This window comes from Gopherus evgoodei, unplaced genomic scaffold (genome assembly GCF_007399415.2).
Source record: "Gopherus evgoodei ecotype Sinaloan lineage unplaced genomic scaffold, rGopEvg1_v1.p scaffold_36_arrow_ctg1, whole genome shotgun sequence".
NCBI classification, from domain to species: Eukaryota; Metazoa; Chordata; order Testudines; family Testudinidae; genus Gopherus; species Gopherus evgoodei.
Window position 1 is genome coordinate 1,646,440 of NW_022060038.1, and position 72,089 is coordinate 1,718,528.

Here is a 72,089-nt window from a genome sequence, read left to right on the forward strand (position 1 = left end):
GAACCTTCCCAGGTGTTTGAAGACTTCAGGCATTTTCCTCCAATGAGCAAACACGTTGCTGTTATTGACATCGAAGTTTCTCTACCATCATGCTACCCAGTCACCTGGCTTGGTAATCTCCCTCTGAGGACTTTTCTGGACTTGACTATGACCAAAATAATCTGGTGCCATCTGTAAATCTTACCACCTCACTACTGTCCCTCTTTTCTAGACGGATAATAACTGTAGAATATTTACTCTACTAATTGTTATAAACTGTATAAACTCCCTTGATTTGCTTCTCTCTCTCAGAGGCACCTTGAGCATTTTTTAGCCCAACTGATGCATCAACCATCTCATGGCAGCTCTCAACCTCACCCTCTCTGACCCTTCAACCTTCATGCTAACTGGAATCGATGGCCTGGAAATTGTCCACATCTGGATTTCCATCCCTTTCTCTACATTCTACATTATCAGCCTGTTTGGAAATTTCACAATTCTGTTTGTTGTCGGCAAAGAGCAGACCCTGCACAAACTGATGTACCTGCTCATCTGCATGCTGGCGCTCACAGACATTGGTACATCTACCTCCGTTGTGCCAAAGGCACTGTGTATATTTTGGTTCAATTTGAAAGGCATTACTGTGTGTGGCTGCCTCACCCAGATATTCTTTCTTCATGCGGCTACTACTATGCACTCAGCCATCCTTGCAACAATGGCCTTTGATTGCTACATTGCCATATGTAACCCTCTGAGATTTGCCATTATCCTAAGTGATGTACGAATAGCTAAGCTAGGGCTAATGGGTCTGATTAGAGCTGTTCTCTTCATTCTACCCCTACCCTTGCTCCTGACAAGGCAGCCATTCGGTGCCAACCATATTATCCCCCATACATACTGTGACCATATGGCTGTGGTGAAGATGTCATGTGGAGACACCACATTTGATGGAATTTATGGTGTGGTAGCATTCATAGTCATCGGGTCAGACCTGACGCTCATTGTCCTGTCCTATGGTCTGATCATGAGGGCTGTCCTCAGAATCTCCTCCAAGACTGCCCACCAGAAAGCCCTCAACACCTGCACAGCCCATATCTGTGTAATGCTGATGTCTTATACTCCCTTCCTCTTCACCTCTATGACACACCGGTTTGGTCAGGACATCGCTCCCCATGTCCATATCATCTTAGCTATTCTCAACTTTCTTGTCCCCCCCCATGCTCAACCCAATCGTTTATGGGTCAAAACCAAAGAGCTTCGTGACAAAGTGAGCAAATACACCAGCAGAAGGTGATCGGTGGGGGACACTGACTTAAAACCTGTATGACAAGAGAAGAAACTACATCTCCTTGTTAATGAAGAGTGCTCTGTGCCAGTTTGGCTGAGCTCAGCATTGTGGAAGTTCACAGCCTGAGAAGTCTCTCACACCTAACATTTTATTACTGCAGGCAGGTCCCTGGGTAAATGGAATTAGAGTGGGGCCTGACACCCTTTTGCTAGCCAGTTCCCGTGGGGTAGTGCAGAAGCCGAGAAAGTTCACTACAGTGTTTCCCTTCTTACACTTGGGAACTGGGAGAAATTGATGGGTTGGATTTCAGTGACATGTATATATATGCGTAACTTGTGGAATCTTCATACAATGATAAAAGCTGAAATTTGTGTCTTTGAGGAATATCACGTTTCTGCATGGGATGGCTTCCAGATACTATATCATATTAAATCGTTTTCCTTTCCTATTTTATTATGGAGTTAGAGCAGTAAACCTGACATTTTTTATTTGGCCTCTTGAACATATTTGATAGCAAATTAAAACTTTGTCTAGCAAGATTCCTCTCAGATTCAGTACTTAGACACAGTGAAGGCACCCGTAGAAATGACTCTCCCGAGCAAAAATGCTGACAAATTTATGATCCTTCAGCATTACAGAAATTAATGGAAAGTTTCAGTTTTATTTTTTAGCATTGTGTACCAAAGAAATGTTGTGGAAATGGCAAATGCTGTTTCAAAACTGCTACAATCCAAAGACACAATGTGACAATCTATACCTTGCGGGAGTGTACTGTAACCCCCATATTCCTCATTTTCACATAATCGTGATCTGACATATATATCAATCCTTGAAGGTATCAGGGGAAAGGTTATGATCTGTTCAAAGTAATTTTTATATCCATATACGTGTATCATTAATGCATATGAAGTAATGAGAATTGTGTTGGATGGTGGTCACTAAAATATGCTTTAAATTGAGAAATCCAGCAGATATTAGCCCCATTGAGGCAACAGCAAGGAAAGTAACCAAACCCCGCGCAGGATGTTAAACCAGCCATCAACAGCCATTGTCCAGCAAGGGAGCTCCAATGCAATGTCTCACGTGCATGAGGCCTCAAAAAGGGAATTGCTAAACCTTGCTTGGAGAGACTTGACTGAGGGTATAAAACAGAGTGGACACATACTGGGCCCATCTCCCGCTTCCACCTATGCTGCAAGCAACCAAGACACTGAGAAAAATGCAAAATTTCAACACAGGAGAGTGGCCCAAGTTCAAGGAACAGACCTATGCATTAAGGCCTGCAATATCCAGTGGGATTGAGAGTTGAGATGATGTGCTTATATTTTATTTTAGTTTGGTAACCACTCAGATGTTTTAAGCTTTGACTTATAATCACTTAAAATTCTTTATAGTTAATAAAGGTGTCATTAGAGGAGGTTTTGGAACAAATTGGTAAACTAAACAGTAATAGGTCTGCAGGACCTGATGGTATTCACTCAAGAGTTCTGAAGGAACTCAAATGTGAAATTGCAGGACTACTAACTGTCATTTGTGACTCATAGACTTTAGGGTCAGAAGGGAGCAATATGATCATCTAGTCTGACCTCCTGCACAAAGCAGGCCACAGAACCCTACCCATCCACTTACATAACAAACTCCTAACCTATGTCCGAGTTACTGAAGTCTTCAAATTGTGGTTTGAAGACCTCAAGCTGCCGAGAATCCACCAGCAAGTGACTCATGCCCCACGCCGCAGAGGAAGGTAAAAAACCTCCAGGGACTCTGCCAATCTGCCCTGGAGGAAAATTTCTTCCCAACCCCAAATATGGTGATCAGCTAAACCCTGAGCATGTGGGCAAGACTCACCAGCCAAACACCCAGGAAAGAATTGTCTGCAGTAATTCAGATCCCATCCCATCCAACATCCCATCACAGAATCACTGGGCATACTTACCTGCTGATAACGCTGGTCTACAATTTTTGAGAAATTGTCTGCTTCAGAGATAAAATGTGATATTTATTATGTATTTTGATGTGGTGAAGTCAAATATGACAATTAAAACAACTGATTGGCTACTGTTTCTAAGATATTTAAGTTTTTACATTTTATGTCTATTTATATTGTGTAGATAGTAGAGTTTTAATCATCAATTGTAAACCTAGGTCTTTTCATGTGTTTATGGTTGCTTTACATGATAATATTTCACCTGTCCTGTTTATGTAACACTTTAAAACTCAGCAAAAGGGTTATATAAATAAAATTTATTATGAAAGAAAAGGCAAAAAACTATTATGTACATAGTTTAGTCCTATTCAGTGTCTACTCGGCACTTCTTGGCTTGTCTCTTGTATTCATTAAATGGAGCATCTCTTGTCACCGTCTGACCCTGCATGGCCCTTCTTATGTTCTTATTATTTTGTATGTCTAGTTGATTACTGCTATCACTTGAATCTCTTGAAAACCTAGGAAGGGATGCCCCTCATAATCTCATTGTGGCTCTGAACCCCATATTCATCATAGTAGTATGATTATGATATAATTATGACATAATTAGGATACAGTTGGTGCAAGATATGTCTTATCAGGTGTTATTGGAAAAGTTAACTTCTGCTGAAAAGGATTATCCTATTTGTCTGCATGTATCATTTCTGTATTTGAAGTTATCAGTATTGACTATGTATCTGTATTTCAAACATAGTTACACCTGTGTGACACACAAAATGTTTCCAAGCTGGGCAGCTGGTTGCAAAGGTCCTATATAGGCTAATGGGCCATTCGTGAAAACAATAGTCTTTAGGACAATCTTATCCCTGACCTGGTGAGCCTTCTTCAGAATGCTCCAGATAGCCTATAGGTAATAGCTGCTATAACTCAGGCGGGCATGTAAGGGCATGTGATCAGACCACATGACACTGTATTCCATTTTGGGTTCCTGTAGTTTTCCACAGATTGGGCTGGGAACAGTTTTTGGAACAAAGGATTCCTGCCATAGGTTAAACCAATATAAAATGGGGTATGGGAGCATCTAGTGGCCTCATGCCACATACAAGAGAACTCCTAGAAGGATAAAAGGAACAAAAACTGGACTGGGGCAAGCCCTGGTCCCAGGCTAAAAGGATTTCTAGCCTGTGTATGGAAATCTGATGGATTGAGAAGCTGGAAATTCATGTCCAATCTATCTAGTACCTTAGGCTTAGTGTATGGTTTTGTTTATTTGCTAAGTAATCTGCTTTGCTCAGTTTGCTATCGCTTATAATCACTTAACATCGTTTTTGTAGTTAAACTTGGGAGTTTTTGGTTTTCTCTAACCCTGCTTGCCTTGGAATGAAGTGCCTGCGGAAAATCTTGGCTTGGTTAAGAGCAGCTTGTTGCATGCCCTTCCCACATCGAGGGGAGGGTGATCTCTTTTACAGAACGTATATTGTATAAATCCCTGCGCAGTGCAAAGCAGGATAATTTGAGGTTTATTCTCCAGTGGGCTGTGTGAGCCTGGAGAGAGGAGAAATTGGCTCATGTCTGCTTATTGTACTTTTCCCCCTTGTGTAAGGCCTTGGGGAGCTCATTGTGGGTGTGCTTCTCTATCTGCTGTCAGTTTGGGTGATAACAGAGTCTGAAGAGTTTGAATCACCAGGAAAGCATTGTGACCAAGGGCCAGCCCAGTTTTGTGGTTAGAGAGGTGCAGCAGTTCCCACAATTTCCAGACCGCACCCCGAGGATGACAACCCATTGCACTCATATGCCCCTGGAACCCAAATTAGACCCATAGGCATCTGTCATGTTATTGATTTGAACTGGGACTATATAGAACATGTTTGCCACCAAAGTCCTGTAGTGGCACCAAATCTTGTATAAAGAGGGTCAAATGAGGTGTGTAAGACAAGGTTATGGTTTCTGGTTATGATTATGCTGTCTATATAGATGTATCAATTTTGTAGTTGCAGTTATGAATATTGGCTCTATACTGTCTGTATTTCAAACTTATGCTATGCTTCTGGGAGACATGCCAGACAAGTTGGTGTCACCTCTGCCTAGTCTGCTTGATGGCCTATTAAGGACCATCATCTATATAATTGACCCATTGAGAGAAGGCCGATACGCCTTGTAACTCAGCAGATTATGCAGGGACTTGCCCATGTGACTCCAGACTCCATTTTGCTGTAATTTTCCACAGTAAGAACAAAGATGTGTTCTTACACCTGGAAAAGACTATAAAATCTGATACCTTATCTCCATCTTGTCTTCAATCTTGCTTCCTACCTCTGGAGCAACTTTGCTACAAACTGAAACTCTGAACAAAGGACTGAATGACCCAGCCCAGCTGTGGATGTACTCCAGAGACTTAATTTGAACCTGCAGTTTATTCTATCACTTCTACAAGCCTGAACCAAGACTTTGCCGTTACTGTACGTAATTGATTCCATTTAACCAATTCTAGCTCTCAGCTATATATTTTTGCTTTTATGAATAAACCTTTAGTTTTTATATTCTAAAGGATTGGCAACAGCGTGATTTGTGGGTCAGATCTGATTTGTATATTAACTTGGGTCTGGGGCTTGGTCCTTTGGGATCAGGAGAACCTTTTTTCTTTTACTGGGGTGTTGGTTTTCATAACCATTCATCTTCATAACGAGCGGGACTGGTAGTGTTCCTGGGAAACTGGAGTGTCGAAGGGAATTGCTTGTGTGACTAGTGGTTAGCGAGTGGGGTGAAACCAAATTCCACTTGGTCTGTCTGGTTTGGTTTGCCTTAGAGGTGGAAATACCCCAGCCTTGGGCTGTGACTGCCCTGTATTAAGCAATTTGTCCTGAATTGGCACTCTCAGTTGGGTCACGCCAGAGTCAGCATTGTTAGAACATCTGTGAGGCAAGCATGGGGGAGGGACTGTAGCCTGAACAAAAGATCCAGGGATAGCAATGGTTTGATTCCTTTCCCACCCTGTTCTCACTCCACCAGGGCACATCCACCTAAAATACCAACATACTGAAATGGCCCCAGGGCAACAGACCAGGCAAACTCCATGCCTCAGTGGAGAAGTCCACATGTAGTAGTTCTGATGCAGGGTAGCAGAACCCGTTTTTGCATCAATTTCTGAAAGATCAATGCAGTATTGACATTTGATGTTTGCCCAATGCAGAGAGCAGATGAACTATTAGAACAATTGGGAGCTGCCTGATATGTATCCTCTTTAGACCTCACAAAGGGATACTGGCAAATACCTTTGATGCCAGAATCCTGGGAGAAGAAAACCTTTTCCATACCCTTTGGCCTACATGAATTCAGGATCATGTCATTTGGCCTCCACAGCTGGCAGTGACTTTTCAGAGGCTAATGGACTGGATATTACAACTGCCTGGGCGGTACGCAGCACTATGCTGCTACAATCAACTGAACATTGATTTTGGTCCTGTACATTGTAGCAGCATGCCACATGTAGTGCACATGATGGTACATTACATACACCAAAGAGAGCAATTGCCAATTGCTAGGCTGAACCATCTGCAAGACTCAGCTTGCCCTGAAAATCTGAGCCCCTGGTATCGATGAATTATTTCTACACTCCCGTGGGAGGCCTCAGGCTGAAGTTCTCCGGGGTGTATTTTCTGCTCTTCACTCTGTTCACAGAGACTAGGGAACTGTCAGGGATTCCTTGCCAACCCGAGAGTCCACAGGGACTGTACAGGGGAATTATGAAAGTTGCTATGTAGCATGCCGAGTCTTAGACATGTGAGTTTCATACGCTGAGTCTCAGGGCTCTGCATTGCTGTCGCAGTAAGGAGATTTCCCTGCTCTGTTAAGTGGGATTTCGATGAGTTGCCTGTTTCTGCATTAAAGTTAGTGCTGAGGGCTCAGGGAGGGTTCCAGGGTTCAAGTCAAGAACCATCTGGGCAGGACTTCACTTGTACAGTGACTTGAAATGTTCAATATCAGAGGGGTAGCAGGGTTAGTCTGGATCTGGAAAAGCAGCAAAGAGTCCTGTGGCACCTCATAGACTAACAAACATATTGGAGCATGAGCTGTCATGGGTGAATAGCCACTTTGTTGGATGCATGTCCCATGACAGCTCATGCTCCAATATGTCTGTTAGTCTATAAAGTGACACAGAACTCTTTGCCACTTGAAATGTTTAGGATTTACCTGGTAAAATTGGAACTAAACATTTACTGTAAATAGTTTAGACACATATTTGTGTTTTAAGATCAGTTCCTTGTTTCTCACTGTGTCTTTTTATGTGTCTCATTAGCATTTTTTTTTTGGTGGTAGTGGTGTTTTGTCTGCTGGTTTGCTCAAGTTTTCCAGTTCAGCAACTTCACTGCTGCAACTTAACTTTTAGGTAGTAAAGTGAAAGCCTCTGCAGTGGGTGTCTGTGTTACCAGAGGGTTCCCAACAAGAATGGGCCACACACTGGCCAGATTCTGCTCTCACAGTCTGATTTCAGTGGGTCACTCCAGATTGACACTGGCCTCCCTGACAACAAAATGAAGTTCCATGTGTTCTGGAATCTCCATCTTTCATACCTGGTCTCAGAGCACCACATAAACTGGGGTTTTCCTTCAGACACTTTCAGCACCCTAAGAGAAGAGCAGGACCCAAAGCCGTAATTTTCCCAGTTTGGAGCCAAAAGTTAAACCCTAAGGGTGAATGTGGTCCCATTGAGATCAGTGGGAAAGCTCCAAAAATGGCCAGGAGTTCACCCTAAATCCACTTGTAGGGATTTAAATAAATGGCCTGATTTATACCAGCCATGAGGCTCCAGTGACTTCAACTGGAGTTGTCCCATGGCCTCTAAGGCCGGGTGATCTCATTTGGACCAAAGAAGAACTGACAGGAGAGTTGCTGAAATCTCAAGCTCACAGGCTTCGAGGTTCAGAACAATAGGATAACAATTTTGTTCTCAGAGAGTGAGAGGGGTCTGCTCTCTCTATGCCTCTGGGACTGGAGAGGATGAGAAGTCCCAAAAGGCAAGCAGTGTTCGAAATCCCACTGGGAGAGGTTCAGGAACACACAGTGTGTGTGTGTGTATGGCGGGGGGGGGGGGAGATGTGCAGTATCCAGATCCCACTGGTGTGGAGCCCTGAAACTGGGTGAAATAGGGAATGAACATCTTGCCTAATGCACAGACCAAAGATGCATAACGAGGCTTTCTGGGGCAGAGGAGTTTCTCAGACTTTAAAGGAACGTGGACCACACTGTTGCAGATTATCTCTGACAGTGTCCCTCATTCGGACCATCCTTCCTTCTGTGAGGAACCCCACTAGAACGTCATGGTAACGTCAGCAATTGCCAACACAGAAAAGCAGTCTCAGGAAGGGGTGTCCGGGTTTCTAATGTGCTGTAATACAGGAAGAGTCACTGACACTGGCTCCCTTTAATTTCCATGTCCTCTCTCCCTCAGCCTGAGTCTGTCTCTCTCTTCTTCCCTGCACAGGCAGAGCTGCTGCTGGGTTCCCTTTGCCTCCAGAAAGGCAGTTCAGGCTGATCTCCCCCTTGCCCCCAGTGCAGACAGATACTGAGTTTAACCGTGTCTGAGGAGATATTTCTGTGACCTGTCGCTGTGGGGTCTGGCACCTGGTTTTGGTCCTGGGTGAGGGGTATCACTGTGTGTCCGGGCTGGAAATTGTCAGGGTGGGGGATCTACATGGATAAGTGGCCAGCACTGGGGGTTGTGGGGCAGACAAGGGGGTTTAGGAGAGGCGGGATTGTGGTGGGAGGGGATGGTGTGTACACGGACAGGTGGGCAATGCTGGGGTTTGTGGGGGGTAGGGATGGGATGTAAAGGGACAGGGGATAACACTAAGGTTTGTGAGGCATGCAGGCTGTGTACAGAGACATGCCAGCAGCACTGCGGTTTGTGGGGGCCAGTACTAGGGCATACAGAGACTAACAGGCAGGGCTCAGGGTTGTGGGGCCAGGCTGGGGCTGTAGAGGGACAGGCGAGCAGCACTGATGGTTGTGAGGGCATGGAATAGCTTGTATACAGACAAGTGGGCAGCTCCTGTGGCTGTAGGACAGGAAAAAGCTATAGGGACAGACGGGCAGCACTCGGGGATATGGGATGTGCAGCGGCAAGTACACGGACAGGCAGGCTGTGTTGTTGAAATTATTTTTTTTCTTTGTGATTGTTGGTTCAAGGTGAGGTCTGGGACCTTCCCTAGTCATGAGTGTGTTTGTGGGAGTCTCAGCTTCTCTTTGCTCTGCCAAGCCACAGACCTGCAGCCTGGTGTCACAACCTTTACTCAATGTTGTTTACAGTGGTTGTTTCTGAATGTTAATTCTATAACTTCTGTTGATCTTCCCACTGCTAAAATGCCTGATCTTTGCTCTTCAACTGCTTCAATCTCTCATCTCTGAACCGCTATCTGTACTCTCCTTCCCCACCCCAGGCTGCCTTGATTCCAGCAGCACATTGCTCACCAGTGACGTTTCCATGCTTCCCAGGCATCCCTGGCTCCCACAAGCTCCACGCTGCCTCATGCTCACCACAGCTCCTCCTCTGCATGAGTAAGGTAAGGTGTCCTCAACACACCTGCTTCCTTGGCTGGGGGTGGTGAGTGACTGCGTCTCACGAGTCAAATGCCAAGGGAGACACCTGTGCGGTTTCTCTTGTTACCCCCATACACACTGTGTGGTACAATTTTCAACAGAGAAGAATGCATATTATAGAATGAGAGCGTGCTACCCTAGGGCATGTGAGGGAGTCATGGTATAACCCCCACTCTGAACCTTAGCGTCCAAAAGATGGGGTACCAGCATGAATTCATCTAAGCTCAATTACCAGCATAGAACCTGTAGCGCTGCTACCAACCAGGAATTCCAGTGCCTGGTACACTCTGGTCCCCCCAAAACCTTGCCCGGGGACCCCCAAGACCCAGACCCTCTGGATCTTAACACAAGGAAAGTAAACCCTTTCCCTCACCGTTGCCTCTCCCAGGCTTCCCCTCCCTGGATTACCCTGGAAGATCACTGTGATTCAAACTCCTTGAATCTTAAAACAGAGAGGAAAATTCACCTTCCTTCCCTCCTTCTCTCTCCCCCTCCCAGACTCTCCCTGAGAGAGAAAGTAATCCTAACACAGAGAGAAAATTAACCTTTCTCTCCCCCTTCCCTTCTTTCACCCCACCAATTCCTTGGTGGATCCAGACCCAGTCCCCTGGGGTCTCACCAGAATAAAAAAACAATCAGGTTCTTAAACAAGAAAAGCTTTAAATTAAAGAAGGAAAAACAGTAAAAATTATCTTTGTAAATTTAAGATGGAATATGTTACAGGGTCTTTCAGCTATAGACACTGGGAATACCCTCCCAGCCTAAGTATACAAGTACAAATTAAAATCCTTCCAGCCAAATACAAATTTGAACTCCTCCCAGCCTAATATACATTTGCAAATAAAGAAAACAAACATAAGCCTAACTTGCTTTATTTACCTAGTACTTACTATTTTGAATCTATAAGAACCTGTATCAGGGAGATTGGAGAGAAACCTGTCTGCACATCTGGTCACTCTCAGAACCCAGAGTTAACAACAACCAAAATATAACAGCACACACAAAAACTTCCCTCCCTCAAGATTTGAAAGTATCCTGTCTCCTGATTGGTCTTCTGGTCAGGTGACAGACAGGCTCACTGAACTTGTTAACCCTTTACAGGCAAAAGAGACATGAAGTACTCCTGTTCTATTTACCCTTAACTATCTGTTTGTGACAAAATTTTACTCACTTTTGTATCCAACAGTTGTTGTTGCTGAATTTTATTTACATTACATGGCATTTCACTAGCGGAAAGAACCACTGACCTTTGTTCCTCAGTTGCTTCAGTCTCCCATCATACTCTGAACCCTGTCCGTACTCTATTTCCACCTGCCAGGCTGCCCAAATTCTAACAGCACACTAGTCACCAGTGTCTTCTCCATGCTCCACGGTCATCCCTCGCTCCCACAACCTCTGAGCTGCCCCACGCTAGCCACAGCTCTTCCTCTGTGGGGGGTGAGGTGCCTCCCATCATACCTGCTCCCTTGGCTGGGGGGTAATCACTGACTGTGTCTCACCAGTGAGAAATATCATTAGTGGAAATGCCAAGGTGCATCAAGGATTGCTACACAGGAACAACATGCAAGCTGAGAAGTTAGCATCATGTTAGCATCACCTACGTTCTTTGTTCCTAGATGTAGATATCTACATAGCTATACTAAAACACGTATTGATTACTTTAAACCAGTTTACCAACCAATACAGATTTCTCTGAATCAGAGACCTGTCTTCTTCATTATTTAAAATAGCCGAATTTTTGAATCATCTGCAGACTTCATCGATTTTCAGGCATGAGGAGGATGGGTGGATGAGTTGCTGACATAAGTCTTTGTCACACTTGTCAGTTAACTCCACTAACTTATGTCTCAGACAAAGCTGGGTGGCTGCAAGAAATTGTCTCACTAAAAGAAAGAAACAAGGGAACTAACAGAGGCGCAGGCCTGTAGCACTAAATGCCAAGAGCCTAGCGCAATCGGGCCCACTCTTTTGAGCATAAAGTCATAGCCCAGCACAAAGTCATAGCCCAGAACCTGGGTGTAGCAGGGTGAACACAAGGGCACTGGGGTCCAGGAGGGAAACTGATAGATTGCAGTCAGCCCCAGGGCACGGGGGCTAGATGGTGACTGGCAGTAGCCACGACTGAGGCAATGTGGGGATTGGGGGTGGAGGTTCCCTGGGTGGGGAAACCCAGAGAGAGTTGAGTACTGCCAAGGGTGCAGCACCCAAGACAAGGGCACCGGGGTCCAGGAGGGATGTGGGGGCCAATGACAGGTGAGACACCTGTCCTGCGTGTGGTGCCATGGTGACTAGTGAGCTAATTCCTGAGCCGGCCACCAGGAGCCACCGCCAGGTGAGTCTACAGCTGATACACCAGGGAACTACAGACCAGTCAGCTTCACTTCAGTCCCTGGCAAAACCATGGAGCAGGTACTCAAGGAATCCATTCTGAAGCACTTGGAGGAGAGGAAAGTGATCAGGAACAGTCAACATGGATTCACCAAGGGCAACTCATGGCTGACAAACCTGATTGCCTTCTCTGATGAGATAACTTGCTCTGTGGATATAGGGAAAGTGGTGGATGTGATATATCTTGACTTTACCAAGATGAATCAAGTATAAGGTGTACAGAAAGTTGGCTAGATTGTTGGACTCAATGGGTAGTGATCAATGGCTAGTTAGCAGCCGGTATAAAGAGGAGTGCTCCAGAGGTCGATCCTGGGGTCGGTTTTGTTCAGCATCTTCATTAATGATCTCGATGATGGGACTAATTGCACCCTCAGCAAGTTTGCAGGTGACACTAAAATGGGGGCGAGGTAGATAAGATGGAGGGTAGGGATAGGGTTCAGAATGATCTAGAAAAATTGGAGGATTGGGCCAAAAGAAATCTGATGAGGTTCAAGAAGGACAAATTCAGAGTCCTGCACTTAGAACAGAAGAATCCCAGGCACTGCTACAGGCTGGGGACCGACTCACTAAACAGCAGTTCTGCAGGAAAGGACCTGAGGATTACAGTGGTTGAGAAGCTGGATATGAGTCAGCAGTGTGCCCTAGTTACCAAGACAGCCAATGGCTTATTGGGCTGCATTAGTAGGAGCATTGTCAGCAGAATGTGGGAAGTGATTATTCCCCTCTTTTCAACACTGGTAAGTCCACACCTCGAGTATTGCATCCAGTTTTGGTCCCTTGACTACAGAAGGGATGTCGACAAATTGGAGAGAGTCCTGTGGAGGGCAGTGAAAATGATTTGTGGGTTGAGGCACATGACTTGGGGGGAGAGGCTGAGGGAACTGGGATTATTTAGTGTGTAGAAGAGAAGAGTGAGGGGGGATTTGATAGCAGCCTTCAATTCCCTGAAGTGAGATCCAAAGAGGATGGAGCTCGGCTGTTCTCAGTGGTGGCAGATGACAGAACAAGAAGCAATGGTCTCACATTGCAGTCAGGGAGATCTAGGTTGTATATTAGTAAATGCTATTTCACTAGGGGGATGGTGAAGCACTGGAATGGGTTACTTAGGGAGGTGGTGGAATCTCCATCCTTAGTGGTCTTTGAGACCCGGCTTGACAAAGCCCTGGCTGGAATGATTTAGTTGGGGTTAGTCCTGCTTTGAGCAGGGGATTGGTCTAAATGAACTCCTTAGATCTCTTCCAACCATAATGGCCTATGATTATATGATGATGTCTGTTTCCATGGGGACATCTTCTTTCCAATATAGGAACTGCATTGTGGATCTATCTAGTCCAGTGTTCTCTCTGTGACAGTGACTGCCACAGGTGTTGCAGGATAATGTGTAAAAAACTCAGCAGTAGATAGATGGTGGAGTTGACTTGACAATCAGGAGGGTGTCACCCGAATGCCTAAAAGCTAGACATTGGCTTGTGCTCTGAATCACATTGTCATATAGGCTTTCAAAATATTTATTTAGCTGCAACTATTGTAACTGGATATCTCTCTTTCCATGTGAATGTCCAAACCCTTCCTGATTCTTGCTTAGCTAATGGCCTCAGCTACCTCTTATGGCAATGAGTTCCTCAGCCTATTTAGGAATAGAGTGAAGAAAGCATTCTTTTTTCTCTGTTTTGAATTTGCCCCATTTCAGTTTAATCCAATGTCCTCTTAAACTTGTGTAATGAGACGAGAGATCACATTCTCGATCTACTCTCTACCAATCTGTACTTTACAGACTTTCCTCCTATCCCCTCTTCTTCATCTCGTTTCTAAGGTAATAATCTCAGTCTTTTCAACCTCTCTCCATATGAGTGTTTCCCCAGGCCCTTGATCATTCTTGTTCCCCTGGCCTAAAACTCTCTATTTCTGCAATATTCTATGTGAGAAGAGTGCCCAGTTCTAAACAGAGGAGTCCAGAGGAGGGTGAAATATTGACTGACTGATCTCATGACGCTGTATTTTCTGTATGATAGCCCATAACACTCTTTCTGGATCCCAATATTTTGCTTTGCTTCTCTCTGTGCTTGCACTATGAGCAGGGTTTCACAAAGCTGTGTACTGTGACACCCAGTTCCCTGAGTGCATACATTTAAATTAGAACCTTGTAAAGTGTTTGAGGAATTCAAGCTTTTCCCTCCAGTGGGCATACACGAGGCAATTATTGCCATCAAAGTTCATCTTCCAACATGCTGCACATTCACATGGCTGAGTTAGCTCCCCCAGAGAACTTCTCTGTATTTGATTATGACCTAAATAATCTGGTGCTATCTTCAAATGTTGTCACCTCTCTGCTCACCCCCATTTCTAGATTGGTAATAGCTATGAAATGTTTACCCTACTAATTATTTTATAAACCATGTATTCTCTCTCACTGTGCTCCTCTCCCTTCTCAGGTATATTGAGCATTTCTAAGCTCGATCGACGCATTGATGACATCATGGCAGCTTTGAACTTCACCCAGTCTGACCCGTCAACATTCATCCTAATGGGCGTCCCTGGCATGGAAGATGTCCACATCTGGATTTCCATCCCTTACTCTACATCCTACATTTTCTGCCTGTTGGGAAATTTCATGGTTCTGTTTGTTGTAAGCAAAGAGGAGACCCTGCAAAAGCCGATGTACCTGCTGATATGCATGCTGGCACTCACAGACATCACCAAGTCTAGTACAGTCATGCCAAAGGCTCTGTGTATATTTTGGTTTAATCTGAAAGGCATTACTATGGGTGGCTGCCTCACCCAGATTTTCTTCCTTCACTCAGTTAGTTTTGTGCAGTCTGGTGTTCTCATGCTAATGGCCATTGATCGCTATGTTGCCGTATATAATCCTTTGAGATACCCCACCATCCTCACCAATGCACGAGTAGTTATGCTAGGGCTTGCTTGTTTGGTAAGAGCTTTACTTTTCATGGTGCCCCTGACCCTGACCCTGAGCAGGCTGCCATTCTGTGACAACCGCATTATAACCCTCACGCACTGCGAGCACATGCTTTTGGCAATGATATCGTGTGGGGATATCACATTCAACAGGACATACAGCTTCGTGATGCCATTTTTACTCATGGGGTCAGATCTGATGCTCATTGCCCTGTCCTATGGTCTCATCATTAGGGCCGTCCTCAGAATTTCCTCCAAAAGAGCCCACCAGAAAGCCCTCAACACCTGCACAGCCCACATTTGCGTATTGATGATATTTTATACTCCCGTTTTCTTCACCATCCTGACAATCCGGTTCATTGGACACATCACTCCCTATGGTCGCATCATCTTGTCCGCCCTCTATCAGCTTGTTCCTCCTGTGCTGAACCCCATCATTTATGGGGTCAAAACCCAAGAGCTGAGTGATAAAGTGGGAAAATACACTTGCAGAAGGTGATCACCAGAGGCCACTGACTTTCAACCTGTGCGACAAGAGGGTGAAAGGATGGTTCTCATTAATCAAGGATTTCCTGTCACAGTTTGGCTGAGCTCAGCACTTTGGAAGTTCGCAGTCTGAGAAATTCCTCTCATCTAATGTCTTATCACTCCATCATCAAGCTCTGTGCTCTCTGTTGCTAAGCTCCCTCTCTTTGACCATTACCCATCCTCTTTCATTGTCACTCATCAGCCCTCAGCCTCACACACCATGTCACTCAGCCTTTGTATAACTCCTAGACTACCAGATGATAGTGCAGATTCCCCTTAGTCCCTCTGTGAAAAGGTTTCCTGATCAGTTTGATGAACAGAAGGTATACTTTCAGATTGCCAAACAGAAAAGAAAAATATTACAATGCTGAATTTCTTTATCATATGTACAGTGATTTTTTTTTCATGTCCAATCCTTCAGGAAACCCAGCAGATAAACCAACTAACGACTAACAGTAACAAACTACTTCAATGCAAAATGTGGATACTGACTACCGTCACTGAATGCAATTAGAAATATATACCATAATCATGTTTTTGTTGTTTTTATGCTACAGTTCTTTTGGGCTACTTTCACAATGCCAATTGCTGCAGTTTGTTTGAAACTCCTGCCAACACTCAGTCAGGAAACAAATACCAAGGACTGGGGTTTTGAATTTGAATTTTATTATCCTTTGATAGCTTTGGTGCTAACGTGGACAAACTTCTGCTGGGGTTAGAAGCTTTTTTTTTTGTCTGTTTGTTTTGTTTTTAATCAAATCTGTACTAGGTATCTAACAAAACCTTCCTTTTGTTATTTGGTGTATAGACCAAACTGAATTAAAAAAAATGCTTCAAGAAATTGATTGTGTACTTTTAGGTCAGTTATTAAGTGACCTTTGGCTTTAATGCAGTGGAAATCTGGCAACCTCATCCCTTCATGGCTACAAGTTGACAAAAACATGTATTTTTCTGGGGATTGTGGATTATATTGTACACATAATTAATTATGAACAGAAGATACCAACTTCTAAGGCACACTACAATTATGACCCACATAAACATATTCATTTGCAAATGGATTAATAGCAAAATGACATTTTCCCTCCATTACTTCTAAACATACCTCTTGTGGTTGCAAAGCATTTTTGGCACATTCATATTCAATTTCAGATTCTTCTATGAAGGCTGCATGAAAACTTTATAAAAACACATTAAATGTAAACCCCAAATTGAAAGAAAACATAGTAGAGGACCAAAAAAGTGCCACTGTGGCTAAACAACAAAGTAAAAGAAGCAGTTACAGGCAAACCACATCCTTTAAAAAGTGGAAGTCACACTCCATTGAGGAAAATAGAAAGGACATGAAATGGCAGTTAATAGGAACAGGGGAGGGAAAAGCTGATGTTGTGGAGGACACTTCCAGGCAAGTCAGTGGACTTGCATTGACCACAGCCTTAGACAGCATCAAGAATGTGTTCACCCAAGGAGTCTATCCTGGCCCAAGACCCAAATTTTGTTCAGAAAATACAGGGATACCAGATGATCAGTCATGCCTAAGGTTAAGATTTTGTCACAGTTATTTTTAGTAAAAGTCACGGACATGTCACGGGCAATAAACAGAAATACACGTAAGCCCATCACTTGTCTGTGACTTTTACTAAAACTAAATGGGGCAGGCAATTAAAGCCCAGTCAGGAGGATGAGAGCCCAAGAACGGCTTCAGGATTGGAGGAGATCTAGCACCTGCTGCCAACACAGCTAACAGCTACGTGTCCCCTGCTGCAGACCAACAGCTCAGATCTCCATGGTCCCCACTGCAGTTCCAGTGTCGCAGAATTCCAGAGCCCTTGCTGCAGCCTGTGTCACACTGCCCCGGAGCCCCCACTGCCCGTGACAGCTTGGAGTTCTGGGTCCCCCCACACATGATAACTTGGAGCTCCAGGTCCCCCAGACACCAGCGGTTGCTGAGATCTGCTGTGGCCTTGACAACCCATGGCAGCTAAGAACTCGGGGGCTCCCTCTGGCTGACAGCTCTGTCTCCGTCACCCCAGAGTTGAAGTGGAAAATGTCACTGAGATCTCTGACAGTCACTAAATCTGTGACTTCCATGACATAATCGCATCCTTAGCCATGCCTGGGAACAACTTGCTGTAGTGAATGGGGAAATGGTGGAACCTCAGTGACTGAGACAGTCGCCAAACCTGCTCCAGAGTGTAGAGTTGCTCATTACTGGGCTCAGAGTATCAGCTGGCTATCGTTAAGTGCTAAAAGCTGGCATGTTGTTGCCTCGGTAGCGCTGTTGAGGCTGCTCAGTGCTTCTGTCCTTGGAGATCGAGTGTTATCAGTATTCACAAATAAGGTAACCTGCTAGTTCAGCAGACCATGATGTTACTCATAAAGAAAGACCACAGGCACACTTCGGTGACAAAGGCACCCAGCCAGGTTTATTGCCAGCTAGGCATAGGCCTAGCACCCTAACTATGAGCCAAATGAGCAAATGAGCTTATGGAATTCCTCTCCACGGTGCTAATACCCCAAGAAATCCTTATTGATCAAGGACATAACTTCTCTTTACAATTAATGAAAGGACTTAGAATCTAATGAAGGTAAAGCTATTAAGAACTTATGGGTTTGTAGAGCAATTTCACAGAACTTTGATGGCAAGTTTAAAGAAGTTTGTATCCTCAAATTCCAAATGCTGAGACCAACTCTTCCCCCACTTCCGTTTTGCTACCAGGAAAGTGCTTCAAGCCTCCAAGTTTTCTTCTTTTCAACTGCTGTCTGGGAGGCAGCCTTTAGGCTTTCCAGACCTGCTTGGAAGAGCAAAGACCCCAAGCAATGAACATAGTCCAATACATTCTCAAATTTAGCAAGCACCTCAAGACTTTGTGAGCATTTGCTAGAAGAATTTTGCTAAATGCATAATGGGTACAAGAGAAGGCCTATAACAAAGGGGTCCAGCCATGAGTGTTCAAAATGGAGGATTCAGTGTTATTGTTATTGACATGTTTCATGTTCAAATTACTGGTTCAATGACAGAGACCATTTGAGGTAGTGAGGCATGTGGGCACCATCGACTATCAGATCCAGCACCCAGATTAGAAAAAGGAGACTCAGATAAAAACATAAGAATGGCCAGACTGGGTCAGACCAATGTCCATTTAGTCCAGTATCCTATCTTCTGACAGTGGCCAATGCCAGGTGTTGAGAGGGAAAGAACAGAACAGGACTATTATCGAGGGATCCATCTCCTGTCATCCAGTCCCATCATCTGGTCATCAGAAGCTGGGGACTCCAAGAACATAGTGTTGCATATCTGAACATTTTGGCTAACAGCCACTGAATTTATCTACCTTTGACTTTCACAACATCCCCTGAGAATGAGTTCCACAGGTTGACTGTGTGTTGTGTATACTATTTCCTTGTGTGTGAAGGATATGCTTCTGTTCATTTTGGATAAAATGTGGTTTGCAGGGTGCTTATGCATAGGGAAGCATGCTGTGGCTCACCACCTTAGGAACATTCTAGAGAAGGCCAGGGGGACAGGGGTGAGCTCAGCATGTGGAATGGAGAATTATGACCATGTGATAAACAAATCCACTTATGGAAAGGTTAAATCTGATTGGTTAGAGGTTCGTGTTATGTAACTTGTTATGTAGGTGCCAAGTGTCATAAGATAGCAAGGGAAGGGACTCCTTGCTGGAGGGACTCTGCCCAATTTTTGTATCGGGGCTCTCCTTTTGTACATATTAAATAAAGCCTTGTTGAATTGAATTGAAACGCATCAAATCAAATCGAATCGCATCGCATCGAATTCCCTTGATTCTACCCAGCATCAGACTCATTGGGAACCACAAAATCCCAACAGTGACCCTTGGTTCTTGTGTTATGTGAAGGAGTAAACAAGATTTCTATATTCACTTTCTCCATACCATTCATGATTTAATAGCTCTCTATCTTATCACCTGTAAATTGTCTCTTTTGCAAGCTGAAAAGTTCCAGTCTTTTTAATCTCTCCTCAGATGGAAGCTGTACCATATCTCTAATCCTTTTTGTGGCCTTTCTCTATAATTTTCCATTTCTAATATCCTTTTTTTAAAAAATTAGGTGGCCAGCATTGCATGCACCATCCATGGTGTGGTATTTATATAGTGGCATTATTGTACTTTCTCTAGTCTAATCAATTCCTTTCCTAATGGCTCCTTGCATCAATTCACTATCAAGTCATTTGGCCTCAAGAGGGTGGCAGTGATTTTCAGAGGCTAATGGACTGGATATTACAAATTCATGGGCAGTATGCAGTGGGTACACTGTGACGATTAATTGAAAATGGTTTTTGGTTCTGTATCTTGTGACAGCGTAGCCACACATGGTGCAGATGGCAGTACATTACACACAATAAAAATAGCCATTGTGAATTGCTAGGCTGAACAGTCTGCAAGGCTCAGTTTGCCGTAACAATCTGAGCCGCTGTTATTGGCTAATCATTTCTTCACTCCTGGGGGAGGTTCTCATGCTGAAGTTCTCCAGGGTCTATTTTCTGCTCTTCCCACTGCTCATGGAGCTGAAAGAATTGTTTGGGACTCCTGGCCAACCTGAGAAACCGCAGGGACTATACAGGGAAAACATAAAGGTCGCTGCCCAGCATGCTGAGTGTCAGACATGTGAGAATCATAAACTGATCCTTAAGTCTCCACAATCCTGTCAGGCAGGGTTCGAGGGTTCAAATCAAGAACCATCTGGGCAGGAATTCACCAGCACGGTGACTTGAACAGTTTAGTATTTTCAGAAACACCAAGGGATTTACTTGGTAAAATTGGAACTACAAATGTATTGAAAATTGATTAGACAAATATTTGTTTTTAATATCATTTCCTTGTCTCTTACTGTGTCCTTCTATCTGTCTCAGTAGCTTCCTTTTTTGAGCTGAGAGGTTTTTTCTATGGTTCATTTAATTTTTCCAATTCAGCAACTTCATTGCCCTTTTAGGAAGTGCAGTCACAACTTCTGCAGTGGGTATCTGCGTTACTAGAGAGTTCATAACAAGAATGGGTCACACAACAGCCAGATTCTGCTCTCATATTCTTCCACTAGTGGGTCACTCCAGATTGCCACAGGCCTCCCTGAGAGCAAAATCAGGGCCTACGTGTTTTGCAATCACAAACTTTCATGCCCAGTCTCAGAACACCACATAAACTGGGTGTTTCCTTCAGACTCTCTCAGCACTCTGACAGAATAGCGCTCTCTGCAGCAGGACCCAAAGCTGTGATTTGTGCAGCTGGGACCCGAAAGTTAAACACTAAGAGTAAAATCTTGATCCCTTTGATATCAATGGCAAAACTCCCAACAAGGCCAGAGTTTCACCCTAAATCCACATATAGGAACTTAAATAATTGGCCCATTTACACTGGCCATGAGCCTCCAGTGACTTCAACTGGAGTGGTCGCATGGCCTCTGAGGACGAGGGAACTCGTTTGGACCAAAGAAGAACTGACAGAAGAGGAGAGTTGCTGAAATTTCAAACTCAGAGGTTTAAAGGTTTAAAACAATTAGGATAACAGTTTTCTTCAGGGAGGACATGTGGTTTGCTCACTCTGTGCCCCTGTATCTCTGGTTCTAGAGCAGACAAGAAGCACCAAAAACCACTAAAAATAAAGTATGTTTCTGGCTTAGAGGAAAACAGGTGCTGCTACAAATCTCATCGGGGGAGGTCCAGGAACACACAGTGTTTGTGTGTGTTTGGGGGGTTGGGAGGCCGGAGCAATATACAGTATCCAAGTCACAGTGGCATGGAGTCTGAAACTGGATGAAACAGGGAATGGACATCCTGCCTAATGCACAGACCAAAGAGGAATAATGAGGCCTTCTGGGTGTCTCATACAGTGACATAACATGGACCACACAGTAGCAGTTGTCTCTGATACCATCCACCATCTGGACCATCTGTCCACCTGTTCGCAATCCCACTACAGCCTCATGGTAACCTCAGCAATTGCCAACACAGAAACACAGCCTCAGGAAGGTCTGTCCAGGTTCCTATCAGGATGCAATGTTAATGCTTTGTGTCATTTTGAGGCAGAGTTACTCACACTGCCTACTTTTAGTCTCCACGTCCTCTCTCCCTCCAACCATGTCTGTCCCTCTCTCCTTCCCTGCACAGGCTGAGCTGCCTCTGGGGTTCCCTTTGCCCCCAGAAAATCAGTTCAGTTCTGGAGGAGTCCGTAGGGCACAGCTAATACCCTGTAGCAGGGAGAGGGGGGTCCTGGGGTTTTCCCTTATGTTGGGTAGTCAAGAGTGACCGCTGCTACTGGGTGGGGGGCTCTGGGGTGCCCAGTGGTGATTTGGCATTGGGGGTGACCCAGGACCACCGCCTGCATGAGTGCTGGATGAGGTGAAGTACCAGGAGAAGGTCTACAGTCTGTCAGAGCAGCACATTGAGAGAGGGAGCCCAGGCTGGTGAGTCAGAGGAATCTGTGGTATCCCAGTATCAGGTGGCACCCTGGAGGAAACCCATCACACTTTGCTCCTCAGCTGCTCCAATCTCCCATCATCTCCCATCCCAATCTCCCATCATCCTCTGGCCCCTTCTTCCTCTTCTCCTTCACCATGCGAGACTCCCCTGATTCCAACAGCATGCTTGGTCACCAATGTCATTTGCATGTTCCTCAGTCATCTCTGGCTCTCACAAACTCCAAGACGCATCACCTCTTCCTCTGCAGGGGGTGAGGTGCCTCCTACCACATCTGCTCCCTTGGCTGGGTGGTAATCACTGGCTGTGTCTCACCAGTGAAAAATCTCACACACGAGTGGCAAATGTCAAGGCAGGCATCTTGATGGCTTTTCTTGTTACACCCATACACACCACCTGGCGCTTTAAGGCTGCAACATAGGAACAACTGGCAAGCAGAGAAGTATGCACATAGTATAATGAAAGCAGGCAACTCCGCGACATGTGAGCTTACATAAATACAGCTGCCACATGGATGAGCCACTGGAAGCTGACTGAAACAGTGGGCCACTGGGAAACAAACATTTAACCCAGGATGCTCTGGGACCATTTGCTAACAAGCTCTGTTTCGCATTAATAATGAAGGGTGTACACTCATTCCTCAGTGTGGAGATTTTATTGGGTCAAACCATTATTTTTCTCACCTAAAACGTTCATCCATGCAGTGCCTCATGGGATCCCTCAGCCTCGTAAAATACCCACTTAGCGTAATATTTCCAACGCGCCAGAGTCACATGAGAATTTCTCCCCATAGGGTTAAATTCAACACAGTCATGAACAGAAAAAAAATTTCCTTCAGTAAACTCAGGCACAAGCTTGCAGGCAAAATATCTCTAGCTGACTTGTGGATACATGTTTGTAGATTCCAAGGCCAGAAGGGTCCACTGTGATCATCTAGTCTCTATAAGACAGGTCTGAGAATTTTCCCAATATTATTCCTAGAAAAGAACTTTTAGAGAGACTCCCAATCTTGATTTACAAATTCTCAGTGATGAAGGATCCATGAAGACCATTGGTAAATTGTTCCAGCAGTTAATTATTCTCACCAGTTTAAAATGTACACCTTATTTCCAGTCAGAATTTCTTTACATTCAACTTCCAGCCATTGAATCGTGTTACACCTCTGTATCCTAGGTTGAAAAGCCTATTTTAAAATATTGGTTCTCCGTGTACCTAGTTACAGACTGTTGTCCATTCACCTCTTTACCATCATTGGTAATTAAATAGATTGAGCTCATTGAGTCTATCACTATAAGGCAATATTTCTAATCTTTTACTAAGTCTGATTCTTCTCTGAAACCTCTTCAGCATATCAACATCCATCTTTAATTGTGGACACAAGAACTAGATACAGGATTCCAACAGCAGTCACACCAGTGCTGAACACAGAGGTAAAATTATTTCTCTACCTCTCCTTCAGATTTTCCTGCTTAACAGCCCAAAATCAAACTGGCTTTTTTCACCACATGGTCACACAGAGAGCTCATGTGCAGCTAATTATTCCTTGGCCACCAAATCTTCTTCATGGTCATTGCACTTCCCACAGTAGTCCCCCATTGTGTAAGTATTGCCTGAATTCTTTGTTCCTAGATAGAGATATCTACATAGCCATGTTAGAACTCACATTGTTTGCTTCGACCCAGTTTATCAACCAGTGGAGATTGCTCTGAATCAGTGACGTGTCCTCTTCATTATTTACAATCCCACAATTTTGTGTCATCTGCAAACTTCATCGATATTCAGGCATGAGAATGGTTAGCAGATGAGTTGTTGTCACGTGCCTCTGCTTATACTTGTCAGGTAACATCTGTAACTTATCTATCAGACAAAGCTGGGTGCCTGCATGAAAGTGTCTTACCACAAGGAAGATGGGAAGTAACAGAGGTGCAGGCCTGTAGCCCTAAATAACAAGACCCTTATGCCCTTCATACCCATTCTCTTAAGCAAAAAGTCATAGCCCAGCATTAAAATGACTGCTTCCATGGGGAAAATTTGGCTCTTTTCAATATAGGAATGGCAATGTTGAAATATCCAGATGTTGCAGAACAAATTGAAGGAAACCAAGAAGTAGGTGGATTCAGGGATGACCTAACCATCCCTGAGGGTGTCACCTAACAGCGACCTCTTGGCTTGTGCCCTGAAACATGTCAGTGTATAGACATTCCAAAATATTTATTTATCTGTAAGTATTGTAACTGGATAGTCTCGCTATCCATCAAAACCTCCAAACCCCTCCAGTTTCTCATTTGCCTCATGGCCTCAAATACCTCTTGTGGCAACAAGCTCCTCAGCCTAATTAGGCACTGAGAGAAGAAAGCATTTTTTTCATCCGTTTTGAATTTTCCACATTTCAGTTTCATTTAATGTCCTCTTGATACTGTGTTATGAGACAGGCAGAACACATTCTTGAACTACTCTCTACGAGTCAGTATTTCATAGACTTTTCTCATGGCCCCTCTAATACACTTCCTTGTTAAGGTAACAATCCCAGCCTTTCCAATCTATATCATAAGGAGAGTTTTCCCAGGCCTTTGGTCATTTTTGTTGACCTTGCCTAAACCCATCTAGTTCTGTAAAAACCTGTGTGAGGAGGAGACCCATACTTCAAAGAGGAGACCAGAGGGGTGTGAAGTATTGACTGATTTCTCTCATGGCATTGTATTTCCTTTATGATTTCCAAACACACTCCTCCTGGATTACAATGTTTTGCTTAGTTTCTGACATACTTGCACTGTGAGCAGGGTTTTACAGAGCTGTGTACCATGTCACCCAGGTCACTGTCCTCAGTTCATACAGTTAAATTAGAACCTTGTTAGATATTTGAGGAATTCAAGCTTTTTCCTACAATGGGTGTGCACGTTGCAGTTATTGACATTGAAGTTCATCTGCCATCATGCTGCTCATTCACCTTGCTTGGTTAGCTCAATGTGAAGACTTCTCTAGACTTGACTATGACGTCAATAATCTGGTGCCATCTGCAAATGTTGGCATTTCATTGTTCGCCACTCTTTCCAGAGTGTTAATAACTATAAAATATTTATTGTGCTATTTATTATAAACCATGTAATCCCCCTCACTCTGCTTCTCTTACTTCACAGACACCTTGAGCATTTCTGAGCACAATAGATGCATAGATCACCTCATGGCAGATTTCAGTCTCAGTAATTCTGACCGTTCATCTTCATCCTAATGGGAATCCCCGGCCTGGAAGCTGCTCACATCTGGATTTCCATCCCTTTCTCCACGTTCTACTTTATCGGCCTGTTGGGAAATTTCATGGTTCTGTTTGTTGTAGGCAAAGAGCAGACCCTGCATGAACCAATGTACCTGCTGCTTTGCATGCTGGCGCTCACAGAAATTGGTGCATCTACTTCCATTGTGCCAAAGGCACTGTGTATATTTTGGTTCAATTTGAAAGGAATTACTTTGGGTGGCTGCCTCACCCAGATGTTCTTCCTTCACGCGGGTTCTGTGACACATTCAGCCGTTCTCGTGACAATGGCCTTTGATTGTTATGTTGCCATATGTAACCCTCTGAGATATGCCGCCATCTTCACAAATAAACGAATAGCTACTCTAGGGCTAGTGTGTTTGACAAGAGCTCTTCTCTTCATTCTGCCCCTGCCTCTGCTCCTGAGCAGGCATTCATTCTGTGCCAACCGCATTATCCCCCATACGTACTGCGACCACATGGCTGTGGCAAAGATGTCATGTGGGGACTTCACAGTGAACAGGATGTACGGCTTGGTGATAGTATTTATAGTCCTCGGGCTTGACCTGACACTCATTGCCCTGTCCTATGGTCTGATAATCAGGGCTGTCCTCAGAATACTCTCCAGGAAAGCCCACCAGAAAGCCCTCAACACATGCACAGCCCACATCTGTGTGATGCTGATGGCTTATCCTATCTTCCTTTTCTCCACTCTGACATACTGATTTGGTCAGGGTATTGCTCCCTACATACACATCATCTTGGCCAATCTGTATTACCTCCTCCTTCCCGTGCTCAACCCTATTGTTTATGGTGTCAAAACCAAAGAGCTTCGTGACAAAATGCGCAAATACATCTGTGGAATGTCATCAACTGGGGCCAGTGACTCTGAACCTCTCTGACAAGCGGGATAAAGGATATCCCCTCAGTAGTCAACGGCAGTCTGTCCAAGTTTGGTTGAGCTCCCCATTGTGTAAGTTCACAGTCTTAAAAGCTCCTCACACCTAACATCTTATCACTCCATCACCAAGCACTGCTCTCTCTGTTGCTGCGTTCCTGCTCTCTGACTATCACCCAATCTCTTTCAGTGTCACCCATCAGCCCCCACCTCCACACACCCTGTCCCTTCCCTTTCTTTGACTTCCAGACACCAGAAGGTATGATCTATGCATTTTGTAGAAGTTAAAAAAGATTAGCTAATACAGCGTACTTTGGAGCAGTCCTCTGAAACCATCTTGAAAGATGTTTTTCCTGAATCCCTTCCTCTCTGGTGGGTGAGCAACTGACCACTGCGAACCTGCTGTTACTTACTCAATACCATTCCAGCTCTTAGGTAAATATCTGGGATGTTTTAAACCTATTGCTTATGTCTGTGTGTGCTTAAATCAAATAAACTGCAGTGTTAGGCAAGAGCATGTTTACTTGCATTTAATCCTTGATCAGACTGCATTGCTGTGTTCTCATTTCTTTGATCCTGACACTGCTTGGAGTGAAAGGGTTAAGATTTCCCAGCTGGGGTTTTGAAAAATCCGCGTAACAGACTGCTGTGTTAAACCATGAAATTGCCACGGAGACCAAAGACTTACCACTTTGTACAGTGGATTTTTATACTTGCTCTAGTGGCGTGGTGACCCGCTCGAGCCCTGGGAGAGGGCTGGCAGGCTGGGAGAACAGTCCAGGCTGAGTGGGGAAACAGCCGCAGCTGTGGCCACACCCCAGATGGACTCAGCTGACCCTATAAAGGGACTGCTAGGCTGAATCAGTCTCAATTTCTCTCTCTCTGCATTCAGAGAGCGAAGGGCCTGGCTGCTGGAAGTTGAGAGAGCACCTGAGGGAAGTAGGGCTGGGGAATAGGGCAAGGGAGCTGTAGGGCTCCGCCTGGTAAACCCCCCAGGCTGCGACCTAGTGTAAGGCCAGACAGGTACTGGGGGTACAGAGGGGTAGCCACAGGCAGCAGGTCCAAACCCCTTTGCCTGTGATGAGTGGCTTATACTGCAGTCTGCCCCAGTGAACGGGGGCTACATGGAGACTTGCCAGTAGCCAAGACTGAGGCAAAGCAGGAATAGTGGGTGGGGGTTCCCCGGGGAGGGGGAGACCCAGAACTGTGGGGGTACTGCCAGGGGGCAGCACAAACAAGCTAATTCCCAGAAGTCACCAGCAGGAGGCGCCACAGGGGTGAGTCCGCACCTCTACACTTGCTTTCAGCTGAAACTTTCAAAATACACACTGACTGTTCCTGCTGTCCAAGGCATCAGACTTAGGTGTCAAGATTTCATCTTGGACATTGTGAAAGAGATGAGACAGAGACTACAATCAAATGTCCAAGTGATTAGGAAACACTATTTCACTAGGCGGAGGATGAAACACTGGAATGGGTTACCTAGGGAGGTGGTGGGATCTCCTCCATTGACATGGAATGAGGACAATAATGGGGGATTTCAGTTATCCCCATATTGACTGGGAATATGTCACCTCAGAACAAAATGCAGAGGTGAGAAAATTTCTCAATACTTTAAATGGCTGTTTCTTGGAGCGACTGGTACCGGGACCCACAAGGAGAGAGGAAATTCTCAATTTAGTCCTGAGTGGTGCAAAGGAGCTGGTCCAAGAAGTAACTATAACAAGACTGCTTGGAAATAGTGACCATAATATAACAACATTTAACATTCCTGTGGTGTGAAGAGCACCTCAATAGCCTAACACTGTGGCATTTAATTTTAGAAAGGGGAACTATGCAAAAATGAGGGGGTTAGTTAAACAGAAATTAAAAGGTACAGTGACTAAAGTGAAATCCCTGCAAGCTGCATGGACACTTTTCAAAGACACCGTAAGAGAGGCCCCACTTCAATGTATACCCCAAATTAAGAAACACAGTAAAAGAGCTAAAAAAGAGCCACCGTGGCTTAAGAACCATGTAAAAGAAGCAGTGAGAGATAAAAAGACTTCCTTTAAAAAGTGGAAGTCAAATCCTAGTGAGGTAAATAGAAAGGAGCATAAACATTGCCAACTTAAGTGCAAGAGTGTAATAAGAAAAGCCAAAGAGGAGTTTGAAGAACGGCTAGCCAAAAACTCCAAAGTTAATAACAAAATCTTTTTCAAGTACATCAGAAGCAGGAAGGCTGCTAAAAAACCAGTGGGGCCACTGGACAATTGAGATACAAAAGGAACACTTAAAGATGATAAAGTTATTGAGGAGAAATTAAATGAACTCTTTGCTTCAGTCTTCACGGTTGAGGATGTTAGGGAGATTCCCCAATCCTGAGCTGGCTTTTGTATGTGACAAATCTGAAGAATTATCACAGACCGATGTGGAACTAGAGGAGGTTTTGGAATTAATTAATAAACTTAACAGTAACAAGCCACTGAGACCAGACGGTATTCACCCAAGAGTTCTGAAAGAACTCAAATGTGAAATTGTGGAACTACTAACTATGGTTTGTAACCTGTCCTTTCAATCAGCTTATGTTCCCAATGACTAGAAGATAGCTAATGTAATGCCAATATTTAAAAAGGGCTCTAGAGGTGAGGCACCAGTACCAGGCAAATTAGTTGAAACGATAGTAAAGAATAAAATTGTCAGTGACAGAAGAACATAAATTGTTGGGCAAAAGTCAGCCTGGTTTCTGTAAAGGGAAATCGTGTCTTACTAATCTATTAGAGTTCTTTGAAGGAGTCAACAAACATGTGGACAATGAGGATCCAGTGGACATAGTGTACTTATATTTCCAGAAAGCCTTGACAAGGCTCCTCACCAAAGGCTCTTATGTAAATTAAGTTATCATGTGATAAGAGTGAAGATCCTTTCATGGATTGAGAACTAGTTAAGACAGGGTAGGAATAAATGGTAAATTTTAAGAATGCAGAGGGGTAACTAGAGGTGTTCCCCAATGGTCAGTCCTAGGAGCAATCCAATTCAACTTATTAATAAATAATCTGAAGAAAGGGGTAAAAAGTGAGGTGGCAAAGTTTGCAGATGATACTAAATTGCTCAAGATAGTTAAGACCAGAGCAGACTGTGAAGAACTTCAAAAAAATCTCACAAAACTAAGTGATTGGGCAACAAAATGGCAAATGAAATTTAAAGTGGATAAATGTAAAATAATACACATTCCGAAAAATAACCCCAACTATACATACAATATGATGGTGGCTAATTTACCTACAACTAATCAGGAAAAAGATCTTGGAGTCATCATGGATAGTTCTTTGAAAACATTCACGCAATGTGCAGCTACAGTCAAAAAAACAAACAAAATGTTAGAAATTATTAGAAAGGCGATAGAGAATAAGAGAGAGAATATATTATTGCCGTTATAGAAATCCTTGGTATGCCCACATCTTGAATACTCCATACAGATATGGTCTCCTCATCTCAAAAAAAGATATACTTGCATTAGAGAAAGTTCAGAGAAAGGAAATCAAAATGACTAGGGGTTAGGAACGGGTCCCATATGAGGAGAAATTAAAGAGGCTAGGACTTTTCAGCTTGGAAAAGAGGAGACTAAGGGGGATATGATAGAGGTATATAAAATCATGAGTGATGTGAAGAAAGTGAATAAGGAAAAGTTATTTATTTGTTCCCATAATATAAGAACTAGGGGCCACCAAATTAAATTAATGTGTACTAGAATTAAAACAAATGAAAGGAAGCCCTTCTTCACACAGCGCACAGTCAACTTGTGGAATTCATTGCCTGAGGAAGTTGTGACTGCTAGGACTATAACAGAGTTTAAAAGAGAACTGGATAAATTCATGGAGGTTGTCCATTAATGGCTATTAGTCAGGATGGGTAAGGAATGGTGTCTTTGACCTCAGTTTGTCAGAAGGTGGTGATGGACGGCAGGAGAGAGATCACTTGATCATTACCTGTTACATTCATTCCCTCTGGGGCACGTGGCATTGGCCACTGTCGATAGACAGGACACTGGGCTGGATGGATCTTTGGTCTGACCCAATATGGTTATTCTTATGTTCTTATGACTATGCCACACAGGACAGTGGAAGGGGAGTCCTTAAGGTCAAGGAGGCCTTGGGATTAAGGGAATGGGAGTAGGGACTCCAATCCTTTTGCTAGCCAATTCCCCTGGGGTAGTGCAGAAGCCAGGAAATTCCCCAGAATAGTTACCCGCTTACATTAGGAAACTGGGACACTGAAGGGTTGGATTTTAATGACATGTAAAGAGATGTGTAACTTGTGAAATTTTCATTTAAGCGACAAAAGCTGAAATATGTACTTTTGGGGAGCACACTTTCTGCGTAAGGGGAATATAACATGACTGAATGAGATGGCTTCCCAGAGACTGGTATCATATAAAACCTTTTCCCCCTCTGTACTATTTTATTATGGGGTTAGAGCAGTAAAACTGATGTTTTGTGTTTCGCCTCTTGAACAGATTTTATAACGAATGAAACATGTTTAAGGAATTGAGTAGACAATTGATCAACAATTAGAATGAATCATAGAATCATAGAAAATCAGAGTTGGAAGAGACCTAGTCTAGTCCAACCCCCTGCTCAAGGTATTCCCAATCCCAACTAAATCATCCCTGTCAGGGCTTAAAAATCTTTGAGGATATAGATTCCACCACCTCCACAGGGAATGCATTCCAGTGTTTCACCACCCTCGCAGTAAAATATTTTTCTTAATATTGAACCTAGACCTCCCCCATTGCAACTTGAGACGATTAAGCCTTCTTCTATCATCTCCCACCACTAAGAACAGCCAAGTTCCATCCTCTTTGGAACCCCCTTCAGGTAGTTGAAGGCTTCTACCAAATCCTCCCTCACTCTTCTTTTCTGCAGACAAAATAATACCAGTTCCTTCAGACTCTCCTCATAAGTCATGTGCTCCAGCCCCCTAATAATTTTTGTTACCCTCTGCTGGACTTTCTCCAATTTGTCTCCATCCTTTCTGTAGGAAGCCCAAAACTGGATACAATACTCCAAGTGTGGCCTCATCAGTGCTGAATAAAGGAGAATAATCATTTCCCTCAATCTTCTTTCTCTGTCTCACTGCTTCCTCTCAAATTTCAGTATTTAGACACAATGAAGGCACCCACAGAAATAATTCTCCTGAGCAAAAAAAGGCTGATGATGTTTACAAATCTTCAGTTTTAAAGAAATTATTGGAAAATATTAATTTAGTTTTTCTCATTGTGATTCAAAGAAAGATTGTGGAAATGGTAAATTCTGTTTCAAAACTTCCATAGACACAGACCGTTAAAAAGCAGCAATATTACTTTCCAAAGCCAGTGAACTTGTAGGTACATTTCAGGCTGAGTTTAAAGGAGATAAACATTCAGGAAGTAAATTATCAGGAAAAGGGGTCAGATAAATCAAGTCTGAAGAGAAGTGCTTGAGAAGGGCAAAAAGGCAAGGGAGCAGCTCATTTTGTGGCAGACCAGGGAGGAAAGCAGACCAGCCACCAGCAGCTTCAAGGGAGATGAGCTAAGGAGAGGCAGAATTTCTTATAGACTCATAGACTTTAAGGTCAGAAGGGACCATTATGATCATCTAGTCTGACCTCCTGCACAATGCAGGCCACAGAATCTCACCCACCAACACCTGTAACAAATACCTAACCTATGTCTGAGTTTTTAAAGTCCTCAGATTGTAGTTTGAAGACCTCATCTGCTCTGGAGGAAAATTCCTTCCCGACCCCAAATATGGCAATCAACTAAACCCTGAGCATGTGGACAAGGGTCACCAGCCAGCACCCAGGAGAGAATTCTCTGTAGTAACTCAGATCCCAACCCATCTAACATCCCATCACAGACCACTAGGCATACTCACCTGCTGATACTTACCTGCTGATAATCAAAGACGAATTGCCAAATTAATTGCCAAAATCAGGCTATCCCATCATACCATCCCCTCCATAAACTTATCAAGCTTAGTCTTAAAGCCAGATATGTCTTTTACCTCCACTATTGCCCTTGGAAGGCTGTTCCAGAACTTCACTTCTCTAATGAGAAGTCTAAACTTCGTCTAATATCAAGTCTAAACTTCCTAGTGTCCAGTTTATATCCATTTGTTCTTGTGTCCACATTGGTACTAAGCCCAAAGGTCCCTCCCTGAGGGAAGGGAGGGCCTGTAGCAGGGACAGCCTGAGATGGAAGTATTCATCTCTCATATGAATGTTGGACTTGATTGATCCCCTTTGTTTGGTATTTGGACTAGTCCAGCATAAAGAAAAGGAAAATGAAGTCCTTTATAAACTAGAGACTGGTCAAATACACTTCAACCTGCCATATATGGAGAATTAAATTGGCAATCAGCTAAAAATTACTGACAGTTAATTTAAACTTGGCTACTATGTAACAGCAACTGTATTACTGCTGTATTACTGTATTATTGCTATATTGCATTATTGCTGTACATCATTTACAATGTGCATAACATTGCTAAACTTTTTAACACAGTTAAAAATCAACGAACGAATAGTAGTAAACAACATGGAGGGAAGGAAAAAAACAAAGTGGTAAAAAATATGTTACATAGGACCTACAAATTATGTAAACATATTCCATTAGTACCAATCATAACTTGCGTTAGTGACACTGCATTCTAACTAAGGTCCATGTTATTCAACTGCTCAGTGTCTGGGTAACTGTTCTACATTCTGACCCAGCAATATTTGAGAAACTGGTTACTGTCCATTCAGTAGCCTACCTGGAAGACAGAATCCATAAGAAACACCTGGCTCTACGTCAGATACTGGTGTATCACAGAACAATGCAACCCCTGGACCATAGAAACTAGACATTCCTATTTCCTACCCAGTAAAATTTACCGGAGGACATCAACCCGCTTTAAGGGTAACCTATAGTATGAATGGACAGTACTGTGTAGTAACTAATTACAAGACATTTATATATAAAGGCCTCATTTATAATGTCACCACTCCAAATTTCTGTTTCACTTCTCATATACGTAGCACTGGAACACCCTGAACAATGCCTGCCCCAGTATTTCAAAACACTCAGGCTACTAGTAGGGAGGATACAGGTGATAACTGTAATTGCCCTAATAGAAGTGTTGCTGTCTGTGGCACCAAAGTAAAAGCCCCAGACTACAGCACCAGATTTGAAAAAAAAAATTCTTATGCTTCGATATAAGAGGGTGTCATATGTAAACACACATACTATATTTATATTGTGATGGGGCAAGGCCAGATGGCTATAGTAAAGTAGTGAGGAACAGGTATGTTAGCCCCAAGCTAAACAAATCCCTGGTGTCTTGGTAACCAAATGACAGTTGCTCCAAGTTTACAAAAGACATCTGGGGCAATAAAGATCCTTCTAGAAAGCAGTGGAGATAGCTAGGAGACCTGAAGCCAATCAAAGCCTGGCTGGAACTAGTTAAAAGCCTCTCATTTAGTCAGTGAGGTATGCGTGTCATAAGTTGTAGGAGGAAGCCATGCTGTTGGAGGAACTAAGCAGTATGAATCCATATCAGGCACAAGGAAGGAGGTCCTGAGGTAACGGTGAAGGAGATATTGAGTGGAGTGCTGCTGTGGGGAAAGTGTCCCAGGGAATTGTACACGTCCTATTTCCAAAAAAGTCAGCTACCATAGCTGCTATGCTTAGGGTCACTGGGCTGGAGCCCAGAGCAGACGTTGGGCTCGGGCTCCCCCCTCCCATCCCCGATTGATCACTGAGACTGGGAGTCAACAGAGACTGTGAGAGGGACCACTGCTTCTTCTCACCTCCCTTGCTGGCTTATGATGAAAATATCTCAGTAAGCTGTGACCCTTGACTCTATAGACGGAAGGGCTATGTGGAGGATCACATTGAACCTCTGAGGCCAGCAAAATCCTCCAGGAAATGCAGGACCCACAGAGACAAGGACAGAGATTTATCACACACACACACACACACACGCACACACACACACACATATTGGTGTGGATATATATACCAATTATCCACATTATTCATATATTATCATCTATCACAAGTTACATAGGAAACATATCTGGTATTCAACCATTCAAGAAATGATCATGTAATCCCTTACATATATCAGTATCTATAAGGAATAAGATTAATGCTATGCTAATAAAAGATCATAGAGTCTTTTTCAGGGGATATGGCAATGTGCCATGTTTATTTAAAATGACCGCAAATATCAAAATCAGCATATGCTTATATTCACAGACACATACACACTCCAAATGGTTTGCATGACCATTCTCCATTTCCTTATCTGGTATTTTGTTCTTATTTCAGATGGATACCTTTGCACTTTAGGGTCACTAATATGCACTCTTCGGCCATCCAGAGAAGATGACGCTGGTGCCTTCTATTCTTCATTCCCTGTATTTTGATTAGACCCATCTGCTGCTGGTGTCTCTTCTTATCTACTCACCTACATGCATATCTCACTCACACAAAGAACAGCTAAACAATCTTCTAAAAAGCTATTAAAGAAACAATCTCATAACAGGCAGGCTTGTAACAGAATATAGTGCTTTCAAAACAGTAGATGTTCATATTACTAATTTAGCTTATAAAACAACACAACTACTAAGGTAACAAATTAAACAATCTTACAGACAATAAAGGGTTTGGGGTTCTTCTCTCACACAATACATTTGTAATCCTGACCAAAGCCATCTCATCAACCACCAACTATGTATAAAGGCTATCTCATGTCACTCAAAGTTTATCAAAGGATTAGTCTACACTCCATGCTTCAGTAATAATCCCAGGCCTAACATTCCCAGGTCTAACATTCCCAGGCCCAACATAAGGGACTAAACAAAATGAGAAAATAAAATCTGCCCATCAGTCATATGAGGGAATGTGCTGGCTAAAGGCATGAATGGTAAAGTAAGGTGACCCCATCATAATCTTTAGCCAGCTGGCTCACCTTCAGTCCATGCATTATGCTTTTCCAGGACGCTGGGCAAACATTCTCCTTATTAAAAAACAAAAAACAAAAAGTGAGGGAATGTAGCAGAAAAAAGTCCTGAGCCTTGAGGCCTTGTAGCAGAGGCCTGGTATGAGGCCTGAGGCCTGGGCTAAATTAGTCAAAACTTTGCAGCTATAAAGAAAAGTGAAGTTGTGAGCAAGAGGCAGGCCTAGATCACAGAACCTGGCAAGAAGAGGCTGATATTGCAGAAACACAAATTCCAAAGCAGTGATAGGCAAAAGAATATATATGCAAACACATTCCAAAAAGGTGTCACCAGAATACCTCAATACCAAACACAGCCCTCAAAGAAACCAGGAACACGCCGACGCATCTTAAGTATAAGGTCAGGAATAACAGCATGATGGATAGAAATGTTTTGATTGAACAATATGTAGAAGGTAATGGGTGTCCCCTGGATACACCAATGGGTGTCAACCTGATAGGTCAGAGTGTGGCACCCTCATATATCAGAAGTAATATGTAACTTGTCTGTATCTCAGTAAGATGTATTTCAGAGGTAGTGCTTTTGACTCGTTGAGGGGAGAATGCAAAGTCCAACTATTCACTGAGCTGGTCCATTGTCAGAAGCATACATGTGTCAGTGTGCCTGTAACCATTGAGCTGGGGCATTAGCACCGTGCTCTGTCGGCAAGAACCCTGACCTAGTTCCCTCACTGAAAACCAAATCTGTGGATGTATTGGATAGTTCACTGTCTCTGCTATCTGTGCAGAGCTGGGAAAGAACACTGAAAGAACACACACACACAGCCAAATGTCTGTTAACAGTCCAGTATATTCTTCACTTACGACTTACTGGGCATTTCCTAGAAAAAAAAATTGCTAAATGCACAAGAGATGCAGAGAAGGCCTATAACAAACAGGGCCAGCTGGGAGTGTTCAAATTGGGTGGTTGAGTGTTCTTGTCACTACCAAGTTTACTGTTCAAATTACTGATTCAATGACAGGGAACATTTAAGGTAATGAGGCATGTAGGTCTCATCAGCTATGAAGTCAAGCATTCAGAGAAGAATAAGGAGACTCAGATAAGAACATAACAATGGCCATACTAGGTCAGACCACTGGTGCATCTAGTCCAGTATCCTGTCTTCTGGGAGAGGCCAATGTTATGTGCTTCAGAGGAAAAGAACAGAACAGAGCTACTATCTAGGGATTCATGTCTTTTCGTCCAGTGCCATCATCTGGCAGTCAGGGGGTAGGGACACACAGAACATGTGAGTTCATCCTTGAACATCTTGGGTAAGAGCCATTGATGGACATATCCTACATGAGCTTATCTAGTTCTTTTTGGACACCTTTGTATTTTTGGCCTTCATACAATCCACTAGCAATGAGTTCCATAGGTTGACTGTGTGTTGTGGACATTACTTCCTTTTCTTTGTTTTAAACCTGTTGCCTATAATTTCTTGGTTGACACCTGATTCTTGTGTTATGTGAAGGAGTAAACAAGACTTCTATTTTCACACCATTCATAATTTTATTGATCACTATCATATCCCTTTTAGTTGTCTCCTTTCCAAGCCGAAAAGTCCCAGTTTTCTAAGTCTCTCCTCAGATGGAAGCTGTTATAAAACCCCTAATCATTTTGGTGCCTTTCTCTGTACCTTTTCCATTTCTGAGATGTCTTTTTTTTTTTTTTTTTTTTTTTGAGATGAGGTGACCAGAACTGCATACAGTACTCATGGTGCTGTATTTATGTAGTGGCATTATTACATTTTCTTTCTTTTTATCTGTCCCTTTCCTAATGGTCACTAAAATGCTGTTAGCCTTTTTGACTGCTGACATTTTCAGAAAACTTCCTTCCATGACCCCAAGATCTCTTTCTTGAGTAGTAACAGCTAATTTAGACCCTATTCTTTGGTATGTATAGTTGGGATTTTCTAATGTGCTTTCCTCCTATCATTTGAATTTTTTAAAAGCCTAGGAGGAGATCCTCCTCATAAACTCACTGTGACACTGCACCCTATCTTCTTAATATTTGTATGCTTTTGATATAATTATGGAATATATATGATGCATTTTCTACAAGATATGTCTTGACACGTGTCATTGGAAAAGCTATGATTTACAAAAGAGGATTATCTTATTTGTGTGCATACATTGTTTTTGTATGTCAAATTATGCATATTGATTATGTATCTGTATTTGAACATTAGTTACACTTGGGAAACGCCCACTAGGGAAAATGCTTCCAGTCTAGACAGCTGGTTGTGAAAGGCCTATTCAGGGTAATGGGACATGAGGAGAAACAACAGGCTTCAAGAGAAGCTTATCCCCCACCTAGTGAGCCTTTCTGAGAACACTCCATAAAAACTAGGGATAATGGCTGCTATGATTCGGCATTCAAAGTTATGCGACCAGACCAACTGACACTGAACTCCATTTTGGGTAACTGTGTTTTTCCACAAGCTGGACTGGGAACTGATTTTGGAACAAAGGATTCCCACCATGGATTAAAGCTATCTAAGGTGGGGTGTGACATCATCTAGTGGCCTCAATTTCCAAACAAGAGAATTCCTGGATATACCCAAGGAACAAATATTGGATTGGGAACATGTCACACTCATACCCTTTGGTGCCCAAATTAGGATCACAAGCATGAGGGAGTGACTGTAGCCTAAACAAAGATCCAGATGTAGCAGTTGTTTCATTCTTTTACCACTGTGTTCACACCTCAGCAGAGAACACCTACCTAAAATACCACCACACTGACATGGTCCCAGGGAAAAATATCAGGCAAAGTCCACAGCTGTTCCCTTGCAAAATGTGGGATACCATTTGAGATGAACTTCAGGTCATTTTGGCCCTAAAAGTGGTGAAGTAATCACACAGTGAGTGGAGAAGTCCCATTGTACTAATTCTGATGCAGGACAGTAGAACTCATTTCTGAACTGATTTCTGAAAGATCAACCCAGAATTAAAATTTGATGCTTATCTAATGTACAAAGCAGCAAAGAATCCTGTGGCACCTTATAGACTAACAGAGGTTTTGGAGCATGAGCTTTCGTGGGTGAATACCCACTTCTTCAGATACATGGGAAATGTACAAAGTAGACAAACTATCAGAACAGTTGGGAGGGCTGTGAGATATATATTCATTTTGACCTCACAAATGCATACTGGCAAATAACTTTGATGCCAGAATCCTGGGAGAAGAAAGCATTTTTCACACTCTTTGGCTTGCATGAATTGAGGATCTTATTGTTTGTCCTCCACAGGGTAGCAGTGACTTTTCAGAGGATAAAAGACTGGATGTTCTTGGACAGTACACTGCTAAGATCAATGAAAATGGTTTTTTGTCCCTTGTCATGTGGCAGCATTCCCAAACATGGTGCAGATACCGGTACATTAAGTACAGAAAAAAACAAGCCATTATCAATTGTTAGGCTGCACAGTCTGCAAGACTTAGTTTGTGCTGGCAATCTGAACCCCTGGGATTGGCAAATCATTTCTTCACTCCCAGGGGAGGCACTCAGGCTGAAGTTCTCCAGGGTCTATTTTCTGCTTTTCCCACTGCTCATGGAGCCAAGGGAATTGTCTTTGAATCCTGGCCAACCTAAGAGTCCACAGGGATTGTACAGGGGAAACATAAAGGTCACTGCCCAGTACACTGAGTGTCAGACATGTGAGATTCTTGCACTGATTCTCAGGGCTCTGTCTTCCTCTCATAATACATAGATTTCCTTTCTCTGCTGAGCAAGATTTCTTCTCTATTAAAGTTAGTGCTAAGGACTCAGGAAGGGTTCCAGGGTTGAAATCAGGAACTATCTGGGCAGGAATTTGCCAGCACAGCAACTTGAACTGTTTAGTATTGTCAGAAACACCAACAGATTCACTTGATAAAATTGGAACTACAAATATATGGGAAATAGTTTAGACAAATATTTGTTTTTAAGATCAGTTTGTTGTTTCCTACTGTGTCCTTCTGTCTCTCGATCTGTCCCAGTAACTTTCTCTTTTGGGCTGTGTGGTTGTTCTAATTTCTCTCCAATTTCTCCACATCTTTCTTGAAATGCGATGCCCAGAACTGGACACAATATTCCAGTTGAGGCCTGGCCAGCGCAGAATAGTATACTAAGATGGGTGAACTCGAGTGCCTGGTATTTAAAGGATATTAATGTAACAAGCATCACAGAAAAATCATGGAAGGATTGTAATCAATGGGATGTGGTAATACCAGAGTATGAAATATAGAGGAATGACAGAGAGTCAAATATAGTAAAAATCTTAAATGAATCAAATATCCATGTTTGAATAATTGTACATCAGTAGGAATAATAATACATCCTGACTAGGATGGTGATGGCGATTGTGAAATGCTCATGGAGATTTTAGAGACTCCAGAAATAGAACACACGTTAATAATTGGGGATTTCAACTATCCTCATATTGATTGGCTAGGTCATCTCAGGTTGTGAAGCAGAAATAACATTTCTAGACACCATAAATTACTGCTTCTTGGAGCTGCTAGTCCTGGACTGCACAAGGGAAGAGGCAATTCTTGATTCAATCAAAAATGTGCACAGGAGCTGGTCCAAGAGATGAATATACCTGAAGCATTGGGTAATAGCAACCATATAACATCTACAGTAGCATTCAATTCAGAAAGGGGAACAACAGAAAAATGAAGAAGCTAGTTAAATGGAAATTGAAAGGAACAGTCACAAGACTGAAATGCCTGCAAACTGCATGGAAACTTTAAAAAAAAACCATACTAGAGGCTCAAATTAAATGTATTTCCCAAATAAAAATAAAACAAAACAGTAAGAGGACCAAAAAAAGTTCCTGAATGGCTAAAGAACAAAATAAAAAAAGCAGTTAGAGGCAAAAAGGCATCATATTAAATTTTGAAGGCAAATCTGCAGAGAAAAATAGAAAAAGCACAAACTCTGGCAAATGAAGTGAAAAAGTGTAAGCAGGCAGGCCAAAAAATAAAATGAAGCACAACTAGCAAAAGAGACACAAACCAATAGCAAAAAAATTCTTAAGTACATCAGAAACAGGAAAGCTGCCAAGTGATCACTGTTGCCACTGGCTGCTCGAGCAAGGAAGAGAAGGCCATTGCAGAGAGGCTAAATGATTTATTTTAATTAGTCTTCACTGCAGAGGATGTAAGGGAGATTCCCACACCTGAGCTATTTTTTTATGTGATACATCTGTGGAACTATCAACAGAGGAGGTTTTGGAACAGTTTGATAAATTAAACGGTAATGTGTCACCAAGACCAGATGATATTTTCCCAAGAGTTCTGAAAGATATCAAATTGCAGAACTACTAAGGGTGTTGTGTAACTTATTGCTTAAATCAGCCACTGTGTCAGATGATTGGAAGATGGCTAATATGATGCTGATTTTTAAATAAGGGCTCCAGTTACAAGCCAGTAAGCCTAGCTTCAGCACCAGGCAAACTGGTGAAGAGAACAGATTTATTAGATAAGTAGATGACCATGATATGTTGGGAAAGACTCAACATGGTTTTGTAAAGGGAAATCAACCTTACGGATCTATTAGAATTCTTTGAGGAGGTCAAACATGTGGACAGGGGTGATCCAGTTGATATACTGTACTGGAACTTTCAGAAAGTCTTTGACAAGGTCCCTTACCAAAGGGTCTTAAGCAAGTAAGTAGTCATGGGATAAGAGGGAAGGTCCTCTCATGAGTCAGTAATAGGTTAAAGGATAGGAAATAAATGATAGGAATAAATGGTCAGTGGTGTCTCCCTAGGGATCTGTACTGGGACCAGTGCTATTCAACATATTCATAAATGATCTGGAAAAAAGATGTAAACAATGAGGTGGCAAAGATTGCAGGTGATACAAAGCTACTCAAGGGAATTAAGTCCAAAGCAGACTGCAAATTGTTACAAAGGAATCACACAAAACTGGGTGACTGGGCAACAACATGGCAGATGAAATTCAGTATAGATAAATGCCAAGTAATGCACATGGGAAAATATAATTCCAGCTATACATACAAAATGATGGTGTCCAAATTAGCTGTTACCACTCAAGGAAGAGATGTTGGAGTCGTTGAGGACATTTCTCTGAAAACATCCACTCAATGTGCAGCAGCAGCCAAAAAGCGAACAGAATGCTAGGAACGATTAGGAAAGGAGTAGATAATAAAACAGTAAAAATCATACTGTCACTAAATCCATTGTACCCCATGTCATAACATTTTTCTCAGATTTGGACCTTAGCATCCAAAATATGGGTGTTAGCATGAAAACCTCCAAGCTTAGTTACCAGCTTGCACCTGGAAAAGCTGCCACCACCCAAAAAATTAGAGTGTTTTGGGGCACTCTGGTCCCCTCAAAAACCTTCCCTGGGGACCCCAAAGACCCAATTTCCTTGAGTCTTACAACAAAGGGGAATAAACCATTTCCCCCCCCTTCTCCCTTCCAGGTGTTCCCTCCCTGGGTTCCTGGAGAGATACACAGAAGCAAGCTCCGTGAATCTAAACAGAGGGACTCCACCCTCCCCGTTTCCAGTCCTGGAAACACAAGTACTTCCCTCTTCACCCAGAGGGTATGCAAAGTCAGGCTTAGTAAATCTAACACAAAGAGATCTTCCCCCTGACTTCTTCCTCCCACCAATTCCCTGGTGAGCTGCAGACTCAATTCCCTGGAGTCCACACTAAAGAAAAAACTCCAAGAAGTCTTAAAAAGAAAGCTTTATATAAAAAGAAAGAAAAGGACATAAAAATGGTCTCTCTGTATTAAGGTGACAAATACAGGGTCAATTGCTTAAAAGAAATATGAATAAACAGCCTTATCCACAAACAATACAATTTAACACATTCCAGCCACTACACACATGTAAATACAAAAAAAAAAATAAACCTACTGTCTTATCTCTTTGTACTTACAACCGGGAAACAGAAAGGTAGGAGACAGAAAGATCACTCTCAGAGCCGAGAGGGTCAGACACAAGACAAAGACCAAAGAACTCACACCCAAAACTTCCCTCCACCCAGATTTGAAAAAGTCATGTTTCCTGATTGGTCCTCTGGTCAGGTGTGTTTTGTTACCCCTTTCCAGGTGAAAGAAACATTAACCCTTAGCTATCTGTTTATGACACCCCCATATCTTAATTACTGTGTACAGATCTGGTCACCCCATCTCAAAAATATATATTAGAATTGGAAAAGGTACAGGGAATGGTAACAAAGATGCCTAGGGGTATGGCACAGCTTCTGTACGAGGAGAGATTAAAGAGACTGGGCCTGTTTAGCTTGGCTAAGAGGAGATATTGTAGAGGTCTGTGAAATCATGGATGGCGTGGAGAAAGTGACTAGAAAGTGAATATTTACACCTTCACAAAACAAGCAAAAGGAAGTACTTCTTCACACAATGCACAGTCAATTTGAGGAACGAGTTGCCAGGGGATGTTGTGAAGTCAAAAATATAATCCATTAATGGCTATTAGCCATCATGGTAAGGAACACAACCCCAGCCTTTGAATGTCTCTCTCCTAGCCCCAACTGCCAGAAGCTGGGATTGGCCAGCAGAGGATGGCTCACTCAATAATTTCCCTCTTCTCTTCATTCCCTCAGAAGCACCTGGCCCTAGCCCCAGTCAGAAGACAGGATACTGAGCTGGATGGTCCATTGCTCTGACCCAGTGTGGCTGTTCTTATATTCTTGTCACAAGAAGATTTTTTCATTCTTCTTCACACCTGGGGGACCTCGCTGCTTTCACAGGGGCTGCACAGATGCAACTCAGGGTAGCAGCTGGCCCCACAAGTGGCACTTCGTTAGCATCTCTGTTGAAGATGCTCAAACCAGAAGAGAATCCCTATCTCCCATCCAGCAGAGGCAGCGGGCCTGATTATGACATGAATGTAGCTCTGTTAGCTTCCCTGGAGTTACTCCTGGTGCCAAGTGAGAATTGGGCCTGAATTGCCATGGCCTTGCACTTTGCATGGTCACGCACATCTATGCAAACTCCCTCTGAATGGCAGCCTCTTCATGCCCTTTCCAGAGATGCCCTAGCTACACAAGGGACACAATGAGAAGAACTGAGACCGGAGTCCTCTGCACCAGATAACGGGGGAAAGCAGTAAAAGTGCACCCTAGCAGAGCTGTGTGAGGAGATGGCTGTTTACACAGACCCTCGGGTAACTGCACTCCATGGGAAACGGCTTGGCCTGGTGCTGTTCCCTGCCTCAGCAGCCACTAACAGTATCTCTGGCTTCTCTTTCCCCTGCCCTGCACAGGTGTGTTAGGATATAGATATACAGGCCTGCCTCTAAAGGCCAATACTTTAATAATTTACGTGTATGTTTATCACTTAGCTAGTTACAGAGGTATAAAAGAAAGAATCAAAATCACCGTCGCTGGTGTAAGGGCTTTTTCTCACTGTGAAGGAAATGACTAATATCCACTGAGGTATGTACTGTTCATTTATTTTTCAATTTATCAAAGCAATTTAGTAGGAACAGCAGAGGGGTTGTAATCCTCCACACAAGCCACCCCAAAGCGGACAGTGGACCTGTCTCCTCTCCTGCCTGGAATCCTCCAACTCTCTAGACCCCACTGCATATGCTAAGATGACTTGGAGATACTGCCTTATGGTTTACATATAAAAACAGCTCAGCAAACCAGCTTCCGATGGAAACATCAGGGGAAATATCCCCCTGGCTGCCCCAATAACCTCATTCAATCCAAGCATGTTGTGATGTTGGCAAATTAGTTGCAAGCTCATGCCAAGGTCCCTAGGCCTCACTGAACACTGCCAAATGCATAGCTGGAAACCAGTCTGGCTCATCTGTGTGTTGATATTGTTAAAATAGTGATTAGATTTATAAATATGTGTTCACACTCCATGAAATGCTTTTAAGTTGCTGCCTGCATCAATGGTAACATCTGTACTCCATGTTAAAGGTCATATTTAAGGGCTCTTTAACTATAAAATTGTTTGCTATGAAACTGGAAACCCTCATAGTCAGGGAAGAAGCTAAGTGTGAGATACTAGCTATCCCCAATAGGTGTCATGTCCTGCCCAACAAGAGAAGGCCCCTAGATACCAGACAAGCCACGGTGGAACATCAGAGGACAAAAGACTTTGTTGATTGTTCCCCCCACATCCATGAAGAGGAGACAAGCAGTTGGCCTCGTCCCAACAGCTTAAAATGAGGGGGAAAGGACTAAAACTCTCTGCTGAGAAGGAACTGTCTTTTTTATGCTGCTCAGATTCTGTGGGGACAAATATTTCTAAGCTTAAGCAAGGAATCCCCAGCTGCTGAAATCAGGAAGGCCAAATCACACTTGGAGTTGCAGCTAGCAAGAGATGTTAAGAGTAAAAAGAAGGGTTTCTTCAGGTATGTTAGCAACAAGAAGAAAGTCAAGAAAAGTTGGGCCCCTTACTGAATGAGGGAGGTAACCTAGTGACAGAGGAAGTGGAAAAAGCTAATGTACTCAATGATTTTTTGCCTCTGTTTGCACGAACAAGGTCAGCTCCCAGACTGCTGCACTGGGCAGCACAGTATGAGGAGAAGACGAGCAGCCCTCTGTGGAGAAAGAAGTGGTTTGGGACTATTTAGAAAAACTGGATGAGCACAAGTCCATGGGGCTGGATGCTCTGTATCCAATAGTGCTAAAGGAATTGGCAGATTATTATTATTATTATTATTATTATTATTATTATTATTATTATTATTATTATTACCACCACAGTTCACAAGCACAAAGCCTCCCCTGGCCTCAACGCTCACCCTGCACTACAGCCAGTGAGCAACTCTGCCGATGTAACAGTGTTGCTGTCTCGCACGATTTGATCTCAAGTCTCATGATATTTGATGTTTTTCTTAATACACCAACACCTGGAGTCCTGAGATGAAGTGAGAATCTCAGCCATAAAGAACACAGCAATTCTCAGCCTTCTGGTTACAGCATGGGGCACGGGTCGCTTGCTGGTGGTTTCTCTGCAGCTTGAGGTCTTCAAACCAGTTTTGAAGATTTCAATAACTCGATCCTGGGATAGGGGTTGTTATAAAATTGGATGGGTGGGGTTCTGTGGCCTGCCTTGTGCAGGAGGTCAGACTAGATGATCAGATTGGTCCCTTCTGACCTATTAGTCTATGAGTCTATGAGTCTATGAGAAACCTTGAAAGCATGACACAAGTGCAACATAATGGCCTAGAAACAGAAGACATAATAAACATTAGCATTCCTATTTTTGAGGCTTTTAAGCCAATCTCAAGATTTTTTGAGGTCTGACTTAAAGAATTCTAGTAGATTGCTGAGGCATGATTTCCCTTACAAAAACCATGTTGACTATTCTCCAACAAATTGTGTTCATCTAGATGTCTGACAATTTTGTTCTTTTCTATAGTTTCAATCAGTTTGCCCAGTACTGAAGTCAGGTTTACTGGCCTGTAATTGCCAGGGTCACCTCTGGAGCCATTTTTAAAAATTGACATCACATTAGGTATCTTCCAATAAACTGTCAGGAAGCAGATTTCATTCTGGGGTGAGATTTAACTTCCTACAAGGAAATTTCAGGAGATTGAATAAAAGTTACCAAGGTAACAGTGGTTGCATGTAACAAAGACTCTCTCCTGCCTTTTCAGGCAGCAACTGCCTCTTCCTGTGGTATGGCCAGCTCAGTCCCAGAGCTCTTCCCTGCTGGAGTAGTCCAAACAGCAAATAAAGTGGATACATCAAGACCAGCATTCATATGGGAGATGAATGCTTTCCTCACAGGCTGTCCCAGCAGCAGGCCCTCCCTTCCCTCAGTGGGGGACTTTGGGGCAGTTGTTCATGGGGAGATTCTACCTTCCCTCAGATCATCTCCCCTGGAACTGCCAGTAGCAGGTCTGCTCTCCTTCCTGATCGAACACAAAATGAGCTATTCCCATGCCTTTAGCCTTTCTCAAGCACTTCTTTTCAGACTTGATTTCTGTGCCCCATTTTTCTGATAATTTACTTGATGAATGTTTGGCTTCTTTTAACTCAATTTGAAATGTAGCTAGAAGTTCAGTGCATTTGGGCAGTAATCCTACTGCTTTGTATACATGCATGTCTTTGAATTGTAGAGGTTTGGAACCAGCATTTACTATTTACGGAATTTTTATTTGGAGAACAATGAGAAAAACAAAACTAAAATTTTCCATTAATTTCTTTAATTCTGGAGTCTCATACACTTCATTAGCATTTTTGCTCAGGAGAATTATTTCTGTGGGTGCCTTCATTGTGTCTGAATACTGAATCTGAGAGGAAGGAGCGATTCATACTTGTTATTGGTCAATTGTGTAGTCAGTTACTTGATCAAGCTTTCATTTGTTATGAAATAGGTTCAAGAGGCCAACTAGACAATGTCAGGTTTACTGTTCTAACCCCATAATAAAACTGCACAGGAAACACACACAAACAAGTGCTAGCAGAATGTCCTCAAATCCTATTGCGATTCTCCTGTATTAGGACTTTCCAAATGAAATGTTAGGATTTTCCTCCAGGTTTCTTGATGAATTCAACACAGAAAAATCAGATAAATTTTGCTCACCGGACCACTGTACATATGATAAAGAAGTTCATCATTGCTGTTTCTTTCATTTTCTCTTTGGCTATCTGAAAGTGTAGCTTCTATTTGTAAAACTGAACAAAACCCCTGACCACACAAAGACTCATGGAAAACCACTTTCCATGAAAATGGTACAGTATCTTATGGTAATCTTAGGGTACATCTACACTGCAGCCAGGACTGACTCTCTGAGATAGATCCACCAGTGGTCAATTTAGTAGGTCTAACCATTGTACTCTATCCACAATGAGAAGAGTAAGGTAAGTCGATGGGAGACCCCCGTCCAGTGTTGACCCCACGGTAACTCGACCTTAAGGTACATCCACTCCAGCTACCTTATTCATGTAGCTGGAGTTGTGTAGAGTAGGTCGACTTACTGCAGTAGTGTAGACATAGTCTTAGAGTCACAGAAAGGCTGAGTAACAAGGTGTGTCGGGATTGGAGGATGATGGGTTACAATGAAAGAGGTTGAGTGATGGTCAGAGAGAGGAAACTCAGCACCATAGAGAGCAGTGCTTAGTGATAGAATTATCAGATATTGGGTGGGAGGAACTTCTCTGACTGTGAACTTCCATCATGCTGAGCTCAACCAAACTAGGACAAGACACCCTTGATTAATAAGGAGATATCTCTTCCCCATCTTGTCACACAGGTTTCAAGTCAGTGGCCCCAGGAGATCACCTCTGCAGCAGGTGTATTTGCCTACTTTGTCACGAAGCTCTTTAGTTTTGACCCCATAAATGATAGGGTTGAGCATAGGAGGAATGAGGAGATAGAGGTCGGCCAAGATGATGCGAATGTGGGGAGCAATGCCTTGACTGAACAGATGTGTCAGGTTGGAGAAGAGGCTAGGGGTATAATATGTCAGCATCACACAGATGTGGGCTGTGCAGGTGTTGAGGGCTTTTTGGTGGGTGTTCTTAGAGGAGATTCTGAGAATGGCCTTGATAATCAGACCATAGGACAGGGCAATGAGTGTCAGGTCAAACCCATTGATTACAAACATTAGCACCAAGCCATATATCCTGGTGACTGTGATGTCCCCACATACCATCTTTGCCACAGCTATGTGCTCGCATTGCGTGTGGGTAATAATGCGGTTGGCACAGAATGGCTGTCTGCTCAGGAGCAGGGGCAGAGGCAGAATGAAGAGAACAGCTCTTATCAAACCCACAAGCCCGAGCTTAGCTATTCGTGTGTTGGTGAGGATGGTGAGGTATCTCAGAGGGTTACATATGGCAACATAACGATCAAAGGCCATTGTCACGAGGGTGGCTGAGTGCATAACAGAAACCATGTGAAGGAAGAACATCTGGGTGAGGCAGCCAGCCATAGTAATGCCTTTCAAATTGAACCAAAATATGCCCAGTGCCTTTGGCACGACGAAGGTAGGTGTGGCGATGTCTGTGAGCGCCAGCATGCAGAGCAGCAGGTACATCGGCTTGTGCAGAGTCTGCTCCTTACCTACAACATATAGAAGCATGAAATTTCCCAACAAACCGATAATGTAGAATGTAGAGAAAGGGATGGAAATCCAGACATGAGCAGCTTCCAGGCCAGGGAAGCCTGTTAGGGTGAATGTTGAAGGGTCAGAATAGGTAAGGTTGAAAGCTGCCATGAAGTGGTCAATGTGTCGATATGATTCAGAAATGCTCAAGGTGCCTGTGAAGGGAAAGAAGCAGAGTGATGGGGTTTATATGCTTTATAACAAATAGTACTATCATAAACATAGAGATAAGAGTAGCATAAAATTCTTCCTGGACAGCTGTACTGAATCACTTAACCTATAAGGGATTAAGAAGCTCAAATATCCTAGTTGGCGCCTGACCAGAAGGGCCAATAAGGAAAGAAGATACTTTCAAAAATTTGAGGGTGAGGGGTGGAGGTTTTGTTTGTGGCCCTCTTTGTTTGTTCCCTCTTCGGATGGAGAGAGAGACCAGGCAGGTACAACATCTCCTGAAAACATACCTGAAATGACCCATATAAAATTACAAACATTGTAAGTAAGGCAAGGAAATTCAGTAGGTTATCTTTTGCTTTTGCTTGTGAATTTTCCCTACGCTAAAGAGGTAGTTTCATTTCTGGTTTTGTAACTGTGAAGCTGAGTCCAGAGGGGAGCCCTCTGTGTTTCAAATCTTTTTATTACCCTGCAAAGTTAACTTCCATCCTGATTTTGAAGGTGTGATTCTTTTACTTCTCTCTTTATAATAAAGTTCTTCTTTTAAGAACCTGATTGATTTTAGTGTCATAAAGATAAGGGTCTGGTCTCTACTCACACTGCTAAGGAAATTAGTTCGTATATTATTCTCAAGCCTAAACAGGAAAGGGAGTGAAGGGACTTGTGGGATATTCTGGGGGGGATAAGGATTCCAAGTGATCCTCCCTTGAATTTTTGTGTAAATCACTTGGTGATGGCAGCAATACTGTCCATTGACAAGGAAAGGAATTTGTGACTTAGGGAAATTTTTAACCTAAGCTGGTAGAATATAAGCTTAGAGAGTCTTTCATGTGGGTCCCCACATCTGTACCCCAGAGTTCAATGTAGGGGGGGACTCTAACAAGTACGGTAAATATTTTATAGCTATTAACATTCTAGGAGTCTTCTTGAGTGGGGAGTGAAGAATCACGAACAGTGTCGCTCCCTGCTTTATATAACTTTAGCATATGGCGGGAAACCTTTGTTTCAAAACTTGATTCCGAAACCAGTTTGTGGGAAAAGTACAGACTCCCCTGTGGAGTCATAGCATCCATTAATTATAAGCTGTCTGAAGTGTTCTCAGAAAGGCTCATTGAGTAAGAGATAAGTTTCTCCTAAGGCCTATTGTTTTCCCTAATAGTTCATTGCCCTCAATAGGCCCTTCCCAACCAGCTATCTAGACTGAAACCATCTTGCTTAGTGGATGTTACCCAGATGTAACTACATTTGAAATACAGATATGTAGTCAATATTCATAACTTCAGACAAAAATCATACATGCATACAAATAGGATAATCATATTCAGAAAGTCATAACTTTTTCAATGATATCAGACATGATCCATCTTGCATATGTTGTATCATAAGTATACTGTATTTATATAATCATATCATAATAATACTACTATGAAAAATATGGGATACAGAGTCACAAAAAGATCTATGGTTATTTCTACCAATGAAATGCCTGAAGTTACATAACACCAACAAGAACTGGAAACGGAGTAAAGGTTGTGACACCCAGACTGCAGTTCTGAGGCTTGCCAGGGCAAAGAGACCATGAAACTCCCCAGGAAAGGTCCCAACACTGGCCTTGGACCAACAATCACAAAGAACAAATTCATTTCAGTAGTACTGCCCACTTGTTCGTCTACACGCCATTCCTGTGATGATCCTCTGGTGTTATCTGGACTGGGGATCTGCTATATCACTCCAATCCTTGACTCTGGAAGCCAGACTGACCCTGCTCTGCTGTGAGAACCCCACTCGTGGGCTGTTCAACGCACAGCTGCTGTCATGTGATCTGCTCCTTGGATCGTGCAGGTGAATGACAGTAGCCAATATCTCCGGTCCCGGACACACCCTAGGAACCTCCATCTTGCAGTGTCTGGTTATGGCTGCTGGACACTGCAAGCTTATATGAGTTCAGCAATTTAACAAAGAAAATGATATGCACCAGGCTTGTTATCTCAAGGGGAGGTTCTGACACACTTCAAACCAAACACACTGCTTCAGGTAGAATAAACAAAAAAATCTATTAACTACAAAGTTCAATTTAACATGATATTAAGTGGTAGGCAAAAAATCAGTGTGGTTATCAAAATAAAATAAAATATAAAAATACAGTCTAAACTAAACCCTACTAGACTGGGCAACATCTAGGTTAAGCAATTTTTCTCACCCCACTGGATATTGCAGTCCTTAATATACAGGTTTGTTCCTTAAACCTGGACCAATCTCCCCTGTTTGTGTTCTGTCTTTTTCTCAATGTCTTAGTTAATTACATAGAAGGTGGGGGGCAGGAGAAGGGCCCAATATCTGCCTGTTTTATACCTTCAGTCCATGTGCTTTGGGAGCACAAGTCCGGGCATGTTTGGGGGGCATTGCTGAGTCTCTCCAAGCAAGGCTGAGCAACTCCCCTGGTGGGGTCTCAGGCAGGTCAGTCATTGCATTGTAGCTCCCTTGCTGGACAATGGCTGTTGATGGTCGTTACTTTCCTTGCTGTTGCCTCTGCAGAGTTAATATCTGGCTGATTCCCTAACTTACAGCATATTTTAGTGACAATCATTCAACACAGTTCTCATAACTTCATATGCATTAATGATACACGTATATGGAACGAGAAATGACTTTCAGCAGATCATAGCCATTCCCCTAATACCTTACAAGGTATGGTTTATATGTAAGATCATGATTATATGAAAATGAGGAATATGGGGGTTAAATATAGAATTTCACAGCCCCCACAAAGCCTCAGTGCTACTCACCTGTCACTGTACATCCCCTGCCGGCCTCCACAACTTTCAGCAGTGCCCACTTCTCTGTGTATATCTGCTGCCTGCACCCACAGCCTCCAGCACTCCCAGCCTCGCTGTGTACACTCTACTCCCTGCCCCACAACCTCTGGTGCTGGTCACCTGTCCATGTATTCCCCCACACCCAGAACTTCCATCCCTGCCACATAGGGATACCCCTCACCCAGGACCAAAACCAGGTGCCACACACCACCATGACGTCTCACAGACATACCTCCTCAGACAAGGTTCAACTCAGTGTCTGCCTGCACCAGGAAAAAGGGGGAGATGAGACTGAACTGCCTTTCTGGAGGCAAAGGGAACCCTGGAAACAGCTCAGCCTGTGCAGGGAAGGTGAGGGGAACAGGCCTGGCAGGAAGGAGAGAGGACGTGGAGGCTAAAAGGAGCCAGCATGAGTAACTCTTCCTCAAAATGACACAGAGCTTTAACATATTGCAGCCAGTTAAAAACCTAGACATAACTTTTGGAAGCTGCTTTTCTCTGTTCACAGATGCTGTTGTTGCTACAAAACTGTTGTGGGCTTTCTCATGGGAGGAAAGATGGTCTGGATGGGGGATGGTGTCAGAGACCTATACTGTGGTCCACTTTACATTGAATTCTGAAACACTCCTGGATAAAGGAGGTGTCTGTGCATCAGGGAGGACATCCATTTCACTTTTTGCATAATTTCTGGACTCCGTGTCACTCTGATCTGGATACTGCATGCCCTGATGTCCCGCTCCCACCACCTCACACACTGTCTGTTCCTGGATCTCCCCTAGTGACATTTCCAACACCACCTCTAAGCCAGAAAGATGCTTTTATTTGTACTGCCTTTTGGTGCTTCTCATCCTCTCCAGAAACAGAGATTCAGGGGTTCAGGGTGAGCAGGCCTCTCTCCTCCCTTCAAAAGAAAATGTTATCCTAATTGTTTTGAAGCTTTAAGCCTGTGAGACTGAGATTTCAGCAACTCTTCATTAATGATCTGGAGGACGGTGTGGACTGCACCCTCAGCAAGTTTGCAGATGACACTAAACTGGGAGGAGTGGCAGATACACTTGAGAGTAGGGATAGGATGCAGAGAGACCTAAACAAATTAGAGAACTGGGCCAAAAGAAACCTGATGAGTTTCAAGAAGGACAAGTGCAGAGACCTGCACTTAAGACGGAAGAATCCCATTCACTGTTACAGACTAGGGACTGAATGGCTAGGCAGCAGTTCCTCAGAAAAGCATCTAGGGGTTAAAGTGGATGAGAATCTGGATACGAGTTGACAGTGTGGCCTTGTTGCCAAGAAGGCTAACGGGATACTGCACTGTATTAGTAGGAGGGTTGATAGCAGATTGAGGAACATGATGATTTTCCCCTCTATTCAACATTGGTGAGGCCTCATTTGGAGTACTGTATCCAGTTTTGGGCCCCACACTACAAGAAGGATGTGGAAAAATTGGAAAGAGTCCAGCGGAGGGCAACAAAAATGATTAGGGGGCTGGAGCATATGACTTAGGAGGAGAAGCTGAGGGAACTGGGATTGTTCTTGTGTCTGAACTAGCTCAACTGTCCTAAGAGGCCACAGGATGACTCCAGATGAAGTCACCGGAGGCTCATAGCCAATGTAATTTAGGTCATTTATTTAAGTCACTACATGTGAATTTAGGGGGAACGCCTGGATCTGTTGAGAATTTGGCCTTTGATGTCAAAGGGACCAGATTCACTCTGAATATTTAACTTTTGGCTCCATGCTGTGAAAATCATGGCTTTGGGTCCTGCTGCAGAGAGCGCTGTTCTGTTAGGATGCTGAAAGAGTCTGACGGAAACCCCCAGTTCATGTGGTATTCTGAGCCCGGGAATGAAAGCTGGGAATTTCAGAACTCAGGGGCCTTGATTTTGCTCTCAGAGAGGGCAGTGTCAATTTATAGTGACCCAGTAAATGCAGAATGTAAGTGCAGAATATAGCCAGTGTGTGGCCCATTCTTGTTGTGAACCCTCTGGTAACACAGATACCCACTGCAGAGGCTTTGGTTGCACTTCCCAACAGGGCAGTGAAGTTGCTGAATTAGAAAACCAGAGGAAAAACCACACAGCACAAGACAAGGAGACTACTGAGACAGATAGAAGGAGACAGTAAGCGACATGGAATTGACCATAAAAACAAATATTTGTCTAAACTCTTTGCAAATACATTTTTAGTTCCAATTTTACCAAGTAAATCGCTTGGTGTTTCTGACAGTACTAAACAGTTCAAGTCATCGTGCTGGTGAATTCCTGCCCCGATGGTTCTTGAGTTTACCCCTGGAACCCTTCCTGAGCCCTGAGCACTAACTTTAACGCAGAAACAGGCAACTCACCGAAATCCTGTTCAGCAGAGAGAGGAAATCTCCTTACTGTGACAGCAGGGCAGAGTCTTGAGAATCAGCATATGAATCTCAAATGTCTGACACTCAACGTGCTGCACGGCGACCTTTATAATCCCCCTGAACAGTCTGTGTGAACATGTCAGCTTGCTAGGACTCCAGTAGAATTCCCTGGACTCTGTGAGCAGCGGGAAAAGCAGAAAATAGTTCCTGGAGAACTTCAGCCTGAGAACCTCCGCGGGGAGAGAAGAAATGATTTGCCAATAACCAGGGGCTCAAATCTTCAGGGCAAACTGTGTCTTGCAAACTGTTCAGCCTAGCAACTGATGATAGCTTTTTTTTCTGTGTGTAATATACTGCCATCTGCATGATGCGTGGGAATGCTGCCTCAAGATAAGAGACCAAAAACAATTTTCAGTTTATCATAGCATTGTACCGCTGCATACTGCCCATGCAGTTGTAATATCCATTGCATTAGTCTCTGAAAAATCAGTGCCACCCCATCGAGGCCACATTACATGATCCTGAATTGATGCAAGCTGAATGGCATGGAAAAGGCTTTTTTCTGTTATGATTCTGGCATCAACAATATTTGCCAGTGTGCATTTGTGAGATCATAGTTAATCTACTCTCTGCATCAAGGATACATCAAATTTCAAAACCATGTTGATCTTTCACAAATTGATGCAAAAGCAGGTTATGATATCCTGGATCAGAGCTAGAACAACGGGACTTCTCCACTCACTGTGCAATTCGTTCACCTCTCCCCATGCTAAAATGACCTGGACTTCATCTCACATAGTATCACACATTTTATGAGGGAAGAGCCATGGAATTTGCCTGATCAGGTGCCCTGGGGTTATTTCAGTGTGCTGGTATTTTAGGTATCTGTGCCCTGCTCAGGTGAGAACATGGTGGTAAAGGAACCAAACAACTTCTACATCTGGATCTCCTGTTTGGGCTCCTGTCCCTACCTCCATACTTGCATCATAGGTGCCTTGCAGACAAATTTGGGCTCCAGACTGTATGAGTCTGATGGTTTGTCACCACTGGGGTGCAGTCTAGGAGCCATGAGAACTACTGCATCCCTTTAACCAGCCAATTGGGCTGGCTTTGTTTCACACTGTTTTGCTGGTGATTCAGCCTCTCCAGGCCCTGTGATCACCAACATGAGAGCAGATGGTGCCACAGACCAAAACTGAGTTACCTGAGAGTTCACCAAAGCCACCCAGGTATAAACAGCACACATCAGCCAATTTCTCAGCTCTCAAGGCTCATACCCTTCCCCCACGGTGTATAAACCCAAAAATGTACTGTCTTACACAGCACAGGGATCTTTACAATGTAAGTTCATTAATACAGTTCCTCCTCCAGTTCATGTGGGAAGGATACACCATAAGCCAAGGTGAGATTTTCCCCAGACACTTCAGTCAAAGGCACGCTGGTTTAGAGAAAGCGGAAAATCAAGTTTAACTAGAAAAAGATTTTAAGTGATTATGATAGCAAACAGATCAAAGCAGATCAAAGCACCCCTCTTTGTACAGCTCCAACATATGGCAGGAATGATTTCTTCCAAAAAGATTTCCCAGTCCAGTTTGTGGAAAAGTACAGGTACCCAAAATGGAGTTCAGTGTCATGTGGTCTGGTCACATGTCTTGCATGCCCTGCTGAGTCATAGCAGCCATTGTCCATAGATTGTCTGGAACATTCTCAGGAACACTCACCAGGTGGGGGATAAGCTGCTTCTCCTATTGTTTCCCCAATGGCCCATTACCCTTTATAGGCCCTTCACAACCAGCTGTCTAGCCTGGAAGCATTTGGCCTAGTGGGTGTCACCCGGCTGTAGCTACATTTGAAATACAGCTACATAGTCAATATTCATAACCTCAGATGCAAACATGATACATGCACAGTGAAAAGGATTATCCTATGACATCTCACAAGACATATCTTGTACAAAATGCATCATAATTATGTCATAATCATACAACTCTGAAGAATACGAGGTACAGTGTGACAATGAGGTTATATGGAGGATCCTCGCCGAGGCCTTTAAGAAATTCAAATGATAGAAGTAAAGCACATTAGAAAACATGATCCCAACTATACGAACAAAATGATTAGCTCTAAAATAGCTTTTACCACTCAAGAAAGAGCTCTTGGAATCATCGTAGATAATTCTCTGAAAACATCAGCTCCCTGTGCCACAGCAGTCAAAAAAGCTAATAGCATGTTAGGAACCATTAGGAAAGGGATAGCTAGGAAGATATAAAGTATATTAATGCCACTATTTAATCCCCCATCTTGTATACTATGGGCAGTTCTGGTTGCTTCATGTCAAAATAGATATATTAGAAAAGGAAAAGATAAATTGAAGGGAAACAAAATGATTAGGAGTGCTGCAGTTAAAGCAGTGTAAAATACAGAGGGAAAATAAGTTCTCTGTTTCTCCTTGCAATTCCTTTGGTTATCAGCCAAAGATCATATTGGCTGTTTTGGCCGCAAGGGAAGTAACAGAGATGCAGGCCTGTAACCCTGAATATCAAGACCCTTGTGCTCTTTGTGCCCATTCTGCTGAGCACAGAGTCATAACCCAGCACGATAACCTCTATTTCCCTGAGGGAAACTTGACTCTTTTGCAATATATGAATGGCATTGTGGACTAGACCTATGGTTTGTCTAGACCAGTGTCCTCTCTCTGACAGTGACAGCCCTAGCAGCTGCAGAAGAAAGTGTAAGAAACACAGCAGTAGGAGGATGTGGGTCGGATAACCTGACCGTCCTGAGAGCAGTACCCTAATGCCTAACAGCTAGAGATTGGCTTGTGCCCTGAAACACATCAGCATACGTGCTTTCCAAAATATTTAATTAGCTGTGACTATTCTAACTGGATAACGTCACTATCTGTGTAAATGTCCAAACCCTTCTTGATTCTTACTTAGCTCGTGGCCCCAACAACCTCTTGTGGCAATAAGTTCCTCGGTCAAATTAGGCACTGAGTGAAGAACACATTATTTTTGTATCTGTTTTGGATTGGCCACGGTTCAGTTCAATTGAATATCCTCTTGATCTTGTGTTATGAGACAGGGAGAACACATTCTCCATCAGCTCTCTACCAGTGAGTATTTTATAGACTTTTCTCATGTCCCTTCTTATTCATGTCCTTTCCAAGGTAAAAATCGCCGTCTTTTCCACCTATCTTCATATGAGTTTCCCCCAGGCCCTTAATCATTCCCATTGCCCTTCCCTAAACCTTTCTGGTCCTGCAATATCCTGTATGAGAAGTAAAAGCAGCAAAGAATCCTGTGGCACCTTATAGACTAACAGACATTTTGGAGCATGAGCTTTCGTGGGTGAATACCCACTTCATCAGAAAGCTCATGCTCCAAAACGTCTGTTAGTCTATAAGGTGCCACAGGACTCCTCGCTCCTTTAACAGAGCCAGACTAACATGGCTACCCGTCTGGTACTTGATGCTATGCAAGGCACTGCATTTAGCCATATGGAGTGGAAATCCATCAACCTCATGAAGAAACTTGCACAAATACAGACAGGCTTAAAGGTTCAGATCAATCAAGATAACGTTTTTTTTCTGGAGAAAGACGAGTCTTCAGGAGAGGACCTCTGTGGCACGGCCAGGGATTAGCTTTGAAGCTAGGAGGACAATAGCTGGGAGAGGCGGAAGGATGGTCCCCTGCATTAGCGGAGAAGGTGAGATTCTGGGCAGAGGTTGGGTTTTCTTCAGTGCCCCATAGAGAGGGAGATAAGAAGCAGACCTACCTTTAGTCAGATATTAACACATCTAAACAGCATCTTATCTAGAACTACAGGATATCCATTGCCTAGGGCCTGAAGCTGAACAGTGAAGCTGAGTCTAACATATCCTCTGCATGATGCTTTTGATCACTACGTCTAGAATCTCTTTAGCAAGGCTGCTAGGCAGCGTTATCCCCATGTTATCAATGGACTGAGCAACGCAGAGGTAAAGTGATTTACCCAAGGCTACACAAAGAGTCAGTGGCAGAGCTGAGAATAGAAACCAAGAGTCCTGACCTCCCCCCGCACCCGCCCAGCACCATTGCTCTGGCCATGAACTGGCTTTGCTCCTCTGCTTTGTGTTAGAAGCAGGGAGACTATTTTTGTGTCGTGATTAGTAGAATTTCAATCCTTCTTAAACAGGAGGAATTTATTAAAGAAACAGCTAAAAACTACAGCCACAAAAACAGGTTTCCACACAGCTCAGTCTTCAGCCTTCTCTTAGAATCATAGAATATCAGGAAGGGAAGGGACCTCAAGAGGTATCTAGTCCAACCCCCTGCTCAAAGCAGGACCAACCCCAAATAAATCATCCCAGCCAGGGCTTTATCAAGCTGGGCCTTAAAAACCTCTAAGGATGGAGATTCCACCACCTCCCTAGGTAACCCATTCCAGTGCTTCACTGTCCTCCTAGTGAAATAATGTTTCCTAATATCCAACCTAGATCTCCCCCACTGCAACTTGAGACCTTTGCTCCTTGTTCTGTCTTCTGCCACCACTGAGAACAGCTGAGCTTCATCCTCTTTGGAACCCCCCTTCAGATAGCTGAAAGCAGCTATCAAATCCCCCCTCACTCTTCTCTTCTGCAGACTAAACAAGACAGTTCTCTCAGCCTCTCCTCATAAATCATGTGCCCCAGCCCCCTAATAATTTTTGTTGCCCTCAGCTGGACTCTCTCCAATTTCTCCACATCCCTTCTATATTGCAGGGACCAAAACTGGATGCAGTACTCCAGGAGTGGCCTCACCAGTGCCGAATAGAGGGGAATGATCACTTCCCTCAATCTGCTGGCAACAATCCTACTAATGAAGCCCAATGTGCCTTTGGCCTTCTTGGCAACCAGGGCACACTGCTGACTCCTATCCTGCTTCTCATCCACTGTAATCCCCAGGTCCTGTTCTGCAGAACTGTTGCTTAGCCATTTGGTCCCCAGTCTGCAGCAGTGCATGGGATTCTTCTGTCCTTAAGTGCAGGACTCTGCACTTGTCCTTGTGGAACCTCATCAGATTTCTTTTGGTTCAATCCTCTAATTTGTCTATGTCACTCTGGACCCTATCCTTTTCCTCCAGTGTATCTACCTATCCCCTCTGTTTAGTGTCATCTGCAAACTTGCTGAGAGTACAATTAATCCCATCATTTAGATCATTAATAAAGATGTTGAACAAAACCAGCCCCAGGACCGACCCCTCTTGCTTGTTTACCAGGGACCACATGCTGCCTTGAACTCGGCACAGTGCATAGAGCCCAAGGATGTGCTGCACAGAACCAGAACAGTGCAGCATGTGACTTGAAGGCCTTGATTAGGACTTTTTGAGAACAACATACTAGAAATAATGACTAATAATCTCCATGTAATGCATAGACAACCTGTGCCCAAGGTCACCCAGTGTATCCATGGCTGAGCTGAGACCCTTCACTCCAAGTTTCCTGGTCTCTGCAGATGCTTTGTCTCTGGTTAAATGTCTTGGGCCAAATCCTCATCAGTGGAGATCCCCAGCACTAGAGAAACCAGTGGAGAGAGAGCTCCATGTCTCTGTGCTGCTGCATGGACCGTACAAGCCAGGTCTGAGAGAGACTAAGCAAGGGATTGGCAGCTAGGGACTCATGGGGTATCTTCCCTGCTCAAGACACTTCCCTTCCTGCTGCCTCAGTTTCCCCATCTGTAAAAGTGGGATACCTCCTGGGAGTAGTGACACTAGTTGGGGAATCACCTGTCAGCAGTGAACTCTGTGACCATGTGTCACTGTGCCTCAGTGTGACACAGCTGAGGATGCCAAATTCAGGACAAGCTGCAGTCTCCTGAGGCATCCCAGCCCTTGGCTATCTACCTTGACACTAGGATCTATGATGAGCAGTCAGTGAAAACCACTTTCACCACATATAGGGTCCTTCTAATTTCAAGAGAACAGCCACTTAGCCAGGTCAATATATAACTCAGATCTTACCTAGTGATCAGTCTGCTGCCAATCCTTTAGCAATGAAAAAATAAAGGTTTAATAATAAAATAAAAGAAGAGGCGCTATAAATGGTTTATAGGTCAGATACATGCAAGTGATTTTTCTGTGTTCATAGATCAGAATCATCGCAGTGATGATATAAACTGTCTCCTTGCAAAAGTCTCTCTGGAAATTACCGAAGCTGGTTGCTGGTCATCAGTCTTTGTTCAGAGCTTCTGTGTTGGAAATCCGGTGTAGGGAAAGGAAGACAAGATGAAGATGTCTCAAGGGTTCTTTTATATCCTCTGTCTTGTGCATGGCATTTTACTGTCCCAAACAAAGCCTATACAACAAATCGTCAATATTCATAACTTCAGACACAAAGAAGATACATGCCTATAAACAAGACAATCATACTTAGGGAATCATAATTTTCACATTCACTCCTGACATGGCATACTTTGCACAAGATGTGTTGCAATTGTATAACAGTGATGTGATAAACATAGAGATAAGGATAACATAGAATCCCTCCTGGGAAGCTGTTCTAAATCACTTTACCTGTAAGGGGTTAAGAAGCTCAAATAACCAGGTTGGCACCTGACCAAAAGGACCAATAAGGAAAGAAGATACTGTCAAATCAGGGGCAGAGGAGGTTTTGTTTGGGCTCTCTTTGTTTGTTCCCTCTCCGGATGGAGAGAGAAACTAGGCAAGTAAAACATCTCCTGAAAACATACCTGGAATGATCAAGCTAAGACTACAAAAATTGTAAGTAGGGGCAAGGAAATGTGTTAGATTATCTTTTGTTTTAGCTTGTGAATTTTCCCTATGCTAAGAGGGAGTTTTAGTCCTGTTTTTTGTAACTTTGAAGCTGAGCTATCATAAACAGATAAGTAAGAGTTAATAGAACAGAAGTGCTTCCTATCTCTTTGCCTGGAAAGGGTGAACAAGAACAGTGAGCCTGGCTGTCACCTGACCAGAGGCCCAATCAGAGGACAGGATACTTTCAAATCTTGAGGGAGGGAAGTTTTTGTGCTGTGCTGTTAGTGTTTGGTTGTTGTTCACTCTGGGGGCTCAGAGGGATCAGACGTGCAACCAGATTTCTCTCCAATCTCCGTGATACAGGCTTTTATAAGTTCAGAATAGTGAGTATGAGGTAGATAAAGCGAGTTAGGCTTATGGTTGTTTTCTTTATTTGCAAATGTGTATTTGGTTGCAAGGAGTTCAAATGTGTATTTGGCTGAAAGGAGTTTAAATTGGTATTTTGCTGAAAGGATTTTAATTTGTACTTGTATACTCAGACTGGGAGGGTGTTCCCAGTGTCTATAGCTGAAAGACCCTGTAACATATTCCATCTTAAATTTACAAAGATAATTTTTACTGTTTTTCTTTCTTTAATTAAAAGCTTTTCTTGTTTAAGAACCTGATTGTTTTTTTATTCTGGTGAGACCCCAGGGGACAGGGTCTGGATTCACCAGGGAATTGGTGGGGAGAAAGGAGGGAAGGGGGAGAGAAAGGTTAATTTCTCTCTGTGTTAGGATTACTTTCTCTCTCAGGGAGAGTCTGGGAGGGGGAAAGAGAAGGAGGGAGGAAGGTGAATTGTCCTCTCTGTTTTAAGATTCAAGGAGTTTGAATCACAGTGATCTTCCAGGGTAACCCAGGGAGGGGAAGCCTGGGAGAGGCAACGGTGAGGGAAAGGGTTTACTTTCCTTGTGTTAAGATCCAGAGGGACTGGGTCTTGGGAGTCGCCGGACAAGGTTTTGGGGGGACCAGAGTGTAGCAGGCACTGGAATTCCTGGTTGGTGGCAGCGCTACAAGTACTAAACTGGTGATTAAGCTTAGAGGAATTCATGCTGGTACCCCACCTTTTGGACGCTAAGGTTCAGAGTGAGGAATTATACCATGACATGAGCCTAGAGGGGAATTCTCTGTGTTTTACATTTTTTATTACCCTGTAAAGTTACCTTCTGTCCTGATTTTGCAGATGTGATTCTTTTACTTTTTCTTTAAATAAAGTTCTTCCTTTAAGAACCTGATTGATTTTCAGTGTCCTAAAGGCAAAGGGTATGGTCGGTACTCACATTACTCTCAAACCTCCTCCAGAAAGGGGGTGAAGGGGCTTGGGGGAATAGAGACTCTAAGTGACCCTTTTCCTCAATTTTTGTGTAAATCACTTAGTGGTGGCAGCAATACCATCCAAGGATAAGGAAAGGATTTGTACCTTGGGGAAATTTTAACCTAAGCTGGTAGAATATAAGCTTAGGGGGTCTTTCATGTGGGTCCTCACATATGTCCCCCAGAGTTCAGAGTGGGGAGGGAACCCTGACAAGTGGTAACAACAATGATAAAAATGATCCTATTCAATCTTACAGCATCACACCATGTTCTCATCCCATGAGGGTGCGACAGCTGCTAGCCACCTAATCAAGGCCCATTGCCTGGGTTCTAGCAGGGCAAGCAGCTGGGACCCTAGAGCCACTGGAAGGTGGGAAGAGCAGACAAAACCATGCTTTGATGCAGGGAGCTTGGTCCTTTTACAAAGAAAGGAGGAAAGAGTTCTTTAAAACTGAGAGCTGGACTTGGCTGTTTCCTCCAGGCACCACCAGCCATCCCCCTTGGCTTTGAACAACTTGCCCAGAGATGTGAGAGTCCCTGTGTTTTCTGGGACTAGCCCAAGAACAGACCTCCTGTGATGGGATCCCCGGTGTGCAACTAGGACTGTTGGACAGCCGAGCCCTCTGTCCCACTAACCTGGGGTGTCCCTCTGTCACTGTGATGCTGTGTCAAGCCCCAAAACTATGGCAGGTACTGCGCTTACACAGCCATCCATAGGCGGAGACATAGCCAACTGAGTTACATGAATAATCTCCCAGCCACTCAAAACTAACCCTAGAGAGGCTCGAGCCAATTCCGCCCAGCTCCTCAGCCTTCTACACCAAAACTGCACTGTCCTGCCCTGCTCTGAAGCCTGGCCAGTGTAAGTTCATTACCCAGTTCGCCCCTCCCTCTATGTGGAGGACACACGCTAGCCTTTGTAACCTGAGCTGAGATTTCCCAAGCACTTGAACCAAAACACATGTTTTAGGTAAAATAAAAAACTCAATAATAATGAGGGATTCCAGTTATCCCCATATTGACTGAGTACATGTCACCTCAGGACAGGATGCAGAGAGAAAGTTTCTTGGCACCTTAAATAACTGCTTCTTGGAGCAGCTAGTCCTGCAACCCACAAGAGGAGAGACGATTCTTGGTTTAGTCCCAAATGGAGTGCAAATCTGGTGACAAATCTGAGGAACTGTCCCAGACTGAGGTGTCATTACAGAAGGTTTTCGGAACAAATTGATAAACTAAACAGTAATAAGTTTCCAGGACCAGATGGTATTCGCCCGAGAGTTCTGAAGGAACTTAAATGTGAAATTGCAGGACTACTAACTGTAGTTTGTAACATAGCATTAAAATCAGCTTCTCTTCCAGATGACTGGAGGACAGCTGGTGTGGTGCCAATGTTTTAAAAAGGGATCCAGAGCTGATCCTGGCAACTACAGGCCAGAAAGTCTGGCTTCAGTACTGGGCAAACTGGTTTAAACCATAGTAAAGAACAACATTGTCAGACACATACATTAATTGCTGGGGAAGAGTCAACATGTTTTTTTTTAAAGGGGAATCAAGCCTCACCAAACTACTATAATTCTCTGAGGGGGTCAACAAGCATATGTGCTGGTGGGGGTTCAGCTCCCTTCTCCCTCTCAGTTCCCAGGCACAGTTTGCTGGAAAAATAACAGTCCAGAGTCCAATCTGCAGGCAATTCGATCAGTTTATTGGGGCTAAACAATCAAGCATATTCTGAAGGGCTTCACACCAGTCAGGCTATCTCTATACCCTGATAGAGTTTAACCATACTCCAAAGCCCTTCACACTAGTTGGGCTAGCTCTATATGCCAATAGTTTTCCTCTTCCCCTCTCTCTTCTACTATTCTATATCACTGGTCTACAATTTTTGAGAAGTCATCGGCTTCAGAGATAAAATGTGATATTTATTATGTATTTTGATGTGCTGAATTCAAATATGACAATTAAAACAACTGATTGGCTACTGTTTCTAAGATATTTAAGTTTTTACATTTTATGTCTAGGTACATTGTGTAGATAGTAGAGTTTTAATCATAAATTGTAAACCTAGGTCTTTTCATGTATTTATGGTTGCTTTACATGATAATATTTCACCTGTCCTGTTTATGTAAGACTTTAAAAATAAGCAAAAGGGTTATATAAATAAAATTTATTATGAAACAAAAGGCAAAAAACTATTATGTACGTAGTTTAGTCCTATTCAGTGTCTACTCGGCGCTTCTTGGCTAGTCTCTTGTATTCATTAAATGGAGCATCTCTTGTCATTGTCCAGCAGTAGTCTGCAAGCATTGATGGGTTCCATTTGCCCTGATAGCCTGCCAGGAGATTCCACTGCTGTAGTCTGGAGCCCAACAGCTCTGCCTTACTCTTGGGTAGTTCCAAATCCCTGACAAGGTCATTCAGTTCACCTTGTGTTAGGAGGTGTGGTTCAGAGGAGGAGGATGGGAGAAAATGTGGGTCCTGTGACACTGATGATTCAGGACCAGAAGTTTCATCCTCTTCCTCTTCCTCGTCTAACTCAAGTGAGAATGATTCTGATGCATCAGGAACCGGCAGTCCTTCTCCGTGGGGTACTGGGCGTATAGCTGATGGAATGTTTGGATAATGCACAGTCCACTTTTTCTTCTTTGACACACCTTTCCCAACTGGAGGCACCATGCAGAAGTAACAATTGCTGGTATGATCTCTTGGCTCTCTCCAAATCATTAGCACTGCAAAAGGCATAGATTTCCTTTTCCTGTTCAACCAATGGCGAAGATTTGTTGCACAAGTGTTGCAGCATATGTGTGGGGCCCACCTCTTGTCCTGATCTCCAATTCTGCAGCCAAAATAAAGGTGATAGGCTTTCTTAACCATAGTGGTTATACTGCGCTTTTGGGATGCAAAAGTCACTTCACCACAAGCATAGCAGAAGTTATCTGCACTGTTCACACCAGTACGAGGCATCTCTGCTCACTTTGGCTAAACAGAAATGTGTCTCTTTGCAAAATCAAACACTGACAAATAAGAGAGCACGACACTATGATTTCTAGAGCTGATATAGGGCAATTTGTTCAGCAGAGCGATGTAAGCTTCTTTATGATTGCATCATCCATGACTTCTAGGAAGAACATGATGCAATTCATATAATGTATGACGCAATACCAGCTTCAGATTGCATCATTCATTGTTTTGCCTAAAAAGCAAGTACTGTCCAAACCCAGTCATAGATTTATTCATAGATCCAGTCAAAGATGTGTTTTAGTCATTTCTGGTTTAATTTGAAATCTCTTCCCTTTATAACTCACTTATCCTCTGCCATTCCCAAGTCAAGGGTCGTATATACTGACCCAATAGCACATCTTGAAAACTAGAGCCAATCAACAATTTTAAGCATCATTTTCATTCTCATTGACCCAGAATTAGTAAAGTTGAACTACATTTATTTCAGAAGCATTTTGGCTGTAGAGCAGTGTATGCCGAAAGAACGCTCTTCTCCTGACCCCTAGCTCCGCATGCTGATGGAGCTCCCTCTTCCGCCCCCCTCTTCTGGGCAAACGTATTTATTCTAGTAGTGCTCCTCCCGTGGTACCATCCTTACAATATATGGCTGTTTTCCATTCAGGGGTGGGGGTCTTGAGTCTAGGGGCGAGGCAATGAGGCCACCTCTTTTGTACCCGTGGAACTCCGTTGCAGAAGATGTTGTGAAGTCCAAGACCATAACAGGGTTCAAAAAAGAACTAGATAAATTCATGGAGCATAGGTCCATAAGTGGCTACTGGACAGGATGGGCAGGCATGGTGTCCTTAGCCTCTGTTTGCCAGAAGCTGAGAATGAGCAACAGGGGGTGGATCACTTGCTGATTACTTGTTCTGTTCATTCCCTCAGGGGCACCTGGCACTGGCCACTGTAGGAAAACAGGATCCTGGGCTAGACGGACCTTGGTTCTGACCAGTATGGTCATTGCTATATATGTTCTTATGTCTGTCATGAGAAAGTGCTAATCTGTCTTACAGCACCTTGCTCCCGTGGAGGGCTTCCCTGACAGCTAGGTGGGAAGGGGAGACTTTGGGTATGTCTATATAAATACAGTTTACTTCTGCTCTGCTTACATATTCAGCAGCTACGGCAGTGTCAGAGTGATCAAACTTGGCTGACGTTGGGTATAAATCACCTTAGTGCTGAATGGAGTGGTAGTGAAATATGGTTACCAATTTTGTAATTATTGTAGGAATACAGGAAATTAGGACTGTGCTTAAGTTATCCCAAATGAGGGGGCCATGCTCAGTTGAAAAAACCTTGTTAAGCCAGAGACTTGAATATCAGAGCCCTGTGAATGTAAGAGGAGTCGGGACAGGTTTCCCATTAAGGAGGCTGAAAACCTTTCCAAAGGGTCCTCCCTGGGTTATTTAAATCTATTTCTCAGACTGTTCAAAGAAAGAGCTTCATAGACTTCCTTAGAAGTCTATTTGTTATATTAAATGCTCAATCAGAGCGAAAAGCAATTGTGGTAGGACTGTGTTTCTATCCTGCCTGGTAAGAGCTGAAATCACTTGAGATGGGGCAGTGTTTCTGCCCACCCTGCAAAGAGTTGAAAATTGCTAAGACACTGACGTGCAGAGGTCACATCAGAGAGGCAGGGGCAGCAGAAGGTGATTAACCAGCTGAATTTCAATGGGTGACTGGTGAGGCAGGGAGGTGCAATGAGTGGCCGGCAGGGTGGCAGTGCAGAGGCATGATGAGCAGCCAGCAGGGAGGCTGGTGGAGAGGTGCAGCGAAAGCGGTGAGCAGGTGGCCGGCAGGAGCAGTAAGCAGGGAGCTGGCAGGAGCGACTGGTGAGCAGCCAGCAGGGTGGCTGGTAGAGAAGGGTGGTGAGCAAGTGCCCAAGCAGTGCAGCGAGTAGGGTTCCTCTTTCCTGACCCTGGAGGGGGGAGGCAGGTGAACTCTACTGTTGCACCTCTGGACTCTGGGTCTGCACTGACCAAGCATAGCAACTGTGAGTGGGGTACAGAGAAGTGTCGGACATGTTAAAGAGACTTTTGGGTTATTGGACTTAAGAACCTGATGGGGAAAGTACACTGACCAACCTGCTTGGGGGGTGTCTTTTACTCAAGGTTTTTGTTTATGAACAATGCTTGTGGTATTTTCCCAAATTAACACAGTAACCGTCTCCAGTTTGTGAGGGACCCCATGGAGCCAGTCTCTAGGAAACAGATAAATGCATGGAGGTTAAGTCCATTAATGGCTATTAGCCAGGATGGGTAAGGAATGGTGTCCCTAGCCTTTGCTTGTGGAGATGGATGGCAGGGGAAGATCACTTGATCATTACCTGTTAGTTTCACTCTCCCTGGGGCACCCAGCATTGGCCATTGTAGGTAGAAAGGATACTTGGCTGGATGAACCTTTGGTTTGACCCAATATGGCTGTTCTTATGTTCTAACCTAAATGAACACAAAGTTATGGAATCAGATATGAGTCAAGGAAGCCAGCAGAGTATCAGAAACCTGGAAAAATCTCCAACTGGATGGGCTCAGGCGTTTGGTCACAAACTGAAGTGGTTCAAAAGTTTTGAATTTTGTTTAAGCGGAATGTTTTATCGTTTCTTTAAACAATTAAACACAGCAAGCAGCAAATATTTGGCAACACACTTCTGAAACCCCAAACCATATTCAGGTTTTGGCAGACTAATTTCAGTTTTTCAAATAAAAAAACACAACAAATTTTGAAATAAAGCAGACATTGTCAGTGATTTTTTCCTGCTTTTTAAAAGATCCAAGTTTTCGATCCAAAAAAAGTTTTGACAGAAAATATTTGTCTAACCCTTTGAATGAGCTTTTGTGCCTTTTAGCACTAGCTGATGCTGAGAACCAGTGATATCTTGTAAAGAAGTTTTCTCAAAACTGGGTTTGTGCTGAAATGTGGAAGGTTTATTTTGTCCCAGGGTAACCCATGGCGGGGGGAGTAATTGGGGCAATTTGCCTGGACCCCCACGAGAATATATTATTGCAATTTTTTTTATTGAAGGGGCCCTTGAAATTGCTTTTTCCCAGACCCCTCGATCTTCTGGGCGGCCCTGAGAAGAGGTGGACCATGGGTGGGGCCATGGGGAAAAAGCGGGAGGTGTCATCGGGGGTGGAGCATAGGCCACGACACCACAGCCCAGGTGTCCCCTCTCTCAAAGGTGGTAAGCTGGGGTCTGCACAGCCTAGGGAGGTTTAGCCTCCCCTGGCCTATTATACTTACTGCCTACATGGGCCACTTCCTACTAGCTCCCTGCAAATGTCCCAAGGGCTCCATAAAGCAGCTGGAAAGGTGTCTGCTCACCCGAGAGGAACCCAGAGGGACAAAGAATTCCTGCCTTATGCAAAAGATATATTAATGGGTGGAACAGAACAAAGAGAGGAGAGGAGCCATCATGAGGAATCCCCTAGCAACCACCTGAGCTGGAACAAGGGCTGTACCAGGAAAATGGATTGTGCCCAGACTAGGAAGGCATCCAGTCTGTGAAAGAAATGTATTGAAACATCTCTGAGGGTGAGAACTTATCTGTATTCAGTTTCTGACTGTATTAGACATAGACCCGCGTGTTTTATTTTATTTTACTTGGTAATTCACTTTGTTCTGTCTGTTACTACTTGAAACCACTTAAATCTTACTTTCTGTATTTAATAAAATCACTTATTACTTATTATTTAACTCAGAGTATGTGTTAATACTCGGGGGGTGGACAGCTGTGCATATCTCTCTATCAGTGTTATGGAGGGCGAACAATTTGTTTACCCTGTTTAAGCTTTGTGTAAGGTAAAACGGATTTTTTCGGGTTTAGACCCCATTGGGAGTTGGGCATCTGAGTGTTGTGGACAAGAACACTTTTGTTAGCAGCTTTCAGGTTAAGCCTGCAGCTGTGGGGCAAGTAATTCAGACTGTGAATTGGAGTCTGTGTTGGAGCAGGAGGGTGTGTCTGGCTCAACAAGACAGGGTGCTGGAGTCCTAAAATGCCAGGGCAGGAAGTCAGGGGCAGAAGTAGAATTGGCACATCAATTGGTAGCTTCCAAGGGGGGTTCTGTGATCTAACCCGACACAAGAACTGTGAACAAAAAATAGGAAAGGTTCACGAAAACAAGAAATCCCATTCTGTGGGCATGGGGATATCACAAAGATCCCACACAGGGACTAATGGAAAGCCACTTTGTTTCATAATGCTACAGTATCTTATGGTAGTCTCAGAGCAGGTCTACACTGCAGCTAGGATCGACACTCTGAGATCGATCCATTGGTGGTCGATTTAGTGGGTTTAGTAAAGAGAAGAGTAAGATAACTCAATGGGAGATTTTCGTCTGTGCACCCCTCTGCCCCCTCCCACAGTGTAGACCCCACAGTAACTTGATGTAAGGTACATCAACTCCAGCTATCATATTCATGTAGCTGGAGTTACGTAGAGTAGGTTCACTTACCGTGCTAGTGTAGACATACTCTTAGAGTTACAGAAATGCTGAGTAACAGGGTGTGTGAGGATGGAGGCTGATGGGTGACAATGAAAGAGGTCAAGTGATGCTCAGAGAGAGGTAACGCAGCAATGGAAAGAGCAGTGCTTGGTGATGGAGTGATAAGATATTGTGTGGGAGGAAATTCTCAGGCTGTGAATTTCCACAATCTGAGCTCAACCAAATTGGGACAGGGCACCCTTGATTAATGAGGAGATATGCTTTCTGCCTCTTGTAATAGAGGTTTCAAGTCAGCGGCCCCAGGTGATCACTTTCTGCAGCAGGTGTATTTGCCGACTTTGTCACGAAGCTCTTTGGTTCTGACCCCATAAATGACCGGACTGAGCATGGGAGGGATGAGGAGATAGAGGTCAGCCAAGATGATGTGAACATGGGGAACGATGCCTTGACCAAACCAGTATGTGAGATTGGAGAAAAGGACAGTGGTATAATATGTCAGCGTCACACAGATGTGGGTTGTGCAAGTGTTGAGAACTTTCTCGTGGGCTTTCTTAGAGGAGATTCTGAGGACAGCCCTGACGATCAGAACGTAGGACAGGGCAATGAGCGTCAGGTCAAACCCATTGATTACAAACATTAGCACCAAGTCATATATCCTGGTTACTCTAATGTCCCCACACGCCATCTTGAACACAGCTCGCATTGCGTGTGAGGGATAATGCATTTGGCACAGAATGGCTGCTGACTCAGGAGCAAGGGCAGAGGCAGAATGAAGAGAACAGCTCTTATCAGACCTACAAGCCTTAGTTTAGCTATTCGTGCATTGCTGAGGATGGTGACGTATCTCAGAGGGTTACATATGGCAACATAGCGATCAAAGGCCATTGTCACGAGGACAGCTGAGTGCATAACAGAAACCATGTGAAGAAAGAACATCTGGGTGAGGCAGCCAGCCATACCAATGCCTTTCAAATTGAACCAAAATATGCCCAGTGCCTTTGGCATGATGAAGGTAGGTGAGGTGATGTCTGTAAGCGCCAGCATGCAGAGCAGCAGGTATATTGGCTTCTGCAGGGTCTGCTCCTTACCTACAACACACGGAAATGTGAAATTTCCCAACAGGCTGATAATGTAGAATGTAGAGAAAGGGATGGAAATCCAGATGTGGGCAGCCTCCAGGCCGGGGATGCCCATTAGGATGAATGTTGAAGGGTCAGAGGGGGTGAAGTTGAACGCTCCCATGAGGTGGTTGATGCATCAATATGACTCAGAAATGCTCAAGGTGCCTGTAAAGGGAGAGAAGCACAGCAAGGAGATTACATGCTTTATAACAAATAGTAGAGTAAATATTTTATAGCTATTCACATTCTAGGAGTCTTCTTGAGGGGAGTGAAGACCACCAACGATGTCACTCTCTGCTTTATATAACTTTAGCATATGGCAGGAACCCTTTGTTTTAAAACTTGGTTTCCAGACTAGTTTGTGGGAAAAATTACAAATGGAGTCCAGAGTTCTTTGGCCTGGCCACTTGCTCTTGTAAAATCATAGCATCCATTATGTATAGGCTGTCTGAAGCATTCTCAGGGAGGCTCATCTGGTGGGAGATAAGTTTCTCTTAACACCTATTGTTTCAGATAATATTTTTCAGAAAGTCATAACTTTTTCAATGACATCTTACATGACCCAAGATATGATAAAATGTATCATAATTATGCTATAATCATATAATCATATTATAACAATATCACTATGATCAATATAGGGTACATTGTCACAAAATATCAATGGTTATTTCTACCAGGGAAATGCCTGACGTTACATAACAATAACTGGGAACAAAATTGAGTAAAGGTTCTGTCACTCAGATTGCAGTTCTGTGGCTTGCCAGGGCAGAGACCCTGAAACTCCCCAAACACACTCTGTACCAGGAAAGATCCCAAAGCTGGCCTTGGATCAACAATCCTACAGAAAAAAATTATTTCAGCAGCACTGTCCACCTGTCCATCAACATGCCTCTCTGCAACCCTGTGACATTCCCCTCTGGTGGTATCTAGACCAGTCATCTGCTAGGTCACTTCAATCCTTGACTCTTCGAGCCAGACTGACCCTGCTCTGCTGTGAGAATCTCTACTCCTGGGCTGTTCGCTCACGGCCTCTGCCATGTAAGCTGCTGCTTCGATTGTGCAACTGAATTACACTTAACAATATCTTCAGTCCCAGACACATCCCTAGGAACCTCCGGCTTGCCGGGTCCAGTTATGCTCGCTGGATGCTGGAAGATTAAATGAATTCATCAGTTTAACAAAGAAATTGATATGCATCAGGCTTGTTATCCGCAGGGTAGTCTCTTACACACGTCAACCAAACACACTGCTTCAGATAGAGTAAACACCCTGTCACACAGTGATACCCCTCACTCAGGACCAAAACCAGGTGCCCCGCACCACAACGACAGCTCACAGAACTGTCTCCTAAGACTAGGTTAAACTCAGTGTCTGCCTGCACCGGGGAAAAGGGAGAGATGAGACTGAACTGCCTTTCTGCGGAGCAAAGGGAACCCCGGCAGCAGCTCAGCCTGTGTAGGGGAGAAGAGATGGACAGATGCTGCAGGAGGGGGAGAGAAGGTGGGATTAAAAGGAGCCAGCGTGAATAACTGTTCTTCAAAAAGACACAGAGCTTTAACATATTGAGTCCAGTCAGGAGCGGCGCCAGGGTTTTTGGCACCCTAGGTGGCGGTCCTTCCTCGCTCCCAGCAATTCTGCGGCGGGGGGGGGGTCCTTCTGCACTCCCAGCCATCAGGGCACTTCAGCAGTGGGTCCCGGAGCGAGTGAAGAACCCGCTGCAGAATTGCCTCCGTCGACCCAGAGCGCGGAAGGACCCCCCACTGCTGAATTGCTGCCAAGGGCAGAAAAACTCTGCCCTCCCAAATCCTGGTGCCC

The 72,089-nt window shown here is 43.6% G+C and overlaps 2 protein-coding genes and 2 pseudogenes across 2 annotated transcripts; 3 read left to right on the forward strand and 1 right to left on the reverse strand.

Annotated features, from left to right (window-relative positions):
* The first annotated feature begins 337 nt into the window (after nt 1-337).
* LOC115641900 (putative olfactory receptor 52P1) lies at nt 338-1,273 on the forward strand. Its single transcript, XM_030545258.1, has one exon. The coding sequence runs from the start codon at nt 338-340 to the stop codon at nt 1,271-1,273; it is 936 nt and encodes a 311-aa protein (XP_030401118.1).
* A 13,382-nt stretch (nt 1,274-14,655) lies between these two features.
* LOC115641901 (olfactory receptor 52N4-like) lies at nt 14,656-15,594 on the forward strand. Its single transcript, XM_030545260.1, has one exon. The coding sequence runs from the start codon at nt 14,656-14,658 to the stop codon at nt 15,592-15,594; it is 939 nt and encodes a 312-aa protein (XP_030401120.1).
* Nucleotides 15,595-25,255: 9,661 nt separating this feature from the next.
* LOC115641902 lies at nt 25,256-26,226 on the forward strand (annotated as a pseudogene).
* A 21,198-nt stretch (nt 26,227-47,424) lies between these two features.
* Nucleotides 47,425-48,398, reverse strand: LOC115641903 (annotated as a pseudogene).
* Between the last annotated feature and the right edge of the window lie 23,691 nt (nt 48,399-72,089).

Excerpts from the sequence above, each read along its gene's own strand:
- LOC115641901 (XM_030545260.1), top strand. The coding sequence starts at position 14,656 with ATGGCAGCTTTGAACTTCACCCAGTCTGACCCGTCAACATTCATCCTA.
- LOC115641900 (XM_030545258.1), top strand. The coding sequence starts at position 338 with ATGGCAGCTCTCAACCTCACCCTCTCTGACCCTTCAACCTTCATGCTA.